At 41.3% G+C, this 51,960-nt stretch overlaps 2 protein-coding genes across 3 annotated transcripts; one reads left to right on the top strand and one right to left on the bottom strand.

Moving 5' to 3' along the window:
* The first annotated feature begins 15,595 nt into the window (after positions 1 to 15,595).
* LOC118210624 (nociceptin receptor-like) lies at positions 15,596 to 41,658 on the top strand. Of its 2 annotated transcripts, XM_035386947.1 has the most exons (4): positions 15,596 to 16,285; positions 16,683 to 16,914; positions 32,357 to 32,712; positions 39,330 to 41,325. In XM_035386947.1, the coding sequence occupies exons 2-4, from the start codon at positions 16,706 to 16,708 to the stop codon at positions 39,869 to 39,871; spliced, it is 1,107 nt and encodes a 368-aa protein (XP_035242838.1). In that variant the 5' UTR covers positions 15,596 to 16,285; positions 16,683 to 16,705; the 3' UTR covers positions 39,872 to 41,325. The 2 variants fall into 2 exon arrangements, with proteins under 2 accessions (XP_035242838.1, XP_035242839.1); XM_035386948.1 differs by lacking the exons at positions 15,596 to 16,285; positions 16,683 to 16,914 and adding an exon at positions 16,936 to 19,390 and having other exon boundaries at positions 39,330 to 41,658.
* Positions 41,659 to 49,064: 7,406 nt separating this feature from the next.
* Positions 49,065 to 51,517, bottom strand: LOC118210816 (neuropeptides B/W receptor type 2-like). Its single transcript, XM_035387263.1, has 2 exons — positions 51,437 to 51,517; positions 49,065 to 50,920 (listed from the first exon to the last, which is right to left on the bottom strand). Exon 2 carries the CDS (start codon positions 50,906 to 50,908, stop codon positions 49,892 to 49,894), a length of 1,017 nt encoding a protein of 338 aa, XP_035243154.1. The 5' UTR covers positions 50,909 to 50,920; positions 51,437 to 51,517; the 3' UTR covers positions 49,065 to 49,891.
* Between the last annotated feature and the right edge of the window lie 443 nt (positions 51,518 to 51,960).

The raw sequence follows: 51,960 nt of genomic DNA, 5'->3' as shown, positions 1-51,960 counted from the left end.
AGAGAGAGGGAGGATCTGGGATTGAAGGACTTGACCAGTCTGACCTCTTTCACAGATGCAGCCAGATGCAGCCTGGTCCCTCTGTGTGGGGGATGTGTGTTTATCTGTCGGTGATGAATGTCTTCACAGAGCCTCAGCCATAAGAGGTAGTGTGCAGCATGACGAGAGGTAGTGTACAGTGCTAAACATGGCTGCCATTCTGAGAGCAAAGGGATTCTCTCTCTCTCTCTCTCTCTCTCTCTCTCTCTCTCCCTCTCAGACACTCACACACACACAAATACACACACACACAAACACATGCACACACACACACACACACATGCACACTCTTACACACAGACACACTGACACACACACAGACACACACATGCATACGCTTACACACACACATACACACACATACACACACACGCACACTGCATTTAAAGCAAACATATGTCAGATGTCAAACCTCACACCTCTCATGCTGTGCAGTTCTGTCTGAGGAGAGAGCATGCCAGACTAAAGCAGCAGTAATTGGCTTAGAAAAACTGACCTGTCCCACATTACATTAGCTTTTCAGAATGCATCAGCCTTCACCCCCCCTCCAAATAAATTGTAAAGATGTAAAGTGGCCATCTTCTGCATGAAATTGTTGTTTTCATTCATTTTTAGTAGAACATGAGTCTGCTTTGTGGGCCAGTGGCCTTTCTGTTATGTGCGAAACCCCTCTACAGCCTGACAGTGTGGAGGACTAAAGAGTACTCATCAGCTGCCCAGAGATGGAGTGATAAAAGGAGGCAATGACAAAGAAAAAAAGCATCCAGACCGGTGCACAGTTAAAAGCCAGGCACGTGAACAGCACAATGAGTGTGTCCCAAACAGAAGAGCACAGAGAGCTGTCTATGGTGGTCACAGTAAGCATTTTATCTTCTCTTTCAGCCTCTTCGCATTTTTATTTCTGGCACTGATGGGTCACATTATGAACCTGTGACAAGAGAGATTCCTTTTGCTATTTGTTATAGCTTTTGCTTTTTTTCAGCCACCATACAACAACGAACTCGGATTTCGGTCTCAGGGTTTGAATGTGGGAAGGTGTTATCCTAAAGAGGCTGGTGGCAGAAGGACAGAGAGAGAGAGACTATAGAGAAAAATGGAGGGTATTTTTATACACCATTTCTTAAATACTTCACTAAAAATAATTAAGGGGATAGAGAGGATGCTGATTGATGTCATATGGGTGCCAAACTGAGAGGGAATTAATATAATATAACTACAACACTACATTATTGTGCTAAAGAATGGGCTTTTTATAAATTTTTATATATGTGCACAAGTCTATGTACACTGCCTAACGTCACATGTCAGGAGAGTGAGCACCTGGAATGGCGACAACGTGCGGTCCCATGTGTCCGGACTCAGGTGTAACGTTCATGTTCCCGCCTGTCAAACTCAGCTTGGCTCAAGGGCACCTGTTTCTCTTTAATGACTGTGCAGCACAATGTTCTTTCTCTGAGGCAAGGGTGCAACGACACTGCCCCTCCTGGGATCTGAGCCTGCCCAGCTCCTGAAGGAACTCACAACACCGGCAATTTAATTATCTGAGCATCACCAAAGAAGTTCCTTTTATTATTATTTCAAATTATCAGAGAGAATAAAAGAGAGAGAGAGAGAGAGAGAGGGAGAGAGAGAGCTATTACGAGATTGACCTCTACCACAGATGTTGTCTGATGGTTCCTCTCAGTGGGGGGCTCCACGCACTCTTAAGGGTCACAGCATAGCAGCAGATGTAAGGAAAAGCAGTGGGCAGTGGATGCTTGATTCCTACTCTCTGCGCGGGCTGAGATAAAGTGCCTTCACAGATAAATAGATAAATTACCCACCTGCTGAATTATTCACAAATTCTTGTGGGGGTGGGGAGGTTTGGGAGCTTATGGCTAGGTTTGGAATGGTAACATGCAGAAAAATCCTCCTCTGGGAATAATAAAGCAGTTTCCAAACGGGCACACAGCAAAGACTCTCTGCTACACACAGCCTTCTCCAGGCTCAGCCAATACCCTTCAGGCAAGTCTCTACAGAAAAAGAATACCAGCTAGCTACTCCATTCCCAGCCATTCAGCCAGCTCCGTATATATGTCCATGTGTAAACTCTCATCATCGCCTGTCTAGTGTACATATTTTAGGTTTAATATACCACTTAGGCAGAACCAGGATTTTACATCCATGAAGATTCTAAATCATGAAATGCTGCAGATATTTGGGGGAACTCCCTACAAGTTGTCAACTGGTGGGTAGTATTGGAAGAAGTGTTTGTGGGACCCCACAAACAAATACCCCTCCAATCAAGTGTAGTAGATCTTCACCTGATCTGCATACCTCTGCATACAAACTAGCATCATAACCCCCCCCCCCCCAAAAAAAAAAACTTTAATGTTTAGTCTACGACTCCATCTTCAAAGTAGCCCAATTTGGCAGGAAAACCATGGACACGGCAAAACGACACAGGGGGGCCACAGGAGAGTCCAGACTGGGAGGGGGGGTAAAGGGAAGGCTCCTTTGAGGTGGCCACTGGATGGTTAGTGGAGTGATCTGGAGGAACCTGCAGAGTGGACGGACATGTTCACGAGGAGTGTGGATTTTTTACAGGGCGGGGAGGATCATGGGACTCGGGGGCAAAGGGGAATCTGTAACCAAATTCCATCTCTTGTTATCAGCACATTTCTACTGCCCATACAGACCAATTTGTCAGGGAAGCAGACAGCAGCTTCTCTACTGAATTGTAACTGTGCGTACGGAATGCCATCCGTCTTACTGAACAAGTGTTGGCATATTTCTCTCGATGTCAAAATATGTTTCTAGCTAGTCTTTGAAGTGAAAATGTTCTATATACACAGTAACTCAACTTTTCCTTGGATTGTCCTGTGCTCTCTCCCTCCCTCCCTCTCTCTTTCATCTGGCATTGATAGATGAGGTGATATTCGATCGTTTCTGCTGGTGAAGTATAGTATCACAGCTCAAATGATCAATAGGGTTTCCAGAGTGAGGCTTTTTGCTTTTTTTTCTCCTTAATCACACAGAGTTTGTGTGTGTGCGTGTGTGTGTGTCTGTGTGTGTGTGCGCATGCATGTGTGTGTGTGTGCGCGAGTGGATTCATGCACCTATGTGCAGTATAGTTTCTAATGGATAACGGTGCTTTATCAGGTTGTAATGGGTATAGGTGTGGACAGTGTGTTAATCTCAGAGATAACATGGGTGATGTTACTCCTGGTATCATAGTGCTGCAGAGACACCAGTCTGCATGTCCACAGCTGCATACTCCACTATCAGGTGAACCACCTGTTAATCAGTAACAATGTCTGGTAGAAGTGGGGCACATACGTGTCCTCGTTGTATTTACATCACCGTGTTCATGAGACAGGGACTTTGATTGCTGCATGGATGCATGGTGCCACTATACTGTAGGTCTGCTGCTGGGGTCATGTGATCTGCACCATGGAAACCGAGCAGGAGACTCACCAGAAAAGATCTTTTTTTAAAAAAAAAAAAGCATTCGCTTCAGCATCCGCAGCCACATGGACTGCGCCACACGTCTCACCAACATACTTGCCAACCCTCCCGATTTTCCTGAGAGACTCCCGATTTTCATTGCCCTCTCCCGGTTTCCTCCTGGGGTCACAATTCTCCCGTATTTCTCCAGATTTATGACAAATTTTCACACCGTTTTTTCCTTTTCGTTATCAGAACCTGTCTCTGGCACTGTACAGCGTGTATAAGCCCTACGACTCTAAAATTCTACTGTTTCCACCCAGACAACAATACAGCTACACCAAATATATGGTTTCCATCCATGGTTACATGAACGCGAAGAGAGCTGCTCGCCTCGTCCTCCTGTCCTGACGGTCTTTCAATTTGAGAGCATGACTTATTGATTTCAAGTTCAGATTTTGTAATGCTTTCCCTCAAAACCCTGCCCTTGCAGTCAAATAGCCCCTGCTTGCTTAGACTTGCTCTGCTTCTGCTCAAACTGTATGCTTGCACTCAGATATATTGTTGCTTGGACTCGGATATACTATTGTTGCTGCACAGATTTCCCGCTAGTGAGTAACAACCAATAACAAAAACATTGTCTGGCTGCCTGAGATTCTTAAAATTAAAAGTATTTAACATAAAAATGCTGTTGCAGTGTACTTATTATTTTGTTATTTTCATTCTTTAAAAGTTACCAGAATGCAGAAAACAAAGACTCTTTGAAATTTTTCGGGGGGAGGACCCCCAGACCCCCCACTTAGGTTACAAAATCCTCCCTATTTTTGAGGTCTCAAGGTTGGCAAGTATGCTCACCGACAGAACCTCATCTTAAGTAGACTTACCTTCTTCCCCTCAGTTTAAAAACTTCTTGCAGCAGGTTTCTTGTCTTGGGGGATACCGTTTATGGGAAACAGGTGTAGAGGACAATAAAATGGATGGACAGAAGTTTAAAGGAGAGGTGAAAGATAACTGCAAGGAACTGCCTTCTGTCAAATGAACTGCTGTCCGTCTAATGAACCGCTGTCTGTCAAATGACCAGTTGTCGGCCAAATTATCTGCTTGCAGTCAAATTAAATGTTGGGGTGGGGTTAAGACTCCCATTTAATCAACTGTCGTCCTTAAGAATTAATTGCAAATTTTAGTTTTTAATCTTCGCCAATGAGTACCACATTCAACTGATCACTGATCAAACTGAATGTGTGCAAAAAAAACTTTATCTTGCGTTTATTCAAAAAGAATTTGAGGTGTTTGTCATGGTGTTTGTCATGGTGTTTGTAACTGTGTGTATTTTACACACAGTTAAATTACAAGCTTCGATTCAATACACTTTTGCCCTTAATTTTCACTCATAATTACACGCAAGTGTTACTTTTTTCACAAGCACAGTTGGACAGGTTCCGAAAATAACAAAACAATCTAGTCAAACTGTTCCTGTGAAGAAATTAAAATGAACCACGACTTAAAGACCCAGCGAAAGGTTTTTATTTACATGTACAGAAATGTAATTCTTCAGAAAATATGAATGGATGACAGCAGATTAGGAAAACCAAAGCGAATGAGATTAGAAGTTAATTCTGTTAGCTTTTTGAAGGTTTTGTTTTTCTCCTGCGTTCATGTTTGAAGGCGTATGTGTGTTTAATCCGCTCTGAAGAACAAAATTTGTGGTATAAACTAATGCTAATTAATGCCACCCAAGCTACTTTAGCTCTGTTATTCAAACACCAGTCAGCTTTGTGGTGCATTAATCAAACCTAATGGACCTCAGAGTGGAAGATTACTCTCTCTGTGGGAAATCTGGCTGAATCCGGTTGAGTTTTGACAGGTAAAAACAAGACATGGTTCCTCTCATTTCTGGGAACAGCTACACAAACACACACACAAATAAAATCATTAAAAAAACATGCACATACAGATACACAAGCTCTCTCTCTCTCTCTCTCGCTTTCAAACAAACACACACACGCACAGACACAACCGTAAGTCTAGACACAATATTTGTCTGTAAGAGCAGGTGTTGCTGTGTTTCTTTTATTGCTCTTACTGAGGTAGAACATCATCTCCCAATTATTCTCCCCGTAGGCAGTCAAACAGGTGGCAGAAATAATACCCAGCAAGGTAATTATGAAACATTTAATGCTACATCTGTGCTACTCTGTGCTTTAACATTAGTATTAGAAGGGGAGAAATGTATCCAGTTCAATTTTCTGTTTTCAGAGTCCTGTTTCCATTTGAAAGGACTCTTCTTATACATCAAACCTGCTTCATTTTACCACAAGATACACATTGAGTTTAATTTAATTTATATAGCACTTTTTACTGAGAAACTATATAGAGAAAGATATACACCAATTGGCCACAACATTAAAACCACCTGCCTGATATTGTGTAGGTCCCCCTCGTGCCATCAAAACAGCTCTGACCAGTCGAGAGTTTTTAAAATCATGTGGAAATAATTCAAATTTACAGTAGATACAAATATGTACAGAAATCCAAATATACCAGAGGACACCTTCAGAGGTGGAATCCATGACTCGACGGGTCAGAGCTGTTTTGGCGGCACGAGGGGGACCTACACAATATCAGGTAGGTGGTTTTAATGTTGTGGCTGATCGGTGTATACAGAGGTATATATACATATTGGACAAGATTAAAAAAGATCCCAGAAATCCAGTAAGTAACATAGAAACTCCTGTGGAAAAAAAAAAAGCTGAAACAAAAACCCTCAAACAGTGGTAAGAAAAAACATCACCAGTGGGAAGAAATCTCATGAAAAACCTAGATATAGAGGGGGAGCCCATCCTCCCTTGGCCAGCCATGTGTCAATAGTTTAATAATAGCTATATGACAATAAGACATTAATAGGGAATATAAACAAAATTTAAAATGAAAAACAAATTAAATTATTTAAGGCCCTTGGTACAGTAAAGTCAGATTCTACAGCAGCCTTTGTTTTTGTGTTATATCAGATCAAGCTAAGAAGCATACGTGAATAGTTTGATTAGAAAATAGTAAGCTGTGGAGTAGCCTACAGAGCAAATCAAGAAACAAATCCATAATTGTCCCAAGCATTATGGAGCTCATTGTATATAGTGAAGTAACTGTTATGTTCAGTCTAGTTTCAATGGTGCCCCATGTTACTTTTCATTTTCTGTGCAGCTGTGAAGGACATTACATTGACAGTCACTGCATTTGATGATGGATTTTAAGTTTTGAGAGAAGATATTTCACATAATCTCTTCATGGCTAGCAAAAGAAGACTAATAGGGGATCATATTGAGATTTTAATACCATTCATAAAAGGGCTTAAATTGAACTATGATAGATTTTTCAGGTTGATTTCTGCCAGTTGAACAAGGGGATATCCTGTAGGTGGAAACTGACTAAAGATAAATTCTGCACTGAAGTATACCTACACACAACAAGTTGTGAATAAATGTGTGGAGTGGCTCTCCAAGTCACGCAGCAGAGGCAGAAACCCATGGGGTGTTCAAGTGCAGCCTTGATGCAATTCTGGATACTCTCTAGTCCAGACAAAAGGCAAATGACATGGCTCAATCCCATTGCTGTGCATTCTTATGTTCTTAGTTGCCGCCCTCCCCCCACTCCCTACCATCTACCAGTTATTAATATTCTTTCCAGTGGATATATGATGTAGCACTCCAACAAAATGATCCAATAAACAGTTAGCTAGTGCTCCTGGACCAGGTCATTTTTAACAGGGCATAAGCACACCGGAAAGGCATTGCCATTCACATCATGCTGCCTGGATCTCTTGACCCATTTCAAGCAATCTGACAGATATCTGCTTTCCACCGGACCACAACAGCGCAGATATGAAATAACTAGATTAGCTGCAGTGTTCCATTCGACATGGCCGCGCCGCTGATTGGCCTGGCGCTCTGGAGGCACGGTAGCTGGAATGAGGCGGAGGAATGCCATCGGAGCTGGGAGATGATATTCAGAAATGCAGAGGCCCTGGACAAAGCAGTAAGTAAACCAAAGCAGAAGCAACAATCGGAGCGGCAGCATTAATTACGTTTCCGCGGAGGTCACGACGCACCGGGCCCAAATGCGCGCGTGACTGAGGCGATGAGGACCCACTCCTGGGGTAAAAAGCACTGCGGAGCGCACCCCTAATCACAGCTGAGGACCCCCATCGCCCGGCGGGGGGTCAGGACAGGCGTTCTCTAGTGTTATCTGTGGTCAGGTACCAGCAGACCTGCGGGCGCTGTCCTGAAACGGGCAGAAGGCAATGCTGTGCTCCTTGCATGATGCCTAAACAGTTTAAATATTTAAAAGCCAGTTTATGCTCAAAAAGGATGAAGTAAAGTTGTACAAAATGAAGCTAAACCCTAGGATTAGCCACGGGCTGGGTACAGCAAACAAATCCCTCAGCCTCCTAAATTATTTGCATTTTTCTGAACAGAGCAACTGCGGCCATTTGGTAAATATACCTGAGAAATGAAGGCTGAAGAGGGGGATACCAATATGTTTAACTAAGATTTTGTTACTCTACTGACAGGCCTTTTAGAGAGTAAAGATATGAAGAAAAATAGCATTATAGGATTTCTGTAGGCAATGCTACGCTAATGGTTTAGCGAGGCTTGTGGTAATTACAGTAAACTACATGCTCACTCCCAGCTGTATCCGCAGAGGTTCTCAAACATAATCCAGGGGACCGCAGAATATGCTTGTTTTGTTACGGCAATCTGTCCATCAATTATGTTTGCTGAAAATATGTGATTTTTTGTTTATTTTTTTCAAAAGTCTTTCTAATTAATGAACTCAGGTTTTTTTGGTACAATTCCACAGATGGTTTACTTTCAGTGACCAGGTGTCCTTTCAACAGGACATTTTTTATAATTGGTCCTAATTTTATCTGGCAGTTTACAACCAAATAAATTAAAAATGCAACCATTTCTACGGGAATCTTTTGCAATATAACACATTCCAGAAACTGAAAACATTATTTGACGTGAAAGATTAAAGTCTTGGGATGTAAATATGATAAATTAAATTACGTCCTCATGACACACATATCAGCCTCTGTTTTATGAGGTTAAGGCCAAATTACCAAAGCCTTGAGACCAGAAACAACTGGTCAAGATTGGTCAAAAAGAAAAAAAGAAAGTCCACCCAAGAAAGAAGATAAAAACCAGTGATGAAACCAGTCTGTGTGTTCAGTCATATTCATTGTTTAATTTCAAATCCAATGTGCTGGGATACAGACCCAAAACAACAAAAATTGTGTCACTGTCCAAATACTAATGGACTTCACTGTATCATAGACATTAGTACCAAAAAACAAATGCCATTCTTAACTCTAATCTTGCATTAATGTTCTTATGAAACTGAAACCAGTAAAGGTTGCGATCTCTCTCGTATCCTCGGTAATGTGTCCAAAAGTGTAAAAGTGAACTATGATTATAACACCTCATTATCATTATTTCCTGTGTGGGCTAGGTCTGTGGTAATATCCCAGGTCAGTTGGTACTCTAGTCACAGGGACCTAGAGAGGAGATGAGAGGGTGGGAAGCAGGTGAGGAAATGGTGCATCCTGGGTAAAATCAGTATGTTTTTGGAAGAGAGTAAAGGAAGGTAGAAGATCCTCTGCAGGACATTTTAATTAAAAAAAACTCATTAAGTGAAAGACCAGGGAGATCTGCCTTTCTCCCATGGGAAAATATCTGTACAATGCTGTGAAAAGGTATTTGCCCCCTTCCTGATTTCCTCTATTATTGCACGTTTGTCAAACTGAACGGTTTCAGATCTTTTGACAAAATGTAATATTCAACAAAAGGAAACTGGGAAAACACAAAACACATTTATAATTATTATTTCATTTATTTAATAACAAAGTTATAAAATACCCATATCACCAATGTGAAAAAGTAATTGCCCCCTTAGTGACTCAATCAATCAATTAACCAAATTTAATTGATAATTAGATTTAGCTGGTTGAACACAGCCAGGCTTGATTGCAGCCAGCCCTGTTGAATCTTAACCTCACTCATATTGAACCTTGCGATCAGAGTGAAGTAGTCGCCACAAAGTTTCTACAAGTGCACAATGCCATGATCAAAGGAAATTCTAGAAAAGATGAGAAAAAAAGTTGTTACCATATATCAGTCTGGAAAGGGTTACAAAGCCTTTTCTAAGGCTCTGGGACTCCACCGAATCACAGTGAGAGCCATTATCTCCAAATGGACACTTGGAACAGTGGAGAATATTCCCTGGAATGGCCAAGGGTGCAGCGACAACTCATCCAGGAAGTCACAAAAGATCCCAGAAGAACATGCAAATAACTTCAGGCCTCTGCCCCCAGCTAAGGTCAGTGTTCATTACCCCACAATAAGAGACTGGGCAAAAATGGGCTTTGTAGGAGAGTAGCAAGGCGGAAAACCAAGAGAAACATCAATGCTCATCTCATATTTGTAAATTTGTAGAACCTGGATGATCTCCAAGGCTTTTGGGACAATGTTCTATGGACAGATGAGTCAAAACTGGAACTTTTTTGACAACAAATAAAGATAAAGCAAATACAGCATTCCACAGTATCATGCACACAGTCAAACATGGTTGTAGTAGTGAGATGGTGTGTGGATGCTTTGCTTCCTTGAGACCTGGACAACTTGCCATTACTGAAGGAACCACAAATTCTGCTCTGTACCAGAAAATTCTCAAGGAGAATGTCCAGTCATTTGTCCGTGAGCTGAAGCTTGACTTATACAGTAAGACAATGATCCAAAACAAAAGCAATTTATTTTTTAACATGAGAGATATAGGTGTTTGATAACGTTTTTCATTAAATAAATGAAATAATTATTTAACAAATGTATTTTTGTTTACTCAAGTTCATTTTGTGGAATATTACGTTTTGTCTAAAGATCTGAAACCATTCAGTGTGACAAATATGGAATAATAGAGGAAATCAGGAAGGGGGCAAATACGTTTTCACAGCACTGTATGTGTGTGTGTGTGTGTGCGTGTGCGTGTGCGTGTGCATGGCATTCTAAGGGAACATTACGTAATTAAAATTTTTATCGTAATTTCAGTGGATAATCTTAGGCTTACGATGTGCATTATCTGAGTGGCACAAAATAATACAGAAGGCAATTCGGCAATTACAGAAAGAAAGGGAGGGGGGAACAGTGGGAGAGGCAGAGAGAGAGAGAGGAGAGAAAAGAAGAGAGGGAGAGGGAGAGAGTGAAATGGAGGAAACATAAGGAGAGTGGGAGTGTCGTTGACCATTCCTTGTTCTTCCTGTAAGATCACAGGCTCTGTCAGGTAGCTCAGCTGCCTCCTGTGGGGCTGTCATGGGCCCATCTGCCACTCAAGTAACCTGCTTTCTTTTTTTAAATTTTGCACAGTGAGTGCTTTTGCTGTGTGCTTTTTTCTTGTGGTCTCTCTGTTCATACAGCACACAATACCCAGATCCTTACAAAAACCCAATGCAAATAAGAGATAAAGTGGAGAAAAGGAGAAACAGAACACACACGTGTGCGTTTGTGTGAATACATTTGCGAGTACGCACGGTGATTTTGTGTTTTGCGCGTGTGGGCAGTGCGATTTATGTGGCACTGTGTGTGTGATGGTGTGTGAGCACAGGTGCATGTGCATGCACACATTAATATGTATGCACATAGTGATTTGTGTGGTCTCAATATATTGACCCGTATGATGCAGTGTTTCCTGCGACAGTTGAAATTAGGAAAGGGGTGGAGTTTATGAGGGCAGTGAGTCAGTGTGGACAGTGTCACAGTGTGATCAAAAGCCCCAGTTCCCACTGGGTAATTCAGAACTGAAGTGTGTTGGGATGACTCTCATCTGCCAGCTGATCTTTTGCACTGATGACACCCCCCCTCTGCATTTCTTGTCTCAGAGCCCCCACACACGGTCTCCTGCACACCCCAGCAGCTGAGATCTATGACCCGTGATGCGTTACTGTTTGCTTGTCACCGCGGCTCATGCCCTGGTTTCCTCCCACGCTGAACGCTGGATCTGCTATGACCTGCGTTCTTCCTCTCTGACTGCCTGCGGCACAGGGCTTCTGCTGGGGGAGCTATTGTAGGCTAAATATGATTGACTGAGGGACACCCTCACCATTTTTTAATCTTGTTTTTTTTGTGTCATTCTGTTCTTTCTTTTCTGGCAGACCTGAAATTACTCACTTTATTCACTTTTTTGTCCTCATGCTCTGTTCTCCTTTTTCTTCACCCTCTATTTACAGTATAGCCCTATTCTTTGTCAGAAGTGGGAAAGCTTGAAGTGGGCACCACAGCCCACATGGCAAGCTTGCACAGATGTAAGTTGAGGAAGACAGTTTTACCAATTGCCAAATTAACCAATGGGGGTTGCCAGAGAGCAACAAAGCTGTACGTCCCCTAACCCTAGCCAATGCCAACACTGCATGTGCATTACTATAGACCATAGTTGGTGCTCGCATGGTAGGGATTTGATTCTGGACAGTGCTGCCCATGGACTAGATCAGTGCCTTAACAGGATGAGCTTTGTCATAAATTTGCTATAAAAAATGATACAACACAATTTCTCACACTTTTAATAATTATCTTAAAATCCAAGAAAAATGTATCTGATTTGCTATTTTAAGTTCATAGGGAACTGTATTGTGGCCTCCGGTTGCTTCCTGTTTCACTAGGGTATAAAACTGGGGTAACACACATTTAAAATGTATTTTCATCATCATGGGGAATGGCAAAGAACTTTCAGACAAGATATGGCTGTTAATCTCAGAAGTCAGGAGACGGTAACAAACACATCAGTAAAACCCTAAATATACCACTATTAGGTCAATAATTAAAATTCTTAAAACCGCAGGCAATCCTGCCTGGTGGAGGATGCAAGTGCATCTTGTCCCCACCCACTGTGAGGAATTTGGTGTCTGGAGGCAAAGAACACTTCAAATTGAGCATTTTGGCCACACATACACACACAAGATGTCTGTGCCATGTATATTTGGAGCCATCATTGACTCATTTAAGTAGCAATATTAAGCAGCACACGAATGCACCCCCACACACAAACACATCATGGACATGCAGTGAGGGAAGGCATTGCCTACCTTCCGAGAATCCAGCAAAAATACAATGATTAAATTGTGTGTTTTCTGCAAGGTTTTCCCATGGCAGTTTTTCCCACCAGTACATATGACACAGTGAAAGCAGAGGTATCCTGTGCCTACCTAGCCAACCCTGACCACTTGTCCATGCCTCACACCCAGACTAACAGAGTTGTTCTTCCATGAGAGCAGAAAGGGGCAGTGATGTTGTTCACATGCTTTGCCGATTCATATCGCTCTCTCCATCTGCCCTTCCTTTTCTCTTCAATCTCTCTATCTGTTGCTTGGTTTGAGCAGGTGGAGTTTCAGCTTCCAGCTTATAGACTTGAAACATTTGAAATCTGTTAACATCTGTCAGTGGCTGTATGATTAACAAGGAACAAGCCTGTGGAGGAGCAGGAGTTCAGGCCAAATGTACTCCCGAGAGACCACCAACAATACCGCCTCGCTTTTCATCATGTGGAGCAAACTCCCAAACAATGCTGCTGCAACAATGAGGCAACGGCGTTCAAACGTGAGTCAGTGGGTAGTACTGTTACTGGCTGGAATTCAGAAAAAGAAATTATAGCAACTGTTCATTGCCTGTGAATCTGTATAAATACTGTCTGAAACCACCCATACAGTTTAATATTCTCTCTGCTTTATTCTAATCTCATCTCTGTTACATTTATTCCATTTTTTTCTTGAGGTATTTTTTTAATTGGGGGGGTGGAGAGATGCAGAAATAGTGGTTGTTTTTTCAAGGCCATATTTTTCCACACTATTTCACCAGAGAGACCAGGCATGGCCTTCTTCACCCAGGGCCATCTACAGAAGTATCTGGGTCTATGATAGGAATCAATATGATTAAAAATAGCTACAGTGCACCCCACAGAAAAGAAAGGGGGGCTAAAGCTAGGCACGGCCATGGTGTAAGAAATGAAGGCAGACACCCTTCAGAGCAGGGGGCTGGAGCAACACAGTGGCATTAGACTTCATATGTTCCAGGGAGCTCACAGATTCATACTGCTTCAATTAACTAATCTTCTTGTGCTCCGGGTCATTAACGTTAATAAATAAGGGCCCTTGTCCACCCCATCCCCACACAGAAAGTGTATGCAACCTGAAATTAGCAGGTCTGCCCGGCAACAGCAGAGTTTGTGCGGTAGGTGGGGAGACAGATGCTCTGCCTCTGCTCCTCATTTCCTTTTTGTTTGATGTGTTGTGTAGCTGCACTGTGTACAGTATGTTCTCCGGGGGAACGTTCTCACCGCAATGCTATCTAACAGCCAAATGAGAATCTAACAGATATGTTCCCCGACATCCTGAAAATGTGTACAGTTACAGTAGCAGGGAATGCCCTCTGGAGGACTAGCAGGCAGGTGGCAGGGAGAATGTGAAACAGCTATTTGCCTTGCTTCACATCACAGCATATCAAGTGCTTCTGACAACCTGATAGCCTACACAGCACAAACATATAGGATATACAAAGAAATTGTCCCTCATAGTACCTGCTATCTGTTTATTATTTTTGTTAGCAGTTATGGTCATGCCGTTCCAAAACACTTGTGCATGTGGCTGTCATCTTCACAGTGTACAAATGTGCATGTAATGTACAGATAAATGTGAGTTGACTGGATGAACTTTAATCTTTGCTACAAACACAGCTCTGGCTCAGCAAAGGTAGCCTCCCTGTAGCTTGCGTACAGAATTACCCCCTGCTGATATGATTCTGGCTGTTTTCACTCGGCTGCCACCGTTCCTCTGCTGTGAGTACCCCACAGACATAAGCAGGCACGCCAAGTAAATGCTATTTACCAAAAGACCACTGTCAGGATTCCTGCAGGACAGTAAACCTCTTGCTGGCTGCTGCTGCAAGGTGAGAGACGTGCGATGAACACAAAATTGCCTCGTGTACAACGTACTGTACCAGGATGATTTCAAGGTCCCTGACTGACAGGAGCCCTTAAAAAATTGTGCTGGGATGGGGATACCTGGGGTTGTGGGGCCAAATGCAAGCTTGTTCTTTTGTTGTGTTTTTTGAAGAAGCAAAGAGTTCCACGTTCTCTCCTGTATTGTATGACATGAACACACACTACAAGTATATATAGCTCATGTATGTTTGGGCTTTATAAAAAAAATCCAACTAGTAAAATGACTAATACTCTGAAAATGTGACGAGAGTAAATGCATTCCTTTTCAATTAACATTCTTTTACCCTCGTGCCTTCACATTTTAAGTATAAGAAGCTTAGTAACGATGTTCATATTAATATAACAAAGGTTTCGGAGATTCATCCTTTGGACAGCCAGGTGAACGGTATACCGAGCCAGTGAGTGCTTAGCTGATAATAGGACCAAGGCCAGCGGCTTTGAAGCTAGCGGAGCTGTAATGCCGGATGTTTGGTGTTTCATTACATAATTATTACTTTTTCTGATTATTTATTCACAAAACCTACATGTTAATGCTTGCTTTTATTGAATTTTACCCTCAATTTTTACTGTATTTGCTATTGTGGCTAAACTCAGCACCAACTGCAGTTGCACAAAAAAAATTATAATTCTGACCATATATTACGGGTTCTCGCTACACTGAATAGACTATTACGAATAAAACAATAATAATAATAATAATAATAATAATAATAATAATAGCAGTAGTAGTAGTAGTAGTAGTAGGCTACAAGGCCTGGTAATGAAAACAATACTGATGATCATCATCATTGTAATTATAGTAACTGTTTGAATATTTTTTATATTAGGGGTGACCCTACAAATATGTGTTCATTTTAATAATATTCGTCGCCTCAAGACAGAAATATTTGTATGGCCAACAGATGTACGATTAGTCACCCACGAGCAGGCAGTTTAATCAGATTAAATTGCTCTTAATCTCATGTTTACCTGTGTCTGTTGGGAACGGATAATCTTATAGCAACTGTGCGTGCTCTCTGAAAGGTTGGGCAGAACTTCACTATATGTAAACTTATGAAATATATTATTAATCAGGCCGATTTCAACCACAACTATCTAAGCATTGTACACCGAACTTGAAAAAACGTTAAGAATGTTTCAGTACACAAATCCTGGTTAACCAATGGAGCGTGACACATTCAAATTAAAACCAGGTGAAGAACGCGTCAACAGACCGCATAGCTCGTTTTTCACCGTGTGCATTATTTTCTATATATCGTTCCTATGTTGCATACGAACGTGAAATGCGTCCTTGTAAACCCCGGAAAGTTCTAACTGGCTGACACGCACAGGGAGAAGAGAATGCATCGAACAAGGGAGCCTGCAGGCGCGAGAGGGGCGCGGACAATGAAAGGGAAACGCGGAGGGAACGTGCGACGGAATAACGGTGACCGCTTGTCCCTCCAGCCAAACTGAAGTGCCCGAACAGCACGTCTCCAGTTTGAGAGGCGTTATGCGCACTCAAAGATTTACAGCAGCCAAAAACGGAGGAGAACCCATGCCGACCGACAACTATCAATCCGCCTGCGCTAAGACACACCTCCACGGCCAGCCGACCTGTCATTACCAGGGGAAAAAAAAGTTTTGACCATTTCTGAGATCTGCAATAACCCGCGCTGTCTGCGAATGTGGATAATACGAAGCGTATACAAAATTAAAACCAGAATAAGACCAGAAATCTTCACAAGGAAGAAAAGTTCATTGAGAAACTCGGAAAAAGGCTGAAGAAAGTACTAGGAAGATAACGGTATGTAACTGCAGTGCATATGGCAGCGTTAACACTGGGGGTGGGGAGAGGTGGGGGGTTACGGGGGAATCAACAGCATTTTTGTCATAGGCAAATTTGCACTTTTCTCGCTTGTGTATTCATTTTTACATGTTGCGTATTTTTTCTCTGTACAGTCAAACAGGTTACATCATTTACCATTTTTAACTAGTGAGGGACACAGGCGCACTGCCAGTAGGCTAATGCAGTTTAAAAAAAAATATTAAACAGCCTTTACCGGAAAGGTTAGAACAAGACGCTAAGACCTGAGATTTATATAACAAAATGTTCTGCTGTAGAATCTGTATACAGCTTCAGCGACACAGCCTCAAAACGTAGACCAGTTGCAAATTTAAACCCGTTTTCATTTGAAACCTAGGTTTGCGCAGTGCACACTTCGCCATGGAGTTCCCAGAAGAACCGGCTGCTTTAAGGGACCCAAGGACGATTCGGTTTTACAACGAGTCACTCTTTCAAACGAACTACAGCATCTTTAACGAGACAGATGGATTCCTGCCTACCAGCGTTAAGATCACCATCGTCGTTGTGTACATGGTTGTCTGCGTGGTGGGGCTCGTGGGGAATTGTCTGGTAATGTACGTCATCATCAGGTAAGGCTCGCTTTTAAACAATTTGGCGGTTCTGGGTTGCAACGCTGCTCGTACTTAATAATATCCTGACACATGCAACGCAGTGTGTCATTGTATGTGATCCCTGCAGAAAGGTCTGTGCGCACGGGAAATGAATTGTGACATGACACACCTACCGTGGTCATATTTTTGAAACTCAGGGTCTACTGCACCTTTTTAGCCTAAATCTCAGTCTACATTAATCTCTTGCATCTGTCATGGCTGACATCTCATACAGGCATTCTTTTCAATAACCAAGGTGATTTATATACTTAACAATTTGCCATACAGTCTGACATAACACTGCCATAAGCATGATGTTAGAGCTGTCATAACCAGCCATGACAGCTCATTACAGTTCATGTGAGAGGGATGACCAGCGGTGTGACCACCAGCCCGTGTGGAATGAGTCAAACATGGCACATCAACCCAAATAGAATAGAGCAGCCGGGTTTGCGGGAGTCCTCAAGCCTGCTCCTGGAGAACCACTGGGTCTTTTTGCGTTAGTTTTGACCTCAAAATCAGCAACCAATTCAGACCAAAGAAACAATTTGAGATGAGGTAACAGTGTTGTAAGTGAATTAGGTAAGGTTAGTAAACCACTGGACAGTGTGGCTCTCCAGGACCAGGGTCAGGGCCTTCAGTAGTCCCAGCTGCTCTCCAGGACCAGGACTGAGGACCCCTAAACCATTAGGGGTAGATGACTGGGTGGCTACACACAGCAGGGCAACGGTTGAGCCAAAATGGGATTCCAGGACAGAGCTATATTGGAGAAATCACCCCCTGTGGATGGAGGGAGAGATTGTGGTCTCTGTCTTTTCAGTCCCTTCAGCAGGCAAGCTATAATATGGTATTCTGGATATTGAACTTGAACAAAGCAAAGGGGTTCCAGATTCAAAACCCAGGACAGGCAGCTGTGCTGTTGAGTCAGGAATTGAATTATGAAAATTTTAAACATGTAAGCTAAATCTTCCTGGTTAGGACACAAGTGAGTTTTGTTTTCTATGTTTAATATGAAAATATACAAGCAAATGAAGAAAGTTTATATTTTCCATGAAGGGTTAGACTCACATTAGTGTTTTATAACACATAGACATTCATAAAACAGCGTCATAGGGCGCACTATATCTCCTGTTGTGCTTGTAAAGATAAAGTACTTATGAAATTGAAATGCACTTCTTATATCAGATCTGTCACAAAATGTCAAAAGAAAACACTGAACAAAATAGGCAAGGAAAAAATGAAAGATGACAACCATTTGAAAAGAGACAACCTTTTTTCCCCCAAAACCAGTACCAAAGTTAAAAACCACAAAAAACCTGATTTCACTAAGTCAAAATCAAAATCATGAAAAGATGAAAATGAGGTTGCACAGACAGCTGTCAGGAAGGTAGTGAAAGCCTGGCTTAGAATAATTACATTACAGGGTTAAAGAGAATCAAAAGAGGGTTAATCCTTTTAATCATTTAAACTCTGTCTGAATTATTAAATGAACACTGAGCATTTCACAGTGTAGAAAAGACAAGAAAGATACTGCAGATGGCAATCGACACCCCCCTCCCCCCACAAAAACACACACACACACACGCACACAGATAAATTAGCAGATCTGTGATCTACATGATCCAGGCTGCTGCCACCACATGGAAAAACAAAAACAGCTAACAGAATGCTCAATTCTGATACCATCTCAGCTGGCCCTTAGTTCACCATTTTGTTCTGGCACCAAAGAGAACCCACAGTTTAAAAACCAACCAATTAACAATCACAGCAGCTGCTGTGGATATTTGTACTGGGCACAGGGAGAATGAGGAAGAAGCCAGCCAGGTAGGGCTGTATATTATACCTGACATGACTTGACTTTGATACATACAATGCCTGTGGTCTGCACTGTGTGTTTGGGTATGGAACGATGAGTGGTTAGGAGGCAAACCTAAATTTTGAACCTTCCAAGGACCACTGTTGAGTCCATTGTAATGAAATGAAGAATATGGAGAATATAGCACAATGCAGACACTGCCAAGATCAGGCCATCCTGCCAAACTGAGCAGGGAAATTGTCAGAGAGGAGACCAAAAGGACAGCTACAACACAGAGAGGTGCAGACCTGAAATGTGAACACCTGGAATGTGAGCTAGCCAAGCAGTTCGTTGACTTCAAAACCAGAGATGTTGGGGTTTGACCCAAGCCCCACGTGCTGTGCGGTTCTGGACCCCATGCATGGACAGCCCTCTTTGTGGGAGTGCCTAACTAGCTACACCCCCTTGCAGGCTCAGCGGCTTCTCTGCAGGCCCCTGGTCCTCTGACCCTGGAGAGCCTCTGGACTCTGCTAGTTTTTCAGGTTGCAGTGTATGGGTGGTCTGCAGCGTGAAACTGCACGTGATGCAGCCGTGCCACAGTGTAAGACACTCACCAGGAGAGAAGCAAGTCGGCGCAAGCAAGTTCTGTTTCCAGAGATAGTGGGTGGACTTTGTACTCTTGTCAATGCTGTGTGGCGCAGTAGTGCTTATTTTTGCTGTGTGGGTTGGTCTGTATTCACAGAAGTTATAATAATTTAAGGAATAAAAAGGGTATTATATTCAGATATCACTGAAAAAATTCAGTTCAGTACACTTTGGGTAGTAGTGAGGTTACCTTATCTTATACCTCTAGCTAAAGTATGCCTGGATTTGGATTCTTGTAGAAAACATTCTGGAAAATAATTTTAAAAATTTTAAGCAGTCAACAAGACAAATATCAGCTAATGTGCCATTTATTAACATATTCCAATTTTCTCTGTCCCTCAAGAATGTTGCATAATTAGCTAACTGTCTGAGGAGTTAAGGCACTGTGAACAAAAATGGCTGCTGTAGCAGAGAATAGCATAACAGTTATTTGGCTGTTATAAATGCAATAACTTTGCAGGTAATCCACAGTGAAAATGACTCTCCTGATTGTTGTTTCATCCATCTTATTCTTAATTAATCCACAGTGAAAACTGCTCTCCTCATTTATGTTGCATCCATCTCAATTAAATCAATATCACTGGTGAACAAAGCATAACCTTCCATTTGAAATTGGTCCGGAGTAATGGTTGCATGGCTGGCACCGCATGTTTCAGAGGAGAACCGCAAATTGTCTTCACTCCCCCAAGCTGGCAGCTGGGGGCATAAGGTGTATGAGCACACTTGTACATAGTTCAATTTGGACGTTCCAAATTTAGACATTCAAAATTGAAATATTGGAAAAGCCTCTAGGTTGTCAGTGGTGTGCCCCAAGGCAGGGCTTGTTTCTTCACTTCTACAGCAACATTGTGCCCAGGGTTTACCTTCAAACACACGCAGAAACCTTTTAGCTGGGAATTCTCAGAAACACATTCTCCTGAGAGATGGGGAGGACAGAGAGAGGAGTGGTCAGAAAGAAGGAGGGAGAAAGAGAAAATGAGAAAGGAGGACAGGAAAAGAGATACAGATGACGGGAGGAGGAGGAAAAAGAGAAGCAGAAAAGGAAAGATATGGTAGGAGAGGAAAGGGGTGTAAAAAAGAAATGAGAGCCAATGAGAAGAAAGGAGTGAGTAAAACTTGTTCACTCTTCTGTGAAGGACCCGGAAGTGAAAGCCGATTCCTCCTCACAGATATGATAGATTGTGCAATGCAGAGGCTCATATGGAGGGAGAATCTGCTGACTGGATTCATTACACCAGCCACAGCTATCCTGGCTCTTCACTGCAGTTTCTACCTGCGAAATCAGCCATAGTGGCTATTCATTGATGACTGCACCTAATCACAGTCAGCTGTGCTGGCTTCTCTATGCAGTCTGTACCTGGCCCTTCACATCCATGAGTTACGACAGCACGGTGCAGTCAGGATTAATAAGCATTAAGCATCAATTGCAAGGGCAGTAAGGGGCTGGTCTTCAAACCCACATAAAAGTCTCTCTTAGCTGTAAGACCCCACAGAGTGCTTGGGAATGAATGTTCCTCAGGGGTGTGTAGCGTGAGTTCTATCTGATCTGAGGGAATGGGAGTGGGGGAGGGGTACGATAGAGAGAAGGAAGAAAAGTGGAAATGTAGGGATGAGGGACTGGAGGAGGAGAGGAAATGAGGAGAGACCTTTTCAGTACAAGAACGGTGCTGACAGCTATGTGTTTTGGTCCTGTGAATGCACAAATACATAGTTAAAAAATAATGCATTTATACGTGTGGTTCTAGCCTACAGATTTGTAAGGTACACATTGGATGCATATGGATTCTTAGGCACACAGTCTGCAGCGGATTGCGTCAGTGTTTATTTTAATGGCATTCTCTGGCCCCTGGGCGCATGCGGGGCTGCGCTGCTGCAGCAGGGGCTAATATGTCAGGGTTCAGTTCTCAGTGGTTAGGGTGGAGTGCTGAATCATCTCGCTTCAGCCAAGAACACGAGGAAGCAGCCGCACCAGGCAAACTGCTCAGCATTAAGTCAATTCCAACAAAGTTTATATCAGTTCATTATGAAGGAAATAATATACTCACAAATTTCAATATTACTGTATTTCATTGATCATACTGTTGGAATGTTTTTGAAGTGTTTCTATGCCTAGGGCTTAGTCAATAGGTAAGATGTTCTGTTACATGTCTAACATTTTGCCTACTGAACAGGAAATTCACTCTGAATGGCTTGATACATTTTGAAACACTCCTGAAGTTGTTATTAACGTAGCAGCTGTAAGTGAAATTCTTATTAGTGTAGCAGCTGTAAGTGAAGTTGTTATTAGTGTAGCAGTTGTAAGTGAAGTTGTTATTTGTGTAATAGCTGTAAGTGAAGTTGTTATTAGTGAAGCAGCTGTAAATGAAGTTGTTATTAGTGTAGCAGCTGTAAGTGAAGTTGTTATTAGTGAAGCAGCTGTAAATGAAGTTGTTATTAGTGTAGCAGTTGTAAGTGAAATTCTTATTAGTGTAGCAGCTGTAAGTGAAGTTGTTATTTGTATAATAGCTGTATGTGAAGTTGTTATTAGTGTAGCAGCTGTAAGTGAAGTTGTTATTAGTGTAGCAGTTGTAAGTGAAATTCTTATTAGTGTAGCAGCTGTAAGTGAAGTTGTTATTAGTGTAGCAGCTGTAAGTGAAGTTGTTATTAGTGTAGCAGTTGTAAGTGAAATTCTTATTAGTGTAGCAGCTGTAAGTGAAGTTGTTATTAGTGTAGCAGCTGTAAGTGAAGTTGTTATTAGTGTAGCAGCTGTAAGTAAAGTTGTTATTAGTGAAGCAGCTGTAAATGAAGTTGTTATTAGTGTAGCAGTTGTAAGTGAAATTCTTATTAGTGTAGCAGCTGTAAGTGAAGTTGTTATTTGTATAATAGCTGTATGTGAAGTTGTTATTAGTGTAGCAGCTGTAAGTGAAGTTGTTATTAGTGTAGCAGTTGTAAGTGAAATTCTTATTAGTGTAGCAGCTGTAAGTGAAGTTGTTATTAGTATAGCAGCTGTAAGTGAAGTTGTTATTAGTGTAGCAGCTGTAAGTGAAGTTGTTATTTGTGTAGCAGTTGTAAGTGAAATTCTTATTAGTGTAGCAGCTGTAAGTGAAGTTGTTATTAGTGTAGCAGCTGTAAGTGAAGTTGTTAGTAGTGTAGCAGTTGTAAGTGAAGTTGTTATTTGTGTAATAGCTGTATGTGAAGTTGTTATTCTTGTAGCAGCTGTACAGTATGTGAAGTTGTTATAAGTGTAGCAGCTGTAAGTGAAGTTGTTATTTGTGTAATAGCTGTATGTGAAGTAGTTATTCTTGTAGCAGCTGTACAGTATGTGAAGTTGTTATAAGTGTAGCAACTGTAAGTGAAGTCGTTATTTGTGTAATAGCTGTATGTGAAGTTGTTATTTTTGTAGCAGCTGTACAGTATGTGAAGTTGTTATAAGTGTAGCAGCTGTAAGTGAAGTTGTTATTAGTGTAAAAGCTGTAAGTGAAGTTCTAGTTAATGTTATTCGAGTAACTGTTGTAAGTGAAGTTGTTATTAGTGTAGCAGCTGTATGTAATGTTGTTTTAAATGTACCTTTAAAGTGCAGTACAGTAAGCAAGACAGCTCTGCTCTGTTAAGGGCTGTCTGTAAATGAGAGGACAACAGAAGGTGAAATGGGAAGGCAAATTATGGTTAAATTGCTTAAAATACAAAATTATTTGAAGCACCTGACTCAAAACTGTGTGTGTGGGTTTATTTTAAAGGAGCTTGCAGCTCATTTGGGGTATTGCAATGAAATTAGCACCACCACAGTATCTGCAGTAATACAGTCTCCCAATAATGTGATGGCATAGCTCTGAGCATCTAAATCCTCAGTTTATTTCATTTGAGGTGGAGTAATTAGTTGGCACAGATGTCTGTCACTGGGGCCAGCGTGTGTTGAACTGACTGTGAACACCATGTTCTTAATAGAATGTCTGCAGTCAGCTAATGAGACTGGAGCTTCAGCTCTCTGCTCAAATCTGCACACAAGTGTCATTACCAAAACCCATTCACTGTAATTATCTAATAAGAGATTCATAATATTGTTTTTTCATTACATCAGGACAAATGTAATAATGGGTTATATGCAGTGAGTGAATACATTGCTCACCTTGAATTACATTGGTAGATGTGTGGTTTGATTTATTGAAACAACAACAATGATGTGTTGGGAGTCGGTCTGCAGTCAATAAATGGTCTGCCTGTATAATATAACTCTGAAACATCTTTGTCAAGACATTGTTCATTTTTTAGGCTAATTCTAATTCTGTTTTTTTTTTTGTATTATTTAATTCCTCTAGTTAAAAATTATGCAATCACAATTTCCTGATTATATTCATAGTGTTGACTGGATAAAGAGAAGTGTTTCACACAGTTGCGACTAGCAAACAACAATGTAATTTTTCACTGGAAAGAGATACTGGAAAGATTAACCGTGCTCATCTATGCATTTGATTGGCTCTAGTATGTTCATCATCATCAGTAATTAATTATTTTTATCAATGAAGAATCTAACAGTATTGTACTCAGTTTGGTCCAACATCTGCCTCATATGCAAATCAGTATGCACTTTAAAATGATTAAATAAAAGCAGATTTTTGTTAAGACACCATGTAAAGGAATTTCAAGTCTGCTGGGAGGCCAGGTGACATCATTGAGCCTCACATAGTCATGGAGGGCCTGTATTGCCTGGGTCTTTATACTAGCATAAGATGGGCTGCACTAAGCCACCAGCTTCTGTTGCCCTGCAATCATGGTTGACCGTCACCCATTGGAGACTGCTGTGGATTGGATGGAAAACTAGCGGCAGCTGTGAGATGCATGTCTGCTGCTCATGTTCTTGTCAGTATGAGCTACGCTCTAAAAAAAAAATACTCTATAAATACCATTTTTCTCAATTATATCAACAAGAGGCATTTGTGGGGGTTTATCCTGTAGGGGTCCCTCTCTGGGCTACGAGCTTGGTTCAGCCATATGAACCTATGCCCTGCAATGGAGGCAGTCGTGGCAGGACCCCTGGTCTGGGCCTTGCAGCGAGTCAGTCAGAGGGCCATCTCACCCTATGACTTTGCGCTGCAGTCACTGCCCACTGATGTCTTATGAAGGTCCATGGTGCATATGACCAGCTGGCCCATTAACCGTGTAGCCCGAGCACACTGGCCTCCCAGGGAGAAATGCTTTCTTGAAATTTCAGCAGTGTGTCACCCATATGAGAGTGAGGCCTTGCCAGAGAGGCCAGGGAAGGAAGGTGGCGCACAGTGGTTGCTATTTCTGGGCCAATAGGTAGAGCATTGTGTAGCCATTCTCCACTGCACAAGCCATAGCCATAAACCCACACATGTGCCTGCACTTCCAGGTCATGTGTCCTGCCTGTTGTGGACCCCCAGTGGTGGAATGAACTTCCCACTGTGGTCAGGGCAGCAGAAATCCTAAGAAAACTGACACAGTCTGAAAATCCCTCTCTTCAGACTGAGCAATGGCTCTCCTGACCATCTTTATCCACACTCTTTGGATTTCCTTGTGGGACAATTGCATGTATTGCAAGGTTATCTGTATAGTGGTATTTACTTATCTTTGCAATACTAATTGTTGGGTTAGTTTACTCTACACTTACTGATTATGATTGGGCCTTTTGTGTCATCTTGGTAAATTGCAGCCTTTCCCTATTCCTCAGATTAACACTGGTATGCTCTGCTTCTATACGTTGCTCTGGATAATCATGGACTGCATTTATATAGATAAGAGTGTTAAGTAATGTAATGTAATGCAATGTAATGATGCAAATGCAAAACCACAGTGCTTTGTAGTAATATTTCATAAATGTTAGTAATCAAATATTCATTTTTCCATTCTCACTTAAATGAGAGAATATGTTACCAATGCACAGCCAGACACCTGGTGCATGGTGTCTCTTACTTTTATTTTTGTTTTCTCATAAACAAGGAGATGTGGAGGGAACAGCTCGTATTGCTTTTCTAACAACATGAAGCTTATTTATGTATTCCCCCTTATGTGCACGACCAGACCTGCGATACACTGTTGCAAGTTCACTCAGATGAAGGGAGCTGTTGCCAGTGTACAGCCAGATGATCTATGCGTGTGTTACCTCCTTGTTTTTATTTCTGCATTCTCGAGGCACTGATGCGCAGTGTGTGGTATTAAGCTCAGTGTGAAGAGCCGAGAGGATTCTGTAGCATGAGCAGAAGTGCGGTACACTGGGAATTCCATGATGGAGAGGTGCATGGAGCTCAGGCTCTGTGCAGCGAGCAAGGTCAGCACAACACTGGCTAAATCCTCCTCCCAGAGCAGCTAACACACCAACCAAAAGAGGTCAGTGGGGGAGACTTATAGCTCAACACCAAATGCAGCTCTTGTTCACTTAGCACTTACCGTAGGTAATGAATGAAGCGACTGAGACCATTTGTTCAGCTAATGAAGCCTATCCACTCATTGATTCCCTGTTCTCGGTGAATGCAGTGGTGTAAGCCGCATTCTAGTGAAGCTAATAACAGAGCACGGCATACAGCCGTACCAGTCACACTGATATAGAAAATTGGCTAAATTAGTGGACTGCCCCCTGAATAAAGCTTACACAAGTGTCATGGCCTGGCCCAGGCGTTTCATAGAATTGAGTTTATAAAATCCAGTCTTTCAACATGGGATATCCCAATCCCTTATAAAATTAAAGAACACACACATCTCTTAAATGTCATTTCTCAAATTGGGTTTTTTGGTTCCTTATATTTTAAATAACACATTTTTTAAAAATGACTTGTGTAGGCTATCCTGCTCCACTAGTGTTAAGACTGAGGTAAATCTAGCTAAAATTAGCAGGGTTTTTCCTGTGCTGAAATGTCTTAGGCGGGCCTCCTAAGTGTTTTTTCGAGCCACCTATTGAAGAAGTCACGCAAACCTATAAAATGATTATGATTGTGCATGATGCTGCATTTCAAGTTTTTAACATTTTGATTGATTTCACGTTTATGCGCAACCGTAGACACTTTTGTGTCTATAGTAGCTAGAATCTGCTTAATTGCACAAAAGAATGGAACAGAGTGCAGACAATCACGTGTCTCTGAGGTGTCTGCTATAAACGTGATTTTCAACAGAAACCGCCTACCTTCATAAATTTTGGCATTTTATGTCTAAATAGGGGAGTGGTCGGTTTATAGTAGTGTAGCATCTAATGACTTTTGATGTCTATTTGTAGATCATTATATGTACAATGTAATTGCACATAATTCTGTGACACTATCCGAAATATCCCCTAATGGTTTATGAAAATATGTAATCTTTTTACAACGGAATAAGTGGGAAATGGTTCAGGATTTGGCAATTCTATGCAAATACGCAAATTATGTGATAATCAATTAAATACAGTAATTTAATACAGTAACCTGGCATTTGTGTGGATTAATTAAGTTATAAGGTTAATTAATATTGTATCCTAAGTTCCAATTTTTACATTTTTGCACGTGTTTCATTTTTTATAGCCTCTCACTGCATTGTGGTTTTCTCTTGAAGACCGGAATGTTACATTCTAAATGTAGGTAAATATAGGGAGACAATGCATCGAGTTTATGGTTGCAGTAAAGCTAGACCGACCGCAGTCGTCCATCACGCAAAGTCACCACAGAAACCCTATTTTGAGCCGGGAAAAACACTGATGAGCTACAGCTAGCTATCTGATTGGCTGCATTCAATTTCATAAATGTCACGCACATATAAGAACCAGGGTGCGTGTTGTGAATATTCTAAACCAATTTGTTTTTCTGAGTTGTAGTGCAGTGTCAAGATCTCCTTTGTATTCATATGCTAAATAGTCTTTGAAGGCAGAAGGCGTGTTCCTTTCATGCTTCATAAAAGAATGACGGAAAACAGTCAATATTTTACATGAAGGAGGTTAAACAATGACTGACCAATCATGGTGCAAGTGGACCTCTTAAGCCAATTGTAAGAGATATCACCCTTCTGAACTGAACAACACACAAGCATGTGGGCTTGAGAAGTAATGGATGAGTACATATCCAAAATGGCTGCCAATTCAAGATGGTGATGACTCATAATGCACATGGGTATGTTCCTAATGAGGGTTTAGTCACTGCAGCCAGTTTCAAAATTTTTGAATATTATCCGGCGAGCACTATCGTGCCACAGATTCGATCATTTAAACTGGGTCATTTCTTTATGGCTGGACTCGATTTAGTTCCCAATGTACATACCAAGTTTCATGACTATCAAATTGAAATTTTAGGAATTCACATATTTATTAAAAGCTACAGCAACTGAAAGTTAATTGGCTCGTCAACGAAAAAATGAAAAATGAAGGAAAACCTACCTAGAAGCGCTTTTGGGTTCTCGAGGCAAATTTGTTCAGCATGAGGACAGGGACCTGTGTACCAAATTTTGTGACTCTATGGCAAAGCAGGTGCAGGGGCTGGCCTCATAGAATGTCAGTCTGCGCTATGTTTTACAGGATAATTATATATGTAAAACTATAAAAAATATATGTGCTGAGAACTGCAACTGTGATTGGCGCAACTAAGCAACGATTTGTGATTGGTCTGTCTGGAGATATTAGTACAGCATTGATCACCAAAGACTCATTAGCCCTGTATAAGGCTCCAGAGAGGAGGCCCCCTACCTCATACCTTTGACTTACTCACCTCCAGTCTATTCCTCTCACAAGAGAAGAATAAAACTGCAAATGAGACTCTATGTTTTGCACCTGAGCCTTCTTATTGTTTTACAATGTGAAATGCGGGTTGGTATTGAAAACAAAAAGAGGATGTGTAATTGACCATATGCACTCCACTTACACCGCCCTCCCCAGACCCACGCACCCTTACATCTTTCCTTGTCCCAGTATTGCCCATCTTTTCCCTCCCTCCTCATGAATAAAAGCAGCACACTGCCGTCAGTCTAAAGACTGGGGCTCATTTAATGAAAGTGCATATGCAATCTCAGGTAGCAAATCATGGTCAAAACACATTTCACAAAATTTCATCCAGAAATTCCCTAATAAATCTGCCAGTACTTCAGGATAATCCCAAAACCACCTTCCCCTCCCAAGTGTGGCATTTGTTTTGCTAGCAGGGAGAAGAAAAGCAATTCTTATCACATTGTACACTTACACTGTGAGGGAATATTATTATTCTTTCTTTGTCTATTTGGGTGTCATTTTGAGGAACTGCTCAGCTCAGTGTATCATAGCCCTATAATAAAAATCAGAAGTTTGTTCTTAATAAGGACTCCGGCCCTTTAATGTACAATATGTAGGCTGCTAGGATTCAGCATGCACATCTAATACAAGTTTTAATTGAGCACATTAATATTGGTCCCCTTATTTGACATATACCCTATCTTCAGTGAACATCTAATATAATTTTCTAATTGTAATAATTAGAATCCCCAACTTTGTCATATAATGAATGAATATGATGGTAGGCAGTTGTATTTTGTATGGATTTTTAATATTGACAATATCGTTGTGTTGTTTGGGGTGTAAAATTCTCAGTCGGCCTACTTGGTTCTTACAACCATCAGTTTTTTTATATTGTTTGTCAATAAATGAGCCCACTCATTGCCCTTTTGAAAAAAAGTGAGATAGTGGAAAAGATAATGACAGCTGAGTGACTGTTTTTTTCCCGCAGGCTTCCCACGTTTTACCAGATGTCTAATGAAACTGTCATTTCTTTGTGAAATCCCTTAAAAAGAGGAGCAAGGTGATCACATCTCATTTTTCATGAAAGGAGCCCCAGAATGATTTGATTTGGCCACAGTACTGTGGTGGCAGTCCTGAAAATATGCCAGCAATATTTGCAGACAGACAGCTGTCAGGTGTCACAGACAGGGAAACATTCCTCTCCTTCCAGAGCACACCTGTTATTCATCAGCTGTACGAATTACAGTCACAATATTATTAATAAATATAAAACATGATTTATTATACACAATAAGATGATAATAAAATATAATATCAAATACTGAAAAGTCTGTATCTATTTTAAACTCGACAAGCCACACAATACAAGAAAGGGCTAGTGTTGATTGGAGGAAATTAATTTCTTTTTACCTGCAACAGTGACCTGAGAAATCCCAGCTGAAGTAAACTCATACTACCCATCATGGGCAAAACATACTGTGTCCCTTTGCTGCAGACTCAAACTAATAATTACCAAATAACACAGCCAAGGCTCAAACTCATGCCAACAGGGTTGAGCCTGTACTTTTAGCAACCAAGCTACTCCAGAACTGCATTTGTGTGAGCTGTGTGTACCATGAGAGAGATTCAATCTTGTACATACTTTATGACACCACATTATATGTGCCTATATAGAAATTTTTTTTTGGAGGTGAACAGTGGAAAATGCAGTAAGCATCACACAAACGAGACACAGCTTTCTGACATGCAGAATGCAAAACAGCCTCTTATTAAAATTCTCAGTCATTGTTGAACATATCTATATTTTTATATGCGTGTGCATGCAAAAAAGGAGGAATATTTCCCCATAAAGCATCAAAGATTAGACACACAAACAGGCCGAAGGGGTGATCTATTTTAAACTCAATTTTGCTAGGTTGGTAACTAAGCAATTCCTGTGCAAACCTAGCGAGTGGAAGGCATTTGGTTGATGGGAGAAATGTATCCGGATCCCCAGTGTCCAAGGGGAAAGCTGACTGGGTTAACTGCAGTGTTCTAAAGATGTCCAACCTAGCTCTGAAATCAGATACACTGCATGGGGGAACCATCTCACATTTGGCCACTTTTAAGTTTAGCGCCAGTGATTTGCACACAACAGGGGAGCAGAGATATTTTTGTGGATGGTGGTTACTGAAAAAGCATGTCTCAGTCAAAGCACATCAGTGAGTTATGCCCTCATTAAGAAACAAACAAACAAACAACCGTCTTTTTTCAGAAAGCATTTCTGGGTCCAGAGCTGATCAGAGTGGTTCTCCTTGCTATTCCAATTACAAGATTAGGCTGTTCCCCATGCTGTTCCGATTAGAAGATTAGGCTGTTCCCCATGCTGTTCCAATTACAAAATTAGGGTGTTCCCCATGCTGTTCCGATTACAAGATTAGGCTGTTCCCCATTCTGTACTGATTACAAGATGAGGCTGTTTCCCATGCTGTTCCAATTATAAGATGAGGCTGTTTCCCATGCTGTTCCGATTATAAGATTAGGGTGTTTCCCATGCTGTTCCGATTACAAGATTAGGCTGTTCCCCATGCTGTACTGATTACAAGATGAGGCTGTTTCCCATGCTGTTCCGATTATAAGATGAGGCTGTTTCCCATGCTGTTCCGATTATAAGATTAGGGTGTTCCCCATGCTGTTCCGATTACAAGATGAGGCTGCTTCCCATGCTGTTCCGATTATAAGATGAGGCTGTTTCCCATGCTGTACTGATTACAAGATGAGGCTGTTTCCCATGCTGTTCCAATTATAAGATTAGGGTTTTCCTCATGCTGTTCCGATTGGAGCGCTCCATGTAAAGCCATGAAAGAATTATTAATCTTGACAGTTCACTTGGCAGTGAATCATATTTTATTCCCTCTTATTTTCTACTGTGTCTGATAAAATCATTTTTTAATGTTTGAAATATTTACTAGATACGTTCAAGCATAAACTGGAGGTTGCTTGCATAGTTACTGTTGCAATAGGCCATGTTAGCTTGCTTATACATCGAGTTTTACGAATTACAGGAAACTGGATTTGTCTTTTTTATCTGGAGTTATCCACTTATCTCTTTATTTAGAAAGTTGGATGCAGTGTCTCAGTCTCAAGCACGTGCACTTTCACATGCACCTTCACGTGCACACACGCACATACAGAGCAAGCACCCTGTGTGTTCAAAGAGCAGAGCTCTGCGGTGGGTTGGGCAAGTGTGGCATCATTCTATTGACGTGTTGCCCAAATTTGGGGCTCATAATAAATAGTATGGAGAATGTGGGTGCCATGTTGTTGTAGGCTGGCACATTCATCTGTCTTTGTTTCTATTTTGAAATATTTTGCTGTTATGTGACATCATGCCATCTGTGTGGCTCAGTTATAATGTTAAATCTGCTCTTATGGATGAACTGCTGACCGGTCCGCTTTTAGTTTTGCTCAGTCTTTCTTTACAGTACAGATTTTGAATGTTGATAGTTGGTCTGTGGTAGGCTGATGGTTGATGGTCTGCAGTAGGTAAACTGGTGCTCTCCCTTCAGCTGTAATCATTTTTGCAAGCTCTCTGTTTGCATTCCTGAGCAATTACTGTGCATTGCCATCAATAGCGCTTTGTAAACAAATATGTTAATGCATTATTTGTTCACATTAATTAAAGCAACCATTCAAAAATGTTCCATTCATTAAGTTATCGTGTTGCTTCCAGGTTTTCCCACTCTTGCTTATTATGCTGCTCTTACATAAACTACCATGATGTTGGAGATAGCAGAAATGTTACCAATTCAAAAGTGCTCCCTTTGTTTTTTTTGCATTTATTGCACTGTGACTGGTTGTGACTGGTGTGATGTTTGGCGTGTCTCACTTTTGTAGGTAACAGAGTTTAAGATGACCACCAATCATGTAGAAGTGCCATCTTTGTACATCTCATTGTTCTTAAGCTCAAAATAACCGTTTTAAACCAGCTGCTCCACTGTCACTCAAAGATTCTGGGCTATTTTCTCCAATATCCTCATACATATTGAGCAGTTATTTTCTGCATGTCACCATTTTCAATTCTACTGGATTGCTTTTTTAAGGGATAATCAAGTGGATTATCATTATTTTCATTTATTTATTTATTTATTTTCAAAATTAGGGTTTTTTTGTTTGTACTTTTGTATCATTTTGTTTTACTTATTCTGTTTGGGCAATTGTGAAGCCCTGTGTGACAGCTTGTTTATACCTGGTGTTAAACGAATATAAAGACTGATTGATGTATTGTTTATTTGTTTGATTAATTGGTTGATGTGTTTTTTTAACGTGTTGGTATATCGCAGATACACAAAGATGAAGACAGCCACCAACATCTACATCTTCAACCTGGCGCTGGCGGACTCGCTGGTGCTGGCCACCCTGCCCTTCCAGGGGGCCGATGTGTTCCTGGGGTTCTGGCCCTTTGGAAACCTGCTGTGCAAGGTGGTGATCTCCATCGACTACTACAACATGTTCACCAGCACCTTCACGCTCACCATGATGAGCGTTGACCGCTACATCGCTGTCTGCCACCCCGTCAAAGCGCTGGACATGCGCACCCCCGCCAAGGCCAAGGTGGTGAACGTCTGCGTCTGGGCACTGGCCTCCGCCATCGGGGCCCCCGCCATGATGATGGGGGACGTGGAGGTGGAGCCTAATGGTATGTACTCAGAGCAAAGGTTGACCATCCCTGGTCCTGCAGAGCTGCAGAGGCAGGCTGCTTTGTATTGCAAATCAGTTTAGATTCCAAGAAATCAGGTGAGGGGAGTTAGCTGTGTAATTAGCTGTTTCAATTGATTGCGTGCAAAACAAAAATCAGCAGACCCTCCAGCTCTCCAGGACCACCATTTATTGTTCTTGAGGGGGCAGTTTTGACTAATATGAGAGAAGAAAAAATGACTCACAGCACAATTTAATATGCCAACGTATTCCTTTCTGTTTCTAATGTAGGAATATGCACTAATCCAGGATAAATAAACAGCATGAACAGTCACTATAGGATTAAAGTACAGTCACACAGAAGTCCCAGTACAACACATATCAGCAAAAGTTGGCGTTAATTATTGTAGTATAACATCTCTGCAGAAGATATATAAGGCGTCTCTGCTCTTATGCAAATTGCAGTCTTGTATTTGATTATACACTAGCTGTAAGGAGGAGAGAGTTGAGGGCAGCGATGAAATCAATCTGCTCCAAGTGATGAGCTCATGGCCAGAAACAGCTCCTGCATCCTGCATTGCAGTTTACCAATGCAACACGTCTCCATGGAGACTTACAGTACATCACGTACGTGTACACATTCTCATTCAGATGGCTGGATAGAACCAAATGTTACTGTAAATTTTAACAACATCGCAGAAAGGTTGTGTTGGGTTGCAGTGAATGCAATTCATTTGTTACTGTTATTTGTTACAATTATTTGTTACATTTTGCAGGAACATTTAATCATGAGAACGCAATGTATTCACAACTTTTGACCACTTTAAAAAGGAATGTTTATAAAATCATTTCACTAGCTGGTGAACATTTCTCACAGCAACTTAGGCTACGAGTACATCATCCAATCACTGTTCAAGTCACAGGAAGGTGTTCCAGGCATGTAGCATGCAGCATCCTATGATGGTTACTATCTAGTCTTAGTACAGACTTAGTACAGTGCATTCAGCATGGGAAAATGTTTCACAAATAAAAAGTATTATTATTATTATTATTACACTGTTGCCTCACAGCAAGAAGGTCCTTGGTTCAAATCCTGCATGTTCTCCCCATGTCTGTGTGGGTTTCCCCCAGGTACTCTGGTTACCTCCCACTGTCCAAAGACATGCAGGTTTGGTTAACTGGATAAACTGCCGCTATGTATGAGTGTGTAAGTGAATGGTGTGTGTGCCCTGCGATGGGCCGGCAACCTGTTCAGGGTGTATTCCTGCCTCTCACCCAATGCATGCTGGGATAGGCACCAGCACCCCCGTGACCCTTTTATACAGTGGATGGATGGATTTGTATTATTACATCATGGAGGGATATTTGTTAAATACACAGCACAGTAATTAAGTACATAAGAAAGAACTGAAATGCCAGTGTTGCACATAACTGACATTCCTGATGAAATGAAAATAGCTTAATAATTCATTTATGACTCGAAAAATAAAACTGAATTCTAATTCTCCATCCTCAATCAACAGCACCTTTAAGCTTTAGAAAGTAAGTCAATTTTAACCATTTTTGGCTACTTTTCCCTTTTTCAACTAACGAGAAGAACACCTTGCTGTCCACATATGGAGATATGTATTATAACATATGAATGTACAGTGAGCTCTATAATGTTTTGGACAAAGAGGTATATTTTTCTTGATTTGGCTTTGCACTCCACAAGTTTAGATTTGTATTCAAACAGTTTTCATGTGGTTAAAGTGCATTTTTATTGCTTTTAGTGGTTTTAGGGTTTTAATTGCCTTTTGAGGCTGAGGACCAGAGTTGTGCCAGTGAAATTCAAGAAAACTGTTATAAGGCTGAGAAATAAGAAAAAACATTGGCCGTCCTTTAGGCTTACCAAAATCAACTGTTTGGATTATCATTAAGAAGAAAGAGACCACTGGTGAGCTCAATCATCACAAAGGGTAACCAAGGAAGACCTCTACAGTTGATGACCGAAGCATTGTTACCAGAATGAAGAAATACCCCCAAACACCTGACAAGACAGATCAGAAACACTTTCCAGGAGGCAGGTGTGGATCTGTCAGTGACACCTGCCGCTGATGACTAGGACTACAGAAGCTACACTGCAAGATGCAAACCACTAGTCGCAAAACAGGATGGCCAGGTTACAGTTTGCTAATACATACCTAAAAGACCCTGCAGAGTTCTGTTAAAAGGTCTTGTGGACAGCTGAGACCAAGATACACTTGTATCAGAGTGATGGCAAGAGCAAAGTGTGGAGGGCGAAAGGAACTGTCCAAGATCCAAAGCACCCCCACCCCTCATCTGTGAAACATGGTGGTGGATGTGTTACGGTTTGGGCATGTATGGCTTCCACAGATACTGGCTCACTTGTCTTTATTGATGATGTAACTGCTGGTAACAGTAGCAGGATAAATTCTGAAGTGTACAGAAGCATCTTAGTTGCTCAAGTTCAACGAAATTCCTCCAAACTCATTGGAAGGTGCTTCAACCCATAGCAAGACAGTGATCCCAAAAATACTTCCAAAGCAACAAAGGAGTTTTTCAAAGCCAAAAATTGGATAATGCTTGACAGGCCAAGTCACTCATCTGATCTGAATAGAACTGAACGTGTGATGAATAGAAAGCTTAAGGCCACTAGTGCAACTAATGACTTCAAGCAGTCATTACATGCAAAGGATATGCAACAAATTACTAAACATGACTACTATCATTTAAATAACATTAATATGTCCCAAACATTATGGTCCCTGGAAATGGAGGGGCTGTGTATAAAAACTGCTGTAATTTCTACATGGTGAAACCAACATGTATAAAAATACCCTTAAATAAAAGATGAAAATGTGCATTTTAACCACGTGTGAATTGTTTGATTACAAATCTAAAATTGCATATCAAAAATTGAGTACCGAGTCAAATCAAGATAATCAAAGAAAATATCTCTTTGTCTCAAGCATTATGGGGCTCACAGTATATTTATGTATTACATCATTACATTTTTGTTTGCTTGATGTCTGGTTAAACTGGACGAATGTAGTGTTTGCACAGTTAATTAAGTTAGTAACATGTCTCATTGAAATTTTTTATTTATAATTTTACATTCAATGTAGGTCTGGCTGTATTCTGACTGCATGAAGCTGGAGTGCTGCATAAGGTCTTATAGAGGTGGAGATGAATGCAGGGGTGTTTGAGAACGGGGGGTGGGGGGGAGTGAGGTTGGTGAAGTCATGGCCTTGTCTCCATGGTTACTGTCAATTGTATGAAGAGTGTTTTTCAGGGTTTGCTGTGGCTCCCGGCCCTCCTTCCCTGAGCAGCCTCTGCCCATCAGGGCCACATTTGCAATGCTTTCCTCACAAAAGAGGACGCATTTTATAGTATAAACACTTCATGTGAGGAGCGTGATCCATAGCACTCTCAGGGCTCAACTTAAGCACCTGTGACTCACACTAGTCAGCACAGATCTCATTCACCTCCTATAGCCAGCACCTCCTTATCTGAGAGGAATGTTTTAATGACAGTAAAGAATCTACCACCTCATTCTTTTCCTCATCTCCATCTTGAGATTTTTCTCTTCCATCTGGTTTTTTTTTCATTTCTGGTTTCTGTGAAGGCCTTATCCACACTCAAGAAAATAAACACTTTGTTGTGCTAAAAAGGTGCTAGGCTTCAGCCAAGGTCTTATTTTTAGCATAAAAAAGCAATTGTATTTTCCAAGGATCGTCACACCTTTGTGTACCTCATCAGGGTAGCATCTGCTTTTTGTTGTTGCAGTGCTGGGTCATTGGCGTTGTGTGGTTTGCGTTCTGTGGCTCGGCTCCTGCTCGAAACGCCTCTTTGATGCCGTCCTGCAGGATGCGTCAAATGCATGTGATTCATCGCTCAAATGCCAAAAATGAGACAGTGAGAGTTTCTCTCTTTCGCTGTCTTTCTTTCTCTTCTGCTGTGATTTTGGAAGAGTTACTTAGTGTTGAAATTTCTGGGCACTTTCACTTGGAAGCTGTGATGGAGGCTTTTGAAGCGGCGGTCTTTGAGCAACCTTTGAGGGTGTGTGGGAGGGGGGAACGGTGGGTGGATGATGGCTGTAATTCTCACACACGTGGCCCTGCTGAAGTTCATCCGCAGTCCATTCTCCTTCACTGGGAAGCATGAAAGGTGAACTCACTGGGAGAATTCCCATCATGCCCATCGGCAAGTGCTCCGTCTCACCAAATACTTGTTCTAAGTCACCAAGTTGGCTTCACAGAATGGGTGGAGCTTCTGTATCATATGCTCACTGATATGAACAATTTCAAATGAGAGTATTCTTTTTTTTATTAGAGATATAGGTAGTGCTGCTTGGTCATGGTTTGCAAAGTTTACTCCAAACTTCACTGAACATCCTCAATGGATGATAAATTAACAAGCACGAAACCGTCCAGACCTACGGCACAACTGTACTAACTATATAGCTAGCTAGTCATCGCATGTCCTCACCTCTGTAACGTTATTTGTTGTCCTCCGTGTGTCCAAACATCTGTATCGGTGGTTGTAGCTGTGTGTCCTTAGCTCCTACGACAGTCCTGCCTGCGCGCCATGGGAAAAAGGTCATTTTCCAATTCTGTTCTATTGATTGTACTGTTGCATTGCACACATGGACTGTCATTACAACTGCAGTCTTACTGCATGTGCTGTGGCATAACCTTCATGTGACGGTTTACGTGCAGTCCATTTATACACGTGCAAAAAGTAATTCAGCCTGAGTATTTTGGAAAAGGAGAAACAGCAGCAAACTGAGTTATATACTGAGTATTATGCAGCACTGCTGCTCAGTAATTCCTGGCGAAGGCAAGGACACTTCAGGAGGAAGTGTGACGTTATTTATCAAGCTGATTTCAGGCTGTAATAAGACTTGATTGCATTTGGCAGGTTTGACCGTGCCTGCTGCCAGACTTCATCCACCACCACATATTCTGTAGACTAATCAGATGCCCAGATGCTGCATTTCTTCCATTACTTTGGCTTCTGAAAGGAGGTTCTGGTTGGTAAGAGGAGCATCCGGTGCTATGTGGTTCCAGTGCTCTGTGACCCTCTGACACGCAATAGTGCTTGGCCATATGAATCAGAGAAGGCACCAAACTGTAATATTTTAGCTTCAGTGATTGGAAGAAACAACTTGCAATCTTAGGAACACAGAGTTCAGAATTAGGTTTGTCTCATGAATCCATGGTTTCACCTCTGGGGGCAAACTCCATACCATGCCAGTATCAGACTGGTCACTCTATAAATTTTTACTACAGTCAGTGAACAGCTATTACCCAGAAAGGTTTGGATGCTCTTGAGCAGTCTCTCCAAATGTGCTAATGTAATATTCCCTCAAGCAATCCTTCTACAGCTGAAGTTCATTACAGTTTTTAGTGCTTATTTGGGAAAGGGTGAATTCGCCTTGGATGAAATGCCATTATGGCAGGCAATTTACACAGGCTCAATAGCTTCCAGATTAGAGCAAAGTACACAATAGAAAAGATAAAGTGCGCGTGCATTGAACAGAATCACGATGTGTGGTTTCGGAAAGCAGACAGATTCACTGTGACACGTTATAGCCTCTGATGCAAATCAAAGCTGACGTCACTCAGGTCAGACAGTGGGCTGGCTCACAGACCTGGTGTGTTGCACAGGGGTACTTGCCGTACAACTGGCCCTCTAGAACGATTATCGTCCAGCTCACTTGTGTTCACTTATGGCGTTTCCTATTGGAGAGGTAATAATGTATGCTGGCATTCCTGTTCATGTTTGAGGTTTAAATTCGTACAGGCTTAAATTGGATCTGAATCTGAGTGTGTCCGATTAATCTCACTCACTGTACAGATATATAATGGTGTGCTTCACAAGGAATATTTAATTTTCATATTTTATTATTTGACAATAAAAGCCATGGAATTGGCTGACTATATTCATAAGCAGGCAGGATGGAACGTAAGGGAGATGGTTTCTAAGATGAAATGTCCTTACTTGACACAATGGTGTGGAAAACTGCCACCAGCTGTATCATTGACGACGGAAGTGGACAGCACAGATTCTGTTGATAAAGTAAAGGGTCATCTCCTGCTCCCATCCACTCTGCTTAACTAATTCCAGTTGGTAACAGGATTTCTGGTGCTAAATCACTGTACGAAATGCACATTCCCTAGGCACTGTGCTTGGTCGCACCCCTTCGTGAATATTCATGATGCTCTGTAATGGGAAACTTTCAGCTTCAACAGAAGGGAAGCACAACTTTCAATATGAAGAGTACAGAACCGATTACCTGATGGGTCTAAAGAATGGGTGCCAGCCAGACTTGTGTCAACTAAGTATTTGAAATACTTTAAAACCGTTTAGACCTCAATACATTTTCTTAAGAACATTCAGCTGAAAATGATTTCATAAGACTGTACGCCTCAGGTACTCAGGTATATTTCTGAGGTATCTGCTGGAACGTTTTCAAGATGTACCATTAAAAGAATCATTTTCAGAAATGTATTTGATCCAAGCTTGGGGCTAATGATAACTCATCCTAACAGTCTCAGTTTTTTTCCCTCATTGACCCTTGACCCCTTGATCCCTTATTTTGTCCACCTGCAGGGATCGAGTGCATCGTGGTGCTGCCGGACCCGCGCAGTTACTGGGACCCGGTGTTCGGCGCCTGTGTGTTCGTCTTCTCCTTCGTGGTGCCGGTGGCCATCATCAGCGTGTGCTACAGCCTGATGGTGCGGCGGCTGCGCAGCGTGCGCATGCTGTCCGGCTCGCGCGAGAAGGACCGCAACCTGCGCCGCATCACGCGCATGGTGCTGGTGGTGGTGGCCGCCTTCGTGGTGTGCTGGACGCCCGTGCAGATCATGGCGCTGGCGCAGTCGCTGGGCGTCAACCTGGGCAGCCTGCTGACGGTGGCGCTCATGCACTTCTGCATCGCGCTGGGCTACGCCAACAGCAGCCTCAACCCCGTCCTCTACGCCTTCCTGGACGAGAACTTCAAGCGCTGCTTCCGCGGGTTCTGCCAGCCCGTGGGCTTCCCGCTGGAGATGCAGCAGTCCAGCCGCCTCCGCAGCATCGCCCGGGAGATGCCCTGCGACGGCGTGCCGCCCCCCGACAGCGTGGTGCCCCCGGATCGCGGCAAACACACCTGACTAGGCTTGGAGCCGGACAGGGTAACCAAGGAGATACCTGGACCGAGCGTCGGGGGTGAACTGACCCAGATTACCACCCTCTAACTCTGCAGGGACGCACATATACGCAACACACACGCGTTATGCACATACTTGCTGTACACATGAACACACTAGAAGCGCACAACATTATTTGCAAACACACACATGCTATACATGCACAACCATGAAAAACATACGTTATTATAAGCAAACACACACGCTAAAGAACGTACAAAACACACACATGCACATACAATACACAGACACGCTATTACACACTGACCTGGATTGCAACCCTCCAACTCTACAGGGACACTCAAGCACACTGTACAGCAAACGCCCTTAAAACACATGCATACTTTTCATACGCAGGATGAAGGGGCTTTTTTTTTACTTGAACAGTTGTTGTCTTAATGTAAGTGACGGTGTGGATTTTGAGTGCAGTGGCTCCTTGCCTTCTGATGATAGCTGTGAAGTCAGCATCAGTGTGGAGGGCAGTGTTAGGAGAGGAAGGGGGTGAAAGAGCAGGGTGACGCTCTCGCAGTAATGGTTGTTCAGTTATTTATTTGTGTTTATTTATTTCCGGTGCTCTGTGGGTGTTCAGAGCCTGGAATACAGACCAATCCATGGCCTTAAATACTCCTCTGCCTGAGCGATTCAGACCCTATCTGTGCGTCATTGCCACTCTTCCGCTCTCGCCAAGACGCGGAATGTTCTAGCCTCTCTCTCTCTCTCTCTCTCTGTGGCTCTGCAGATCTCTCATGGTGCAAAAACACCAGATGCTTAATTTCCTTTGGGCTGTTTTTAAAATGTCTTTTAAAGAGAAAACAAAACAAAAAAAATTTTCTATGATATTGTGTTTTGTAACTTAAAAGATTAAAAAAGGCTTTTGCAACTGAAAAGTTTTGCTGAAGAAATGCAAGTGGTGTTTGTCATATCAATATTCATGTAAATATGAATGTACAGCATAATAGTCCATCAATACCTTTCATCCAATAGCTATTCAGCTGTTCTGTGGTTGTTCTTTGTATATTACTGTTTGCTTTCTGCATAGTATGTAACATGAAGACAGACCTGCATAGGAGCTGCGTAAAATTGAATGTCAGTTGACTGAGTAAAACCAAGCAAAGAATAAAATCATTTTTTAAAATGTTATGGAAGGTATAGTGGTAATGCCTCTCATTACTGATGAGATTTCCATGCTTTGTTTACTTGGCATTTTGTGTTTATTTCCTTCCTGACTGAAGGAGCAAGATAGCAGTCTATTCATTGCATGAGACGCTCTGCTGAAGCTTGAATTGCAAATTCTTTAATTATTTTTTTCTGAACATTAATTAAACGGCAATGAAAAAAAAAGCCGTGACTTTGCCATTTCATTCTGTCTGTGTCTTCAAGATGTGGAGCCTTTAATTAGCCACACTTCCTTTGAGGTATCCAGGTTTGGAGGATGTCCAAATTCCTTTGCTGCTCACAGTTTGTTCCTCTCTTCCCTTCCTTGTGACGTGTTCAGATTAGAGGAAAGGGGGCATGGAAAGGAAGCAAATGTATAAATGAGGCAGGCCAGGCCTTGTTCTGTTTTGTCAGCCTTTAAAATGGTTGGCCTCAGACATAATATCCCTCACTCTCAATGAAAGAAATGCTTCCAGCCTTTCATCAAGTGCAGTCTCTTCCCTCAGTGAATGGTGTGCAGGTCTTGGCTTTATGCCTGTATTCTGTAGTGCTCATAATTATATTTTTTCATAGAATTATTGAAGATAATGGCCAGGATCATGGGTAATTCACTGTCATGAAAGGAACTCTCACTTCAGTGTTTTGTGTGTGTGTGTGTGTGTGTGTGTGTGTGTGTGTGTGTGTGCAGTGCAACTCAGCAGGTTGGCTAAATGATAATACCAAAGTGTTTTTGACCTGTGTTCAACCAAAATTTGTCCTTAACTTTGATTTAACTGTAAATGAAAGAATTACACTTCACGAAGAACAGAAACATTCCTGCATTTAATTTGTAGACAGTGTTAAGAACAACTTTTGACTTGTGTTATGCTGTAGGGCCACTGTTAGTTCTGTCCCTCAGGGCCACAATTAGGACTATGCCTCTGGGCTATAGTGAGCACTGCCACTTCACAGCCTGTTTTGATGGTCTTTCTATAGTTATTTAATTCTGCATTCAGTCTTTACCTTGGAGGATTGCAGAATCTGCTGCCTCTCACTGTTGCTTAGCCTATACTGGATAAATTAATGCAGCTGACTACACCAATACCTCACTCAAGTACTTCGGTTTACCAGGTTATAAAAAGCGCAGGGAAAAAAACAGAAACCAACCTATTCTTGACTTTTTATGTAGCATGTAGCCAATTCTTTTGACAAATATAATGAATGTTGCAATCAATAATTCAGCTGTGGGTGCAGAAATAAGATATGGATTGTATCTGTCTGAATCCAATCTGAACCATTTCCGGAGGTAGGCCTATGTAAAATTTCCCCAGTATCAGATCTGAATGCAAGTGCTGGAGCATACATCTTCTCCCATCACTGTCATTCTATTGACAAATAACATCCCATAATAAACACATAGGAGCATACACCCATTTGCAGAGCTTGTCTGGTCGGATGGAAAACAGAAACAACTAGGAGAAATGCAATCTCAGTTTAAATCGTAGAGCATCAGATACACAACACATTTATAAACCATGTCCCAGAAAGGCAGTCTAGATGGCTGGAAGTGGATTTGCAGCTTCTGAAAGGCCTCCCCTCATTGTGTTGTGGCTCAGCCTGATGAACCGGCAGAAAGGTATGATGTGAAGGTTCTAGTTTAATGCCATTCCATATCTGCAGAACCAGACCATGCTCACACCCTCTCTCCCATAGCAGAAAACGTGTTGCAGCTCTGAAAAAGGTCTCACTGCCTGTTATGCCCGGCTCGGTTAGGCCATAACAAAGAAGGGGAGGTCCACACGGTAGCAACAGTTTTCTTAACAAAAGTTTATTAAACTAAATGAAAGATCAAGAAATGGAGTGTGGAATCGGTAATCAGGATGCGTATGCATGGGTGGATGCAATGAAAACAGTATAGTGTGTGTAGGTGTTGAAGGGTGCAACAACCAAAGAAAAACCAAACAAAATGGAGGTACTCAGGCACCAGCTGGTCAGAGAATCGGGAGAGAGCCTAGTCAGCTACAAGCAGGCCTTTTATGCCTTCTCCCCCATAGGTACAGCTAATCAAGGGCGGAGCCAGTCGCTCAAACTGGCTCCTACGGCACAGGACCTTAAAGAGACAGAACAGGGAGTTACAAACCGGAAGTTCTAGACAAACGGGGAGGGCAGACGGCCAGGGCCGTCACACTGCCCAACGAAACTCTTACTGCTGGCCCTCGGAAAACAACATGCTAATTCGCACAGGTAACAGAATATGGGAATATTCACAGCTAGTGTTAGGACTATGTGGCGCAGACACAAAGATGTGCCGTTTTTGAAAACAGAAGGTTCTTAAACCTGCTGGTTCCAGACATGCCTGGAGTAATAATGATTTCCCAGCTGACAGGCTGCCCAGTGTTTATATACCACATTGTAAAAATAAAGATAATCTATGTGACAGCTGCTCAGAGATGTGCTGCTGTGATGCATATTGCATTGAAGAAGGTATTTCTATTCTGCACTCGTACATCCTACAGCTCAGAAAGTCACTCTGTGTAAGGGCATGTGCCACATAAATAAACACTGATAAATTAGAACGAGGAGGAGTCTGGAGGCAGTGAAGCATGCGGGGTACTCACACACACACACACACACACACACACACAAAGGTGCACATACACACACACACACAGGAAAGAGTGAGAAAGGGGGAGAAGGCAAAAGAAAGAGAGAGACATGATTTTGCTGCTCTCCTCTTCCCAAGGAGTACCACATGACCCTCTAACTTCCCTGGCCCAACCCTACTCAAAATCTCTCAGTTACTCCGATTGTATTACTGTGAAATGTCTGTGTTACTGTAAAGTGGCTGAGTTACAGTTAGATTAATGAATTTTGGTGAAATTATTCACAGTGAGTCAGGCTCTAATGTTCAACGTTAAGTACAGGTTTACAATCTCTTTTTTAAGGAACTTACTTTTATTGGTTTTCAATAAAAAGGAGTCAGCACACTGTGCATGCTCCCTGTGCAATATATTTATTAACACCAAAAAGGAAGCGACATTTTGAGACTAGTCTGATGAAGAGCCACTAGGCCCAACATCTTGCTTGTTTTTCAGTGTTAATAAATGTATGGCAGCATGCACAGTGTCCCGATTCTTCCTTGTTATTCAGTCTACCGTGCTTTTCAGCACCTGTCTGCATTTTTGAATATTCGTGTATTTTCAGAGTTTATTGTATTTCACACATTACATGACAAAATAACAGGAACATCCTCCACCTCACAGGACCCCCCCCCCTCCCCCCCAACAACAGGGGGCTTCCATCATCCCACCTCATAGCACCCAGTCTACCTCTCACCGTGCAAACTACCTCCATTTCTGGATATTTTTCTGTTTGAAGGAGGTACCGTGGCAAGGAACAATATGGCTCATTATTTCTTTGCTCCATGGTGTGTGAGTGGGTGGAATTCTGCACATGCTGCTATGTGGAATAGATGGGCAAAACAACAGTCCTGATTAGCCTCTACTGCAAGATGCACCTTTCCACATATTAGCCCATAACCTATATCTGCCTATATTTATATGCATCACAGGCAATTATTTTCAAACACAATGGTGTCCTTCAAAATGTAGGCTAGGTGCATTCAACATGGTTCACCATCTCAAGGCTCATTGGTGCCTCACGCATAGCTTCTGTGGTGGTGCATATCATGTCTGTCAGTGAAGCCTACCCAAAGTAACAGCAGCATATTGTCCATAATATTTCACTGAGGTGGGAGGGGGGATTTAGAAACTACCCAACAGAAGTGCTGATCGAATGATGTAGCTTAGAAGAGAAGGAAGAAACTGCCACAAACCACAGTTTATATAGTTTAAGTTGAATATAAACAATTTGTTGCTCACAGCAAGTTTGATTTCTCTGATGTATTCATTTTCAGTGTCTGCAACAAGGGCAGTTGGACAAAGGCAGATCATATAACTAGCATTACTGTAAAATAGCAGATTCTGCTTAGGGATGAAAAAGCACTGATTTATAAATTAAGTTTTCCATTTGCCATTATTGTACTTGAGTCATTCCATGGGAAATGGGAACAGGCTGTAATATTTATTGAGAGAAAATAAGATAAGAATCTCAATCTTTATGTAAGATTACAAGGGCAACTAAATTAAGTTATTTGTTCCTTAAAAACAAGTCATCAATGTAAAATAATTGTTATACATGCATACCAGTGATACATACATCTTCAGCAGAAGAAAATCACGTGAGCTTATTTTTTTCATGGAAATATGTACACAGCTATTTGTGGAAATGGACATCACCCTTGCAACTCCATTTTAAAATGAATAATTTTAACAGTATAAAAGTTTTATACTGTTAAAATGTCTGCTTGAATATAATATAGTTTTTTGGCCACCAGAATTTACTGTTCTGGTTCAGTGTTCCAGAAGAAAAACCACATTGTTTCAAACTACTGCCATGTTTTTTTTTTTTTTTTTTCTTGGGGGGCAAATAAATTGATTTTAACCATGAAGGAATTCCATGAGGATGATGACCTGCTGCACATATCAACATTATATCACTGAGCTTCGTTTGTGAATGTGTCATGAGTGTACAATTGTGTCCACATATGAGTTCTCATTCTTAAAATATTTTTGTTGATCTAATTTTCATAAGAACCATATTCATATTTGGGACAAAACTCATATTGAGTTCTTCGCATGCTGAACAGTTATTTACAGTTACTCAGATTATATCCTTACATACAATCACATGAACGTGTTACCCCCACAAACTGGAAGCCATTTTGTAACATCTTTAGACGCCTGTATCCATTAAACTGTGCATAATACCACGTCTTAGATTCTGTTTTATTCATTTTAATAAACAAAAACTGGCAGAAGAAAGTATGAGGATAAAGAGAACAACTTTCCATTCAATGCTCGGACCGTTAATGAAGATGATTTATTCCCATAAAATAAAATGCTTATCTTTACTAAACTGTGTTTAGTAAATCTGATTGTGAAAATGATCTAACATGAATAAAGTTCAGCGCAACCCTGAAAGACAAAAGAGATAATATGCCAGTGGATATTATGTGTTCAAACAATGTGTTCAGCCTCAGTAATGTCAGGTTCACAAGCTACCACAAAAACTGGGTGGTCTTTTTCAATAGTTCCCAAACCACAAATTATAAATTGAATTTATCTTTCTGCCCCATGGATATTTTCTATTGAGGGCATGTAATTTATGAAAAACTGGCCAATTTTATGGTAATTTTTCATAGAATAATTTTTAAGGGTAACATTCTGTTTACTGCAGCAATAACACATTCAGGGTGAGAGCTATTTTAACATACATATACATAATGGAAACACTTGCGAGCCATTGTGGAGGGTATTGATGATTCTCAAAGAACATGAGGGCTAACATTGGCATACCTGAGAGAGAGCAGAGAGGAAGTGGTCCTGAAAATAGGCCAGCTACCACCATGCAGGAGAATCAAGTGTGAAGAAATTGAGATATAAGAGATATGTATTTATATGTATTTTGATTTGAGATACAAGGTGAAGGACCATCTGCAAAACATTTAAATAAGGATTTTTTTGTTGTTGTCTTGTATTCTTCTTATATAGCAATCTCAATAAGGAAATAGATACTTAGTTCAGAATTAATGTAGGGCTAAACAGATTATATAAATAAACATACTTACACTCACTCTCTTTCTCACACACACACATACAGATGGGTGACAAATTAAAGGAAAAACCTGAATAAGTGAGTGGAAAAAAATATCGAATGCAGATGCTTCCATGCAGGTGTACTGCATGATACAATTAAGCATTTAACATCCTATCATTCTCTGTGACATGTATAAAAATGATGAGCAGGCCCAGTTGACCTTGATTTTGGATCAAGATGGCAAGAGGAAAAGATCTAGGTGACTTTGAAAGAGAGTTCATTATTGGGGCATGGGTGCCTGGAGCTTCAGTCACGAAGACTGCTCAGCTGACATCTGCATTTAAATGGGAAAGACATTAGTAAATAAGGTCAGAAATTGTGGTCAAAAGTGCACATTTGATTACCATGATGCTTGTGCATTAGTGCAATTTGCAAGGAAAAACGGAAGAGCAACTGAGAATGTCAATGCAGGACATGACCAGAGTATGTCAGCTAGAACAGTCTGTTGACAACACCATAGACAGGGATATTATAGTAGGGTTGCAGTGCATAAACCCCGCATTACAAATGCACATTTGAGAGTTCAGTGGTGCAAAAACCATATGCACTGGTCTACAGAAATATGGGAAAAAAGTGAAAAAAGGTCAGATGAGTCATCATTCAACATATTCTTGACAATTAGGGTGAATTAATGTGTGGTGCACACCAAGAGAAGGGTACAGGCCTGAATGCTTGACCCCTACAGTGAGGGGGTTAGGTATCTCTATCATGCCCCCCCACCACTCAGTTTTATATTTTCAAACCAATGTCACCTTAAATTAAGTATTAGCATTTAGTATTATTTATTTCAGTCTAAATTTCCCAGTGAAGATGCAGTGGCATGATGACAAGTCTGACTGAGCCTCCGGTGAAGCAATGCCCCCTGCAGACCGACCCAAACAGGCACCAGATGCCAGCAATTTAAATGCAACAAATTTCAAACCTGACCACTGTGAAATCCAGACATCTCTGGGCAAAACTGAGGAAAAGTATGTTTCTGAGTCTGGGAGCAGGTTGTGTTAAACTAGCCACTGGTGTATAGTCCTTGCAATATGAAAAAGGTTTATTAATTATATATTCTATATATATATTTTTGGTATATCTGGCTCTAATAATAACATAAAAACATTAACCATGACATCTAGTGTTTCATTTGAGTATTACACATGAACTGTCATTAAAAACAATCAGTGTTCATGCCAAGAACGAAAGTGCACATAACAAAAGGGGCAAGCAGCCTGAACCTGAAATATTCCAAATGACCCTCTCTGTTGACTATACGTTTAGATTTGTTGTCAATAAAGGGACGTGACCTTTACTCATATTTCTTGTCTGCACCTTGTTACTCAGACTGTGCATGATGGCTCATTATTTTATCATTAAAAATGAATTTAAAGAGAAACAATGCATCATCCTTGAGTTCTTTCTTTTAACATAGAAATGAAAATGTATATCCTTGGTTTGAATCCTGGCTGGAGCCTTTTTGTGTGGAGTTTGCAGGTTCTCCCCGTGTCCACATAGGTTTCCTCCAACAGTCCAAAGACATGCAGGTTAGACTATTTGGAGACTCTAAAGCGCCCCCTGGTATGAGTGTGTGAGTGAATGGTGTGTGTGCTCTGCGATGGACTGGTGAACTGTCCAGGGTGTATTCCTGTCTCACTGTATATGTATGTACCTGTTTCGTAATATTTGAGGGTTGCGTGATGTATGGTGGGGTCATTACATGGTACAGGATACCACTGTGTTTTTTGGTGTGGTTTACAATGACTGTGGTAAAGGATGACTTTATAGTGTAGTATCCTTCTAATGTAGTGCAGAACATCCCTGTGGTGCATGGTGGGGTTTCTGTTCTGGCACATGATAGATCTGCAGTATGTGGTGTGGGGAATGATACAACAAATAATGGCTGTGGGTATGTTGTGGTGCATGATGGCCATGTAGTATATTTTCTGGTTGAGGTGTATATGCCTTGTACGAAGGCATTGCATAACAAACATTGATTTACACTCACGGTGTGTATGTATACCCACCGTGAGGGGGGTCTCAGTGTGCACCCCCTCCATGTGTGATAGTCCAGTAAAAATAATTACCTTGAACACATAGGCAGCTATAATTAAAACTGTTCTATGGGAAACAAGCATAGAAAGCGATCACCAAACTATCAACAAAGTAAGACTTCCTCTTTGATTAACATTGACTGAGAAGGGCTGAATAAAATAAATAAATAAATAAATAAATAAATAAATATTATCAACGACGTACTTAAAAACTGTTCAGACCGCTAATCTCATCTATTACATAGTTGAAATGATAAAGACACACCTTGTTGTTTTTAAATTTTATTCTTCAGCAAATACATAGATAAAAAACATAAATATCGAACAGTAGGCATTATTTTAAAAAAGCATATGTACTTATATTATTTTTGTGCAGCTTCAGTGAAACTGATCAAATAGCTTTTTTTGTGGCGAGCGGAGATGAGTGGAAAACTACCTTTAAAATAAATTTAAAATTAGTTAATGCCACGACATAAAATGGACAAAATTGTCGGCTACAGAACTGGTGGGTGGGCAATATTACGAAGGGATGAGGGGGCGTAATATGGGAAACTGCATTGTTTTCACACATACGAGCGGCGCAAGATAAATACACGAATGCCGAATACTTATTGACTTGACGTCATTCGTTTTATGTCCATATTTACAAGGTATAATACCGTTTGATATCAACTTCTTCTCATGTCAGAATGTTAAATTTGCACAATAATGTTTTTCTACGTTTAAAACGTTGTATGAATTGAATTTCGCTGTGCCGCAAATTAATTATATCCTCACGTGACATTTTTTTCGGCTACCAACTGTTGGTGGCAATTCAAGTTTATTAGGTTTCGAATCACCACTTAATCTCTGAGGTACTAGTGCCTTTTTCCACCAGAGGGAGACATACTCTCAGTTAAAAAAAAAAAAAAACACGACCAACGGTTTAAGTTCAGAATAACTTTATCTGTATTCAGATAGCTATAAGCTATACCTTTTAAACAAATTTGATTATTTTTTAATTTGTGAGGAAAAAACATTTTACCATACCAAGTGTGCACGGGACTAAGTCAAAGTGTCTTGAGCAGCGTTTATGTGGCATATTCTTGCTGTATATTCAGGATTGTCTACACTCCAACATTTTTTTGAAAGCCTTCCTAAAGCTGTCGTCGAGGAAGGCGTATAGAAAAGGGTTTAGACAAGAGTTGGCGTAACTTAGACTGGTGATGAAATAGGAGATTCCGATGACAAGCGGCGTCGAGGTCAGGTCCGTGGTGAGGGCGACGATGGTGCTAAGGTGGAACGGCGTCCAGCAGAACAGGCAGACCGCGAGAACAATGAACACCATGACAGTCACTTTCTTTTTAGCTTTATCCAGAACCTTGGCGTTGGAATTCAGTCGCATGTTCCTCAGCTTGTACAGCATCACGGTGTAGAGGATGCAGGTGGTTGAGACGGGGAAGGCGAAGCCTAGGAGCAGGGTGTAAATCCGGCTAGCTTTGAACCAGAAACCCTCCGGGTTGGGAAAACTCAAGACGCAACTTTTTCTCTCGACGTCGTCGGGGCTAACGTAAATTCCTGCGAAGACGGTGAAAGGCATGACTATTAGAATGACCAGCAGCCACACGCAGATGCTTACGGTTTTGGCTGCTCTGTAAGTGCGGTGGGGCATCCTCTTCGAACGGACGGTCGCAAGCACCACCAGATATCGGTCGACACTCATCACCGTGAGAAAGTATATGCTGGAGAATATATTGTAGTGATCTATGGAAAGTATTATCTTGCATAACGTCTCACCGAAGGGCCAGTAATGCAAAAGATGTTCAGCAATGTTGATAGGCAGCACTAAAGTGAACAAGTCATCTGCGATAGCCAAGTTCAGGATGAACATATTAGTCACCGTCTTCATTTTGGGCGCTTTGAGTATAACATAAATGACAGCCGTATTTCCTGTCAATCCCACGGCACATATGACAGAGTAGATGATCGGCAGAATGATGTAGAAGTCTCGATAGAAGTACTGCGGCGGGGAGACGCAGTTTGAATCGGTCCAGTTCTTGGAACCGAAGGCATACAACTCCTTAGAGCGGTTGCACGGAGAGTTCGTGCTCTCTGGGTTGGAAATATTTTCCATGGTGGTGTTTCACTGCAGATTTTGGATACAAAAAATAAATAAATAATAATGTACCGTTTCATTTAAGGCAATTTCACCATTTTATCATATAAGGGTATCTTAGAAAATTCAGAACTGCACAAAACCCACGAGATTAACATATTTAACCATGAAACGAAATAATCAGTATTTATGAAGGAAGACAAAACCGTTCCATACCTTTAGAACGGTCAAACTTGTCTAATAATACAATTTTATGTTTCGTTTTGTAGACAGACTAAACAAAATCCTGTTATACCTTGCTGAATGATAGATTAGTTCTAATAAGTTATACTATATATACAATGACAGTACAGTACGTCGGTATGTAGACGTGTAAAATAGAATATTATACACACAAATTAGACTTCTCGTCTGCAATATAGATAATGTATGCAATTGTCCAATTTACTAATAAATTAACACATAAAGTAGTGTATAACCATTATTCATATTAGCATTTCTGCACGTAAACGATGATAAATTGAATTAACTGTTTGAAAAACTTACCGGAGTGTTCAACGTCGCAACTCTCTCCTCTGTCGCGCGACTGCTGTTTACAATACCAGCATGAGCTGCCTATTTGCCAAGTGCACCGTTTAAGCAGACAGCTTGTATGTGTTACGTCACCCTTGCCGCGAGTTGCTGTCAATATTGAATTGTTTCATGAGTGTGAGTGTGAATAACGAAAATGGTAGATGGCTTAATAACAGATTCATGTAATAAGAGTGCACGTAAGTAACCAGAAATATCCCAATGCTTTTTTCCACTGACCAGTTAAACTGACCATTCAGGTTTTGACTTGCTGACATTTTTCCACAGTGCACACCGCTCAGAAATACAGACTGGTGACAAATTAAAGGAAAAACCAAGATAAAGTGTCTTAGTAACGCTTTGGGCCACGAGCCACCAGAACAGCTTCAATGCACCTTGGGATAGATTCTGCATATCTCTGGAACTCTACGGGAGGGATGGAATGCCATTCTTCCTAATATACTCCCTAATTTGGTGTTTTGATGATGGTGGTGGAGAGT

Source organism: Anguilla anguilla, chromosome 13, assembly GCF_013347855.1.
Source record: "Anguilla anguilla isolate fAngAng1 chromosome 13, fAngAng1.pri, whole genome shotgun sequence".
Classification (NCBI taxonomy): Eukaryota; Metazoa; Chordata; class Actinopteri; order Anguilliformes; family Anguillidae; genus Anguilla; species Anguilla anguilla.
This window is presented reverse-complemented; position numbering and strand designations above follow the sequence as displayed.

Excerpts from the sequence above, each read along its gene's own strand:
- LOC118210624 (XM_035386947.1), top strand. The coding sequence starts at position 16,706 with ATGGAGTTCCCAGAAGAACCGGCTGCTTTAAGGGACCCAAGGACGATT. Across the intron at positions 16,915-32,356 it reads GTAATGTACGTCATCATCAG|ATACACAAAGATGAAGACAG; the intron begins GTAAGGCTCGCT and ends GGTATATCGCAG. Across the intron at positions 32,713-39,329 it reads CGTGGAGGTGGAGCCTAATG|GGATCGAGTGCATCGTGGTG; the intron begins GTATGTACTCAG and ends GTCCACCTGCAG.
- LOC118210816 (XM_035387263.1), bottom strand. The coding sequence starts at position 50,908 with ATGGAAAATATTTCCAACCCAGAGAGCACGAACTCTCCGTGCAACCGC.